We start from the raw sequence: 72,089 nt of genomic DNA on the forward strand, positions 1-72,089 counted from the left end.
ACACACACACAAAAACAAACACACACACAAAAACAAAACCAAACACACACAAACACACACAATCACAAAAACAAAAACACACACACAAAAACAAACACACACACACACAACAAAAACACAGACACACACAAAAACAAAAACACACACACACACAAAAACAAACACACACTCACACACACAAAAACAAAAACCAAACAAAAACAAAAACACACACACACACAAAATCAAACACACACACAGAAAAACCAAACACACACACACCAAAACAAAAAACACACACACTCACACAAAAAGAAACACACACACACACACACACACACAAACAAAAAAACACACGCACACAAAAACAAAAACACACACACACACAAAAACAAAAACACACACACACAAAAAAACAAAAACACACACAGACAAACAAACACACACACACAAACAAATAAACACACACAAACAAAAAACCACACACACACAAACAAAATAACGCACACACAAAAACAAAAACACACACACAGACAAACACAAACAAAAACACACACATATACACACAAAATAAACAATAAAACACACACATACAGAAAAACCAAAAATACACACAAAAACGAAAACACACACACAAACAAAAAAACACACACACACACAAAAACAAACACACACAGACACACACAAAAACAAAAACACACTCACACACACACAAACAAAAAAACACACACACACACACAAAAACACACACACACACAAAATCAAACACACACAAAAAACAAAAACACACACACACACAAAAACAAACACACACACACAAAAAGAAAAACACACACACACAACAAAAAAACACACACAAAAAAAACCACATACACACACAAAAACACACACACAAAGACAAGCACAGACACAAACAAAAAACAAAAACACACACACAAAAACAAACACACACACACACAAAAACAAAAACACGCACACACACAAAAACAAAAACAAACACACACACAAACACACACACAAACAAAAAAACACACACACAAACAGACAAAAACAACAAAAACCGCACGCACACACAAAAACAAAAACATACACACAAACGCAAAAACAAGATAAACACACACACACAAAAAAACGAAATAACACACACACACACAAACAAAAAACACACACAAAAACAAAAAAAACACACACGCACAAAAACAAAAACACTCACACACACACAAAAACAAAAAAACACGCACACAAAATAACAAAAACATACTCACACACACAAAAACACACACACAAACAAAAAAACACACACACAAACAGACAAAAACAACAAAAACCGCACGCACACACAAAAACAAAAACATACACACACACGCAAAAACAAGATAAACACACACACACAAACAAAATAACACACACACACACAAAAACAAAAACACACACATATACACACAAAAAAACAATAAAACACACACATACAGAAAAACCAAAAATACACACAAAAACGAAAACACACACACACAAACAAAAAAACACACACAAAAACTAACACACACAGACGCACACAAAAACAAAAACACACTCACACACACACACAAACAAAAAAAAACACACACACAAAAACAAACACACACAAAAAACAAAAACACACACACACACAAAAATAAACACACACACAAAATGAAAAACACACACACAAAAACAAAAAAACACACACACAAACACACACAAAAAAACACACACACACACACACAAACACACACACACACAAAAACAAACAAACACACACACGCACACACAAAAACAAAAACACACACACGCACAAAAACAAAAACACACACACTCACACACACACAAAACCAAACACACACACACACATAAACAAAGACACACACACACAGACACACACACAAAAACAAACACACACACACACAAAAACAAACACACACATACGCACACACACACACACAAAAACACACACGCACACACATGCAAAAACAAATAAAACACACACACACAAATAAAACCACAGACGCAGGCACACAAAAACAAAAACACACACACACACGCAAAAACAAGATAAACACACACACAGACAAAAACAAAATAACACACACACACAAAAACAAAAACACACACACAGACAAACAAAAATACACACACACACAAAACAAAAACACACACACACACAAAAACAAACACACACACACACAAAAAGAAAAACACACACACACACAAAAACAAAAAAACACACACAAAAAAAACACACACATGCACAAAAACACACACACAAAGACAAGCACAGACACACACAAAAAACAAAAACACACACACAAAAACAAACACACACACACACAAAAACAAAAACACGCACACACACAAAAACAAAAACAAACACACACACACACACAAACACACACACAAACAAAATAACACACACACAAATAGACAAAAACAACAAAAACCGCACGCACACACAAAAACAAAAACATACACACACACGCAAAAACAAGATAAACACACACACACAAAAACAAAATAACACACACACACACAAACAAAAAACACACACAAAAACAAAAAAAACACACACGCACAAAAACAAAAACACTCACACACACACAAAAACAAAAAAACACGCACACAAAACAAAAACACACTCACACACACAAAAACACACACACACAAAAACACACACACAAACAAAAAAACACACACACAAACAGACAAAAACAAAAACACACACACGCACAAAAACAAAAACACACACACTCACACACACACACAAAACCAAAAACACACACACACATAAACAAAGACACACACACACAGACACACACACAAAAACAAACACACTCACACACACAAAAACAAACACACACACATACACACACAAACACAAAGACACACACGAACACACATGCAAAAACAAAAAAAACGCACACACACAAATAAAACACACAGACGCAGACACACAAAAACAAAAACACATACACACACGCAAAAACAAGATAAACACACACACAGACAAAAACAAAATAACACACACACACACAAAAACAAAAACACACACACAGACAAACACAGACAAAAACACACACATATACACACACAAAAGCAATAAAACACACACATACACAAAAACCAAAAACACACACAAAAAAGAATACACACACACACAAAAAAACACACACACACACACACAAAAACAAACACACACAGACACACACAAAAACAAAAACACACTCACACACAAAAACAAACACACGCACACACACCAACAAATAAAAACACACAAACACACAGACACAAAAACAAAAACACACACACACAAAAACAAAAAAACACACACAAACACACAAAAACAAAAAAACACACTCATACACACACACACAAACAAAAAAACACACACACACAAAACAAAAAAACACACACAGACAAAAACAAACAGACGCACTCACACACACAAAACCAAAAACACACACACACATAAACAAAGACACACACACACAGACACACACACAAAAACAAACACACACACACACACAGAAGCAAAGACACACACATACACACACACACACAAAAACAAACACACACACACACAAACAAAAACACACACACAAAAACAAAAACACACACACACACAATCACAAAATACAAAAACACACACACAAAAACAAACACACACACAGAAAAAACAAAAACACACACACACAAAAAAAAACACACACAAAAACAAACACACACACAAAAAGAAACACACACACACACAAACAAAAAACACACATACACAAAAACAAAAACACACACACAAACACACACAAAAACAAAAAGTAACACACACACAAAAACAAACACACGCACACACACCAACAAAAAAACACACACAAACACACAGACACAAAAACAAACACACACACACAAAAACAAAAAAAGACACACACACACCAAAACAAAAAAACACACTCAAACACACACACACACAAACAAAAAAACACACACCCACACACACAAAAACAAAAAGACACACACACAAAAACAAACACACACACAAAAACAAAACCAAACACACACAAACACACACAATCACAAAAACAAAAACACACACACACACACACAAATACAAACACACACACACAAAACAAAAACACAGACACACACAAAAACAAAAACACACACACACACAAAAACAAACACACACTCACACACACAAAAACAAAAACACAAATAAAAACAAAAACACACACACACACACAAAATCAAACACACACATACACAAAAACAAAAACAAATACACACACACACACAAACACACACAAAAACAAAAACACACATACACACAAAAAAAACACACACACAAAAACAAAAAAACACACTCAAACACACACACACACAAACAAAATAACACACACACATAAAAACAAAAAAAACACACACAGAAAAAAAACAAACAGACACACACACACACACAAAACGAAAAACACACACACACATAAACAAAGACACACACACACCGACATACACACAAAAACAAACACACACACACACACAAAAATAAACACACACACATACACACACAAAAAAAACACACACACACAAACAAAAACACACACACAAAAGCAAAATCACACACACACACAAAAACAAAAAACACACACACAAACACACACACACAAAAACAAAAACAAACACAAACAAACACACACACAAAAACAAAAAAACACACACACACACACAAAAACAAAAAAATACACACACACAAAAACACACACACACACACAAATACAAATACACACAAAAACAAAAACACACACACATAAACAAAGACACACACACACAAACAAAAACACACACACAAAAACAAAAACACACACACACACAAAAACAAACACACAAACACATACACAAAAAGAAACACACACACACAAACAAAAAACACACATACACAAAAACAAAAACACACACACAAACACACACAAAAACAAAAAGTAACACACACACAAAAACAAACACACGCACACACACCAACAAAAAAACACACACAAACACACAGACACAAAAACAAACACACACACACAAAAACAAAAAAAGACACACACACACAAAAACAAAAAAACACACTCAAACACACACACACACAAACAAAAAAACACACACACACACACAAAAACAAAAAAACACACACAAAAAACAAACACACACACACACAAACAAAAAAACACACACACAAAAACAAAAAAACACACACACACACAAAAACAAAAACACTCACACACACACAAAAACAAAAACACACACATACACACACACACAAACAAAAACACACTCACACACACAAAAACAAAAAACACACACACACACAAAAACAAAAACATACACACAGACACACACACACAAAAACAAAAAGACACACACACACAAAAACAAACACACACACAAAACCAAAAACACACACACACATAAACAAAGACACACACACACAGACACACACACAAAAACCAACACACACACACACAAAAGCAAAGACACACACATACACACACACACACAAAAACAAACACACACACACACAAACAAAAACACACTCACAAAAATAAAAACACACACACACACAAAAATAAACACACAAACACACACACAAAAATAAACACACACACACAAACAAATACACACACACACACAAAAAGACACACACACACAAAAAGACACACACACAAAAACAAAAAACACACACGCACAGAAAAACAAAAACACACACAAAAACAAACACACACACACAAAAACAAACACACACAAAAACAAAAACACACACAAAAACAAAAACAAAAACACACGAAAAAACAAAACCACACACACAAAAACTAAAACACACACAACAACAAAAACAAACACACACAAAAACAAACACACACCCACAAAAACACAAACACACACACAAAAACAAAACCACACACAAAAACAAAACACAAACACACACACAAAAACAAAACCACACACACACAAAAACAAACACACACACACAAAAACAAAAACACACACAAAAACAAAAAACACACACACACAGAAATACAAAAACATACACAAAAAAACACACACCCACAAAAACATAAACACACACAAAAACAAATGCACAAAAACAAAAACACACACAAAAACAAAAAACACACACAAAGAAAAACAAAAACACACACAAAAACAAAAACACACACGCACAGAAAAACAAAAACACACACAAAAACGAAAGCTCAAACACACACACACAAAAACAAAAACACACACGAAAACAAAAACACACACGCACAGAAAAACAAAAACACACACAAAAACAAAAGCTCAAACACACACACACACAAAAAAACAAAAACAAACACAAAAACAAACACACACACAAAAACAAAAACACACACAAAAACAAAACACACACACACAGAAAAACAAAAACACACACAAAAACAAACAAACACGCACACACAAAAACAAAAACACAAACAAAAACAAACACACACACAGAAAAACAAAAACACACACAAAAACAAACACACACAAAAACAAATACACACACAAAAACAAAAACACACACACACAAAAACAAACACACACACAAAAACAAAAACACACACACACACTCAAAAACAAAAACACACACAAAAATAAAAACACACACACAAAAACAAAAACACACAAAAACAAAACCACACACACACACAAACAAACACACGCACACAAAAACAAAAAACACACACACAGAAAAACAAAAACACAAACAAAAACACACGCACAGAAAAACAAAAACACACACAAAAACAAAAGCTCAAACAAACAAACACAAAAACAAAAACACACACAAAAACAAACACACACACAAAAACAAATACACACACAAAAACAAATACACACACACACACAAAAAGACACACACACACACAAAAAGACACACACACAAAAACAAAAAACACACACGCACAGAAAAACAAAAACACACACAAAAACAAACACACACACACAAAAACAAACACACACAAAAACAAAAACACACACAAAAACAAAAACAAAAACACACGAAAAAACAAAACCACACACACAAAAACTAAAACACACACAACAACAAAAACAAACACACACAAAAACAAACACACACCCACGAAAACACAAACACACACACAAAAACAAAACCACATACAAAAACAAAACACAAACACACACACAAAAACAAAACCACACACACACAAAAACAAACACACACACACAAAAACAAAAACACACACAAAAACAAAAAACACACACACACAGAAATACAAAAACATACACAAAAAAACACACACCCACAAAAACATAAACACACACAAAAACAAATGCACAAAAACAAAAACACACACAAAAACAAAAAACACACACAAAGAAAAACAAAAACACACACAAAAACAAAAACACACACGCACAGAAAAACAAAAACACACACAAAAACGAAAGCTCAAACACACACACACAAAAACAAAAACACACACGAAAACAAAAACACACACGCACAGAAAAACAAAAACACACACAAAACCAAAAGCTCAAACACACACACACACAAAAAAACAAAAACAAACACAAAAACAAACACACACACAAAAACAAAAACACACACAAAAACAAAACACACACACACAGAAAAACAAAAACACACACAAAAACAAACAAACACGCACACACAAAAACAAAAACACAAACAAAAACAAACACACACACAGAAAAACAAAAACACACACAAAAACAAACACACACAAAAACAAATACACACACAAAAACAAAAACACACACACACAAAAACAAACACACACACAAAAACAAACACACACAAAAACACACACAAAAACAAATACACACACAAAAACAAAAAACACACACAAAAACAAAAACAAACACACAAAAACAAACAGACACACAGAAAAACAAAAACACAAACATAAACAAAAACAAAAACACACGCAAAAAACAAAAAACACACACACACACAAAAACACACACACACAAAAACAAAAAACACACAAACACAGAAAAACAAAAACACACACAAAAACAAAAACACACACACCCACAAAAGCACACACACCCACAAAAACATAAACACACACAAAAACAAAAACATACGCACAAAAACAAAAACACACACAAAAACAAAAAGACACACAACAACAAAAACAAACACACACAAAAACAAACACACACCCACAAACACACACACAAAAACAAAACCACACACACACAAAAACAAACACACACACACTAAAACAAAAACACACACAAAAACAAAAAACACACACACACAGAAATACAAAAACATACACAAAAAAACACACACCCACAAAAACATAAACACACACAAAAACAAAAACAAATGCACAAAAACAAAAACACACACAAAAACAAAAAACACACACACAGAAAAACAAAAACACACAGAAAAACAAAAACACACACGCACAGAAAAACAAAAACACACACAAAAACAAAAGCTCAAACACACACACACACAAAAAGAAAAAACACAAACACACACAAAAACACACACACACAAAAACAAACACACACACAAAAACAAAAACACACACAAAAATAAAAACACACACGCACAGAAAAACAAAAACACACACAAAAACAAAAGCAAACACAAAAACAAACACACACACAAAAACAAAAACACACACAAAAACAAAAACACAAACACACACAAAAAGACACACACAAAAAAAAACACACACACACAGAAAAACAAAAACACGCACAAAAACAAAAACACACACAAAAACAAACAGACATACACAAAAACAAAACACACACACACAGAAAAACAAAAACACACACAAAAACAAACAAACACGCACACACAAAAACAAAAACACAAACAAAAACAAACACACACACAGAAAAACAAAAACACGCACAAAAACAAAAACACACACACACAAAAACAAACACACAAACAAAAACAAAAACAAAAACACACGCAAAAAACAAAAAACACACACACACACAAAAACACACACACACAAAAACAAAAAACACACACACACAGAAAAACAAAAACACACACAAAAACAAAAACACACACACCCACAAAAGCACACACACCCACAAAAACATAAACACACACAAAACAAAAACATACGCACAAAAACAAAAACACACACAAAAACAAAAAGACACACAAAAACAAAAAACACACACACAGAAAAACAAAAACACACACAAAAACAAAAACACACACACACAAAAAAACAAAAACAAACACAAAAACACACACAAAAACAAAAACACAAACACACACACAAAAACAAAAACACACACAAAAACAAAAACACACACACACAGAAAAACGAAAACACACACGAAAACAAAAAAACACACAAAAACTAAAACACACACAAAAACAAAAACACAGACACAAAAACAAAAACACACACACACACTCAAAAACAAAAACACACACAAAAATAAAAACACACACACAAAACCAAAAACACACAAAAACAAAACCACACACACACACAAACAAACACACACACGCAAAAACAAAAAACACACACACAGAAAAACAAAAACACAAACAAAAACACACGCATAGAAAAACAAAAACACACACAAAAACAAAAGCTCAAACAAACAAACACAAAAACAAAAACACACACAAAAACAAACACACACACAAAAACAAATACACACACAAAAACAAATACACACACACACACAAAAAGACACACACACACACAAAAAGACACACACACAAAAACAAAAAACACACACGCACAGAAAAACAAAAACACACACAAAAACAAACACACACACACAAAAACAAACACACACAAAAACAAAAACACACACAAAAACAAAAACAAAAACACACGAAAAAACAAAACCACACACACAAAAACTAAAACACACACAACAACAAAAACAAACACACACAAAAACAAACACACACCCACAAAAACACAAACACACACACAAAAACAAAACCACATACAAAAACAAAACACAAACACACACACAAAAACAAAACCACACACACACAAAAACAAACACACACACACAAAAACAAAAACACACACAAAAACAAAAAACACACACACACAGAAATACAAAAACATACACAAAAAAACACACACCCACAAAAACATAAACACACACAAAAACAAATGCACAAAAACAAAAACACACACAAAAACAAAAAACACACACAAAGAAAAACAAAAACACACACAAAAACAAAAACACACACGCACAGAAAAACAAAAACACACACAAAAACGAAAGCTCAAACACACACACACAAAAACAAAAACACACACGAAAACAAAAACACACACGCACAGAAAAACAAAAACACACACAAAAACAAAAGCTCAAACACACACACACACAAAAAAACAAAAACAAACACAAAAACAAACACACACACAAAAACAAAAACACACACAAAAACAAAACACACACACACAGAAAAACAAAAACACACACAAAAACAAACAAACACGCACACACAAAAACAAAAACACAAACAAAAACAAACACACACACAGAAAAACAAAAACACACACAAAAACAAACACACACAAAAACAAATACACACACAAAAACAAAAACACACACACACAAAAACAAACACACACACAAAAACAAAAACACACACACACACTCAAAAACAAAAACACACACAAAAATAAAAACACACACACAAAAACAAAAACACACAAAAACAAAACCAGACACACACACAAACAAACACACACACACAAAAACAAAAAACACACACACAGAAAAACAAAAACACAAACAAAAACACACGCACAGAAAAACAAAAACACACACAAAAACAAAAGCTCAAACAAACAAACACAAAAACAAAAACACACACAAAAACAAACACACACACAAAAACAAATACACACACAAAAACAAATACACACACACACACAAAAAGACACACACACACACAAAAAGACACACACACAAAAACAAAAAACACACACGCACAGAAAAACAAAAACACACACAAAAACAAACACACACACACAATAACAAACACACACAAAAACAAAAACACACACAAAAACAAAAACAAAAACACACGAAAAAACAAAACCACACACACAAAAACTAAAACACACACAACAACAAAAACAAACACACACAAAAACAAACACACACCCACAAAAACACAAACACACACACAAAAACAAAACCACATACAAAAACAAAACACAAACACACACACAAAAACAAAACCACACACACACAAAAACAAACACACACACACAAAAACAAAAACACACACAAAAACAAAAAACACACACACACAGAAATACAAAAACATACACAAAAAAACACACACCCACAAAAACATAAACACACACAAAAACAAATACACAAAAACAAAAACACACACAAAAACAAAAAACACACACAAAGAAAAACAAAAACACACACAAAAACAAAAACACACACGCACAGAAAAACAAAAACACACACAAAAACGAAAGCTCAAACACACACACACAAAAACAAAAACACACACGAAAACAAAAACACACACGCACAGAAAAACAAAAACACACACAAAAACAAAAGCTCAAACACACACACACACAAAAAAACAAAAACAAACACAAAAACAAACACACACACAAAAACAAAAACACACACAAAAACAAAACACACACACACAGAAAAACAAAAACACACACAAAAACAAACAAACACGCACACACAAAAACAAAAACACAAACAAAAACAAACACACACACAGAAAAACAAAAACACACACAAAAACAAACACACACAAAAACAAATACACACACAAAAACAAAAACACACACACACAAAAACAAACACACACACAAAAACAAACACACACAAAAACACACACAAAAACAAATACACACACAAAAACAAAAAACACACACAAAAACAAAAACAAACACACAAAAACAAACAGACACACAGAAAAACAAAAACACAAACATAAACAAAAACAAAAACACACGCAAAAAACAAAAAACACACACACACACAAAAACACACACACACAAAAACAAAAAACACACAAACACAGAAAAACAAAAACACACATAAAAAAAAAAACACACACACCCACAAAAGCACACACAACCACAAAAACATAAACACACACAAAAACAAAAACATACGCACAAAAACAAAAACACACACAAAAACAAAAAGACACACAAAAACAAAAAACACACACACAGAAAAACAAAAACACACACAAAAACAAAAACACACACGCACAGAAAAACAAAAACACACACAAAAACAAAAGCTCAAACACACACACAAAAACAAAAACACACACAAAAACAAATACACACACAAAAAGAAAAAACACAAATACACACAAAAACACAAACACACACAAAAACAAACACACACACAAAAACAAAAAACACACACACAGAAAAACAAAAACACACACAAAAACAAAAACACACACGCACAGAAAAACAAAAACACACACAAAAACGAAAGCTCAAACACACACACACAAATAGAAAAAACACAAACACACACAAAAACACACACACACAAAAACAAACACACACACAAAAACAAAAACACACACAAAAACAAAAAACACACACACAGAAAAACAAAAACACACACAAAAACAAAAACACACACACAGAAAAACAAAAACACACACAAAAACAAAAGCTCAAACACACACACACAAATAGAAAAAACACAAACACACACAAAAACACACACACACAAAAACAAACACACACACAAAAACAAAAACACACACAAAAACAAAAAACACACACACAGAAAAACAAAAACACACACAAAAACAAAAACACACACGCACAGAAAAACAAAAACACACACAAAAACAAAAGCTCAAACACACACACACACAAAAAAACAAAAACAAACACAAAAACAAACACACACACAAAAACAAAAACACACACAAAAACAAAAACACAAACACAAACACAAAAACAAAAACACACACAAAAACAAAAACACACACACACAGAAAAACAAAAACACGCACAAAAACAAAAACCCACACAAAAACAAACAGACATACACAAAAACAAAACACACACACAGAAAAACAAAAACAAACACAAAAACACACACAAAAACAAAAACACAAACACACACACAGAAAAACGAAAACACACACGAAAACAAAAAAACACACAAAAACTAAAACACACACAAAAGCAAAAACACACACACACAAAAAAACAAAAACAAACACAAAAACACACACAAACACAAAAACAAAAACACACACAAAAACAAACACACACACAAAAACAAATACACACACAAAAACAAAAAACACACACACACACAAAAAGACACACACACAAAAACAAAAAACACACACGCACAGAAAAACAAAAACACACACAAAAACAAACACACACACACAAAAACAAACACACACAAAAACAAAAACACACACAAAAACAAAAACAAAAACACACGCAAAAACAAAACCACACACACACAAACTAAAACACACACAACAACAAAAACAAACACACACAAAAACAAACACACACCCACAAAAACATAAACACACACACAAAAACACACAAAAACAAAACACAAACACACACACAAAAACAAAAACACATACAAAAATAAAACACAAACACACACACAAAAACAAAACCACACACACACAAAAACAAACACACACACACAAAAACAAAAACACACACAAAAACAAAAAACACACACACACAGAAATACAAAAACATACACAAAAAAACACACACCCACAAAAACATAAACACACACAAAAACAAAAACAAATGCACAAAAACAAAAACACACACAAAAACAAAAAACACACACACAGAAAAACAAAAACACACACGCACAGAAAAACAAAAACACACACAAAAACAAAAGCTCAAACACACACACACACAAAAAGAAAAAACACAAACACACACAAAAACACACACACACACAAAAACACACACACACAAAAACAAACACACACACAAAAACAAAAACACACACAAAAACAAAAACACACACGCACAGAAAAACAAAAACACACACAAAAACGAAAGCTCAAACACACACACACAAAAACAAAAACACACACGAAAACAAAAACACACACACAGAAGAACAAAAACACACACAAAAACAAAAGCTCAAACACACACACACACAGAAAAACAAAAACACGCACAAAAACAAAAACACACACAAAAACAAACAGACATACACAAAAACAAAACACACACACAAAGAAAAACAAAAACACACACAAAAACAAACAAACACGCACACACAAAAACAAAAACACAAACAAAAACAAACACACACACAGAAAAACAAAAACATACACAAAAACAAACACACACAAAAACAAATACACACACAAAAACAAAAACACACACACACAAAAACAAACACACACACAAAAACAAACACACACAAAAACACACACAAAAACAAATACACACAGAAAAACAAAAACACACACAAAAACAAACAAACACGCACACACAAAAACAAAAACACAAACAGAAACAAACACACACACAGAAAAACAAAAACACACACAAAAACAAACACACACAAAAACAAATACACACACAAAAACAAAAACACACACACACAAAAACAAACACACACACAAAAACAAACACACACAAAAACAAATACACACACAAAAACAAAAAACACACACAAAAACAAAAACAAACACACAAAAACAAACAGACACACAGAAAAACAAAAACACAAACAAAAACAAAAACAAAAACACACGCAAAAAACAAAAAACACACGCACACACAAAAACACACACACACAAAAACAAAAAACACACACACAGAAAAACAAAAACACACACAAAAACAAAAACACACACACCCACAAAAGCACACACACCCACAAAAACATAAACACACACAAAAACAAAAACACACACAAAAACGAAAGCTCAAACACACACACACACAAAAAAACAAAAACAAACACAAAAACAAACACACACACAAAAACAAAAACACACACACAGAAAAACAAAAACACGCACAAAAACAAAAACACACACAAAAACAAACAGACATACACAAAAACAAAACACACACACAAAGAAAAACAAAAACACACACAAAAACAAACTAACACGCACACACAAAAACAAAAACACAAACAAAAACAAACACACACACAGAAAAACAAAAACACACACAAAAACAAACACACACAAAAACAAATACACACACAAAAACAAAAACACACACACACAAAAACAAACACACACACAAAAACAAACACACACAAAAACACACATAAAAACAAATACACACAGAAAAACAAAAACACACACAAAAACAAACAAACACGCACACACAAAAACAAAAACACAAACAAAAACAAACACACACACAGAAAAACAAAAACACACACAAAAACAAACACACACAAAAACAAATACACACACAAAAACAAAAACACACACACACAAAAACAAACACACACACAAAAACAAACACACACAAAAACACACACAAAAACAAATACACACACAAAAACAAAAAACACACACAAAAACAAAAACAAACATACAAAAACAAACAGACACACGCAAAAAACAAAAACACACACACAGACAAAAACACACACACACAAAAACAAAAAACACGCACACACAGAAAAACAAAAACACACACAAAAACAAAAACACACACACCCACAAAAGCACACACACCCACAAAAACATAAACACACACAAAATCAAAAACATACGCACAAAAACAAAAACACACACAAAAACAAAAAGACACACAAAAACAAAAAAACACACACACAGAAAAACAAAAACACACACAAAAACAAAAACACACACACAAAAAACCAAAAGCTCAAACACACACACACACAAAAAGAAAAAACACAAACACACACAAAAACACACACACACAAAAACAAAAACACACACAGAAACAAAAACACACACGCACAGAAAAACAAAAACACACACAAAAACAAAAGCTCAAACACACACACACACAAAAAAACAAAAACAAACACAAAAACGAAAACACACACGAACACAAAAAAACACACAAAAACTAAAACACACACAAAAACAAAAACACACACACAAAAACAAAAAACACCCACACAGAAAAACAAAAACACAAACAAAAACAAAAACACACGCACAGAAAAACAACAACACACACAAAAACAAACACACACACAAAAACAAAAACACACACACAGAAAAACAAAAACACGCACAAAAACAGAAACACACACAAAAACAAACAGACATACACAAAAACAAAACACACACACAAAGAAAAACAAAAACACACACAAAAACAAACAAACACGCACACACAAAAACAAAAACACAAACAAAAACAAACACACACACAGAAAAACAAAAACACACACAAAAACAAACACACACAAAAACAAATACACACACAAAAACAAAAACACACACACACAAAAACAAACACACACACAAAAACAAACACACACGAAAACACACATAAAAACAAATACACACAGAAAAACAAAAACACACACAAAAACAAACAAACACGCACACACAAAAACAAAAACACAAACAAAAACAAACACACACACAGAAAAACAAAAACACACACAAAAACAAACACACACAAAAACAAATACACACACAAAAACAAAAACACACACACACAAAAACAAACACACACACAAAAACAAACACACACAAAAACACACACAAAAACAAATACACACACAAAAACAAAAAACACACACAAAAACAAAAACAAACACACAAAAACAAACAGACACACGCAAAAAACAAAAAACACACACACAGACAAAAACACACACACACAAAAACAAAAAACACGCACACACAGAAAAACAAAAACACACACAAAAACAAAAACACACACACCCACAAAAGCACACACACCCACAAAAACATAAACACACACAAAAACAAAAACATACGCACAAAAACAAAAACACACACAAAAACAAAAAGACACACAAAAACAAAAAAACACACACACAGAAAAACAAAAACACACACAAAAACAAAAACACACACGCACAGAAAAACAAAAACACACACAAAAACAAAAGCTCAAACACACACACACAAACAAAAACACACACAAAAACAAATACACACACAAAAACAAAAAACACACACACAAAAACAAAAACACACAAAAACAAAAACGCACACACAGAAAAACAAACACACACACAAAAACAAATACACACACAAAATGAAAAAACACAAACACACACAAAAACACACACACAAAAACAAACACACACACAAAACAAAAACACACACAGAAACAAACACACGCACAAAAACAAACACACACACACAAAAACAAAAACACACACATGAACAAAACACACACACACAGAAAAACAAAAACATACACAAAAAAACATACACCCACAAAAACATAAACACACACAAAAACAAAAACAAATGCACAAAAACAAAAACACACACAAAAACAAAAACACACACGCACGGAAAAACAAAAACACACACAAAAACAAAAGCTCAAACACACACACACACAAAAAAACAAAAACAAACACAAAAACAAACACACACACAAAAACAAAAACACACACAAAAACAAAAACACAAACACACACACAAAAACAAAAACACACACAAAAACAAAAACACACACACACAGAAAAACAAAAACACGCACAAAAACAAAAACACACACAAAAACAAACAGACATACACAAAAACAAAACACACACACAGAAAAACAAAAACAAACACAAAAACACACACAAAAACAAAAACACAAACACACACACAGAAAAACGAAAACACACACGAAAACAAAAAAACACACAAAAACTAAAACACACACAAAAGCAAAAACACACACACACAAAAAAACAAAAACAAACACAAAAACACACACAAACACAAAAACAAAAACACACACAAAAACAAACACACACACAAAAACAAATACACACACAAAAACAAAAAACACACACACACACAAAAAGACACACACACAAAAACAAAAAACACACACGCACAGATAAACAAAAACACACACAAAAACAAACACACACACACAAAAACAAACACACACAAAAACAAAAACACACACAAAAACAAAAACAAAAACACACGCAAAAACAAAACCACACACACACAAACTAAAACACACACAACAACAAAAACAAACACACACAAAAACAAACACACACCCACAAAAACATAAACACACACACAAAAACACACAAAAACAAAACACAAAAACACACACAAAAACAAAAACACATACAAAAATAAAACACAAACACACACACAAAAACAAAACCACACACACACAAAAACAAACACACACACACAAAAACAAAAACACACACAAAAACAAAAAACACACACACACAGAAATACAAAAACATACACAAAAAAACACACACCCACAAAAACAAAAACTCACACAAAAACAAAAAACACACACACAGAAAAACAAAAACACACACAAAAACAAAAACACACACGCACAGAAAAACAAAAACACACACAAAAACAAAAGCTCAAACACACACACACACAAAAAGAAAAAACACAAACACACACAAAAACACACACACACAAAAACAAACACACACACAAAAACAAAAACACACACAAAAACAAAAACACACACGCACAGAAAAACAAAAACACACACAAAAACGAAAGCTCAAACACACACACACAAAAACAAAAACACACACGAAAACAAAAACACACACACAGAAGAACAAAAACACACACAAAAACAAAAGCTCAAACACACACACACACAGAAAAACAAAAACACGCACAAAAACAAAAACACACACAAAAACAAACAGACATACAGAAAAACAAAACACACACACAAAGAAAAACAAAAACACACACAAAAACAAACAAACACGCACACACAAAAACAAAAACACAAACAAAAACAAACACACACACAGAAAAACAAAAACATACACAAAAACAAACACACACAAAAACAAATACACACACAAAAACAAAAACACACACACACAAAAACAAACACACACACATAAACAAACACACACAAAAACACACACAAAAACAAATACACACAGAAAAACAAAAACACACACAAAAACAAACAAACACGCACACACAAAAACAAAAACACAAACAGAAACAAACACACACACAGAAAAACAAAAACACACACAAAAACAAACACACACAAAAACAAATACACACAGAAAAACAAAAACACACACACACAAAAACAAACACACACACAAAAACAAACACACACAAAAACAAATACACACACAAAAACAAAAAACACACACAAAAACAAAAACAAACACACAAAAACAAACAGACACACAGAAAAACAAAAACACAAACAAAAACAAAAACACACGCAAAAAACAAAAAACACACACACACACAAAAACACACACACACAAAAACAAAAAACACACACACACAGAAAAACAAAAACACACACAAAAACAAAAACACACACACCCACAAAAGCACACACACCCACAAAAACATAAACACACACAAAAACAAAAACACACACAAAACCGAAAGCTCAAACACACACACACACAAAAAAAGAAAAACAAACACAAAAACAAACACACACACAAAAACAAAAACACACACACAGAAAAACAAAAACACGCACAAAAACAAAAACACACACAAAAACAAACAGACATACACAAAAACAAAACACACACACAAAGAAAAACAAAAACACACACAAAAACAAACAAACACGCACACACAAAAACAAAAACACAAACAAAAACAAACACACACACAGAAAAACAAAAACACACACAAAAACAAACACACACAAAAACAAATACACACACAAAAACAAAAACACACACACACAAAAACAAACACACACACAAAAACAAACACACACAAAAACACACACAAAAACAAATACACACAGAAAAACAAAAACACACACAAAAACAAAAAACACGCACACACAAAAACAAAGACACAAACAAAAACAAACACACACACAGAAAAACAAAAACACATACAAAAACAAACACACACAAAAACAAATACACACACAAAAACAAAAACACACACACACAAAAACAAACACACACACAAAAACAAACACACACAAAAACACACACAAAAACAAAAACAAACACACAAAAACAAACAGACACACGCAAAAAACAAAAAACACACACACAGACAAAAACACACACACACAAAAACAAAAAACACGCACACACAGAAAAACAAAAACACACACAAAAACAAAAACACACACACCCACAAAAGCACACACACCCACAAAAACATAAACACACACAAAAACAAAAACATACGCACAAAAACAAAAACACACACAAAAACAAAAAGACACACAAAAACAAAAAAACACACACACAGAAAAACAAAAACACACACAAAAACAAAAACACACACGCACAGAAAAACAAAAACACACACAAAAACAAAAGCTCAAACACACACACACAAACAAAAACACACACAAAAACAAATACACACACAAAAACAAAAAACACACACACACACAAAAAGACACACACACAAAAACAAACACACACACACAAAAACAAAAACACACACAAAAGCAAAAACACACACGCACAGAAAAACAAAAACACACACAAAAACAAAAGCTCAAACACACACACACACAAAAAAACAAAAACAAACACAAAAACAAACACACACACAAAAACAAACAGACACACACAAAAACAAAAACGCACACACACAAAAAAACAAAAACAAACACAAAAACACACACAAAAACAAAAACACAAACACACACACAAAAAGAAAAACACACACAAAAACAAAAACACACACACACAGAAAAACGAAAACACACACGAAAACAAAAAAACACACAAAAACTAAAACACACACAAAAACAAAAACACACACACAAAAACAAAAACACACACACACACTCAAAAACAAAAACACACACAAAAACAAACACACACACAAAAACAAATACACACACAAAAACAAAAAACACACACACACACAAAAAGACACACACACAAAAACAAAAAACACACGCACAGAAAAACAAAAACACACACAAAAACAAACACACACACACAAAAACAAACACACACAAAAACAAAACCACACACACAAAAACTAAAACACACACAACAAAAAAAACAAACACACAAAAACAAACACACACCCACAAAAACATAAACACACACACAAAAACACACAAAAACAAAACACAAACACACACACAAAAACAAAACCACATACAAAAACAAAACACAAACACACACACAAAAACAAAACCACACACACACAAAAACAAACACACACACACAAAAACAAAAACACACACAAAAACAAAAAACACACACACACAGAAATACAAAAACATACACAAAAACACACACCCACAAAAACATAAACACACACAAAAACAAAAACAAATGCACAAAAACAAAAACACACACAAAAACAAAAAACACACACACAGAAAAACAAAAACACACACAAAAACAAAAACACACACGCACAGAAAAACAAAAACACACACAAAAACGAAAGCTCAAACACACACACACAAAAACAAAAACACACACGAAAACAAAAACACACACACACAAAAAAACAAAAACAAATACAAAAACAAACACACACACAAAAACAAAAACACACACAAAAACAAAACACACACACACAGAAAAACAAAAACACACACAAAAACAAACAAACACGCACACACAAAAACAAAAACACAAACAAAAACAAACACACACACAGAAAAACAAAAACACACACAAAAACAAACACACACAAAAACAAATACACACACAAAAACAAAAACACACACACACAAAAACAAACACACACACAAAAACAAACACACACAAAAACACACACAAAAACAAATACACACACAAAAACAAAAAACACACACAAAAACAAAAACAAACACAAAAACAAACAGACACACAGAAAAACAAAAACACAAACATAAACAAAAACAAAAACACACGCAAAAAACAAAAAACACACACACACACAAAAACACACACACACAAAAACAAAAAACACTTACACACAGAAAAACAAAAACACACACAAAAACAAAAACACACACACCCACAAAAGCACACACACCCACAAAAACATAAACACACACAAAAACAAAAACATACGCACAAAAACAAAAACACACACAAAACAAAAACACACACAAAAACAAACACACGCACAAAAACAAACACACACACACAAAAGCAAAAACACACACAGAAACAAAACACACACACACAGAAAAACAAAAACATACACAAAAAAACACACACACACAAAAACAAAAAACACACACACAGAAAAACAAAAACACACACAAAAACAAAAACACACACGCACAGAAAAACAAAAACACACACAAAAACAAAAGCTCAAACACACACACACAAAAAGAAAAAACACAAATACACACAAAAACACAAACACACACAAAAACAAACACACACACAAAAACAAACACACACACAAAACAAAAACACACACAAAAACAAACACACGCACAAAAACAAACACACACACACAAAAACAAAAACACACACAGAAACAAAACACACACACACAGAAAAACAAAAACATACACAAAAAAACATACACCCACAAAAACATAAACACACACAAAAACAAAAACAAATGCACAAAAACAAAAACACACACAAAAACAAAAACACACACGCACAGAAAAACAAAAACACACACAAAAACAAAAGCTCAAACACACACACACACAAAAAAACAAAAACAAACACAAAAACAAACACACACACAAAAACAAAAACACACACAAAAACAAAAACACACACGCACAGAAAAACAAAAACACGCACAAAAACAAAAACACACACAAAAACAAAAACACACACAAAAACAAAAACACACACACACAGAAAAACAAAAACAAACACAAAAACACACACAAAAACAAAAACACAAACACACACACAGAAAAACGAAAACACACACGAAAACAAAAAAACACACAAAAACTAAAACACACACAAAAGCAAAAACACACACACAAAAACAAAAACACACACACACACTCAAAAACAAAAACACACACAAAAACAAAAACACACACACAGAAAAACAAAAACACACAAAAATAAAACCACACACACATAAAAACAAACACACACACACAAAAACACACACAAAAACAAAAAACACACACAGAAAAACATAAACACAAACAAAAACAAAAACACACGCACAGAAAAACAAAAACACACACAAAAACAAAAACACACGCACAGAAAAACAAAAACACACACAAAAACAAAAGCTCAAACAAACACACATAAAAACAAAAACACACACAAAAACAAACACACACACAAAAACAAATACACACACAAAAACAAAAAACACACACACACAAAAAGACACACACACAAAAACAAACACACACACACAAAAACAAAAACACACACAAAAACAAAAACACACACGCACAGAAAAACAAAAACACACACAAAAACAAAAGCTCAAACACACACACACAAAAAACAAAAACAAACACAAAAACAAACACACACACAAAAACAAACAGACATACACAAAAACAAAAAACACACACACAGAAAAACAAAAACACACACAAAAACAAAAACACACACAAAAACAAATACACACACAAAAACAAAAAACACACACACACACAAAAAGATACACACACAAAAACAAAAAACACACGCGCAGAAAAACAAAACCACACACAAAAACAAACACACACACACAAAAACAAACACACAAAAACAAAAACACACACAAAAACAAAAACACACGCAAAAACAAAACCACACACACAAAAACAAACACACACACACAAAAACAAACACACAAAAACAAAAACACACACAAAAACAAAAACAAAAACACACGCAAAAACAAAACCACACACACAAAAACTAAAACACACACAACAACAAAAACAAACACACACAAAAACAAACACACACCCACAAAAACATAAACACACACACAAAAACACACAAAAACAAAACACAAACACACACACAAAAACAAAAACACATACAAAAACAAAACACAAACACACACACAAAAACAAAACCACACACACACAAAAACAAACACACACACACAAAAACAAAAACACACACAAAAACAGAAAACACACTCACACAGAAAAACAAAAATATACACAAAAAAAACACACCCACAAAAACATAAACACACACAAAAACAAAAACAAACGCACAAAAACAAAAACACACACAAAAACAAAAAACACACACAGAAAAACAAAAACACACACAAAAACAAAAACACACACGCACAGAAAAACAAAAACACACACAAAACAAAACCACACACAAAAACAAACAAACACGCACACACAAAAACAAAAACACAAACATAAACAAACACACACACAGAAAAACAAAAGCACACACAAAAACAAACACACACAAAAACAAATACACACACAAAAACAAAAACACACACACAAAAACAAACACACACACAAAAACAAACACACACAAAAACACACACAAAAACAAATACACACACAAAAACAAAAAACACACACAAAATCAAAAACAAACACACAAAAACAAACAGAAACAAACACCCACAAAAACATAAACACACACAAAAACAAAAACACAAACATAAACAAAAACAAAAACACACGCAAAAAACAAAAAACACACACACACAAAAACAAAAAACACACACACACAGAAAAACAAAAACTCACACAAAAACAAAAACACACACACCCACAAAAGCACACACACCCACAAAAACATAAACACACACAAAAACAAAAACATACACACAAAAACAAAAACACACACAAAAACAAAAAGACACACAAAAACAAAAAACACACACACAAAAAAAAAACACACACAAAAACAAAAACACACACGCACAGAAAAACAAAAACACACACAAAAACAAAAGCTCAAACACACACACACAAAAACAAAAACACACACGAAAACAAAAACACACACACAGAAAAACAAAAACACACACAAAAACAAAAGCTCAAACACACACACACAAAAAGAAAAAACACAAACACACACAAAAACACACACACACAAAAACAAACACACACACAAAAACAAAAACACACACAAAAACAAAAACACACACGCACAGAAAAACAAAAACACACACAAAAACAAAAGCTCAAACACACACACACACAAAAAAACAAAAACAAACACAAAAACAAACAAACACACAAAAACAAAAACACACACAAAAACAAAAACACAAAAACACACACAAAAACAAAAAACACACATAGAAAAACAAAAACACAAACAAAAACACACGCACAGAAAAACAAAAACACACACAAAAACAAAAGCTCAAACAAACACACATAAAAACAAAAACACACACAAAAACAAACACACACACAAAAACAAATACACACACAAAAACAAAAAACACACACACACACAAAAAGACACACACACAAAAACAAACACACACACGCAAAAACAAAAACACACACAAAAACAAAAACACACACGCACAGAAAAACAAAAACACACACAAAAACAAAAGCTCAAACACACACACACACAAAAAAACAAAAACAAACACAAAAACAAACACACACACAAAAACAAACAGACATACACAAAAACAAAAAACACACACACAGAAAAACAAAAACACACACAAAAACAAAAACACACACACACAAAAAAATAAAACAAACACAAAAACACACACAAAAACAAAAACACAAACACACACACAAAAAGATAAACACACACAAAAACAAAAACACACACACACAGAAAAACGAAAACACACACGAAAACAAAAAAACACACAAAAACTAAAACACACACAAAAACAAAAACACACACACAAAAACAAAAACACACACAAAAACAAAAAACACACTCACACAGAAAAACAAAAACATACACAAAAAAAAACACACACCCACAAAAACATAAACACACACAAAAACAAAAACAAACGCACAAAAACAAAAACACACACAAAAACAAAAAACACACACAGAAAAACAAAAACACACACAAAAACAAAAACACACACGCACAGAAAAACAAAAACACACACAAAACAAAACCACACACAAAAACAAACAAACACACACACACAAAAACAAACACACACACAAAAACAAACACACACAAAAACACACACAAAAACAAATACACACACAAAAACAAAAAACACACACAAAAACAAAAACAAACACACAAAAACAAACAGAAACAAACACCCACAAAAACATAAACACACACAAAAACAAAAACACAAACATAAACAAAAACAAGAACACACGCAAAAAACAAAAAACACACACACACACAAAAACACACACACACAAAAACAAAAAACACACACACACAGAAAAACAAAAACACACACAAAAACAAAAACACACACACCCACAAAAGCACACACACCCACAAAAACATAAACACACACAAAAACAAAAACATACGCACAAAAACAAAAAACACACACACAGAAAAACAAAAACACACACAAAAACAAAAACACACACGCACAGAAAAACAAATACACACACAAAAACAAAAAACACACACACAAAAACAAAAACACACAAAAACAAAAACACACACACAGAAAAACAAACACACACACAAAAACAAATACACACACAAAATGAAAAAACACAAACACACACACAAAAACAAACACACGCCCAAAACAAAAACACACACAAAAACAAACACACGCACAAAAACAAACACACACACACAAAAACAAAAACACACACAGAAGCAAAACACACACACACAGAAAAACAAAAACATACACAAAAAAACATACACCCACAAAAACATAAACACACACAAAAACAAAAACAAATGCACAAAAACAAAAACACACACAAAAACAAACACACGCACAAAAACAAACACACACACACAAAAACAAAAACACACACAGAAACAAAACACACACACACAGAAAAACAAAAACATACACAAAAAAACATACACCCACAAAAACAAAAACACACACAAAAACGAAAGCTCAAACACACACACACAAAAACAAAAACACACACGAAAACAAAAACACACACAGAGAAAAACAAAAACACACACAAAAACAAAAGCTCAAACACGCACACACAAAAAGAAAAAACACAAACACACACAAAAACACACACACACAAAAACAAACACACACACAATAACAAAAACACACACAAAAACAAAAACACACACGCACAGAAAAACAAAAACACACACAAAAACAAAAGCTCAAACACACACACACACAAAAAAACAAAAACAAACACAAAAACAAACAAACACACAAAAACAAAAACACACACAAAAACAAAAACACAAAAACACACACAAAAACAAAAAACACACATAGAAAAACAAAAACACAAACAAAAACAAAAACACACGCACAGAAAAACAAAAACACACACAAAAACAAAAGCTCAAACAAACACACATAAAAACAAAAACACACACAAAAACAAACACCCACACAAAAACAAATACACACACAAAAACAAAAAACACACACACACACAAAAAGACACACACACAAAAACAAACACACACACACAAAAACAAAAACACACACAAAAACAAAAACACACACGCACAGAAAAACAAAAACACACACAAAAACAAAAGCTCAAACACACACACACACAAAAAAACAAAAACAAACACAAAAACAAACACACACACAAAAACAAACAGACATACACAAAAACAAAAAACACACACACAGAAAAACAAAAACACACACAAAAACAAAAACACACACACACAAAAAAATAAAACAAACACAAAAACACACACAAAAACAAAAACACAAACACACACACAAAAAGATAAACACACACAAAAACAAAAACACACACACACAGAAAAACGAAAACACACACGAAAACAAAAAAACACACAAAAACTAAAACACACACAAAAACAAAAACACACACACAAAAACAAAAACACACACAAAAACAAAAAACACACTCACACAGAAAAACAAAAACATACACAAAAAAAAACACACACCCACAAAAACAAAAACACACACAAAAACAAAAACAAACGCACAAAAACAAAAACACACACAAAAACAAAAAACACACACAGAAAAACAAAAACACACACAAAAACAAAAACACACACGCACAGAAAAACAAAAACACACACAAAACAAAACCACACACAAAAACAAACAAACACACACACACAAAAACAAACACACACACAAAAACAAACACACACAAAAACACACACAAAAACAAATACACACACAAAAACAAAAAACACACACAAAAACAAAAACAAACACACAAAAACAAACAGAAACAAACACCCACAAAAACATAAACACACACAAAAACAAAAACACAAACATAAACAAAAACAAGAACACACGCAAAAAACAAAAAACACACACACACAAAAACACACACACACAAAAACAAAAAACACACACACACAGAAAAACAAAAACACACACAAAAACAAAAACAAAAACACACACACCCACAAAAGCACACACACCCACAAAAACATAAACACACACAAAAACAAAAACATACGCACAAAAACAAAAAACACACACACAGAAAAACAAAAACACACACAAAAACAAAAACACACACGCACAGAAAAACAAATACACACACAAAAACAAAAAACACACACACAAAAACAAAAACACACAAAAACAAAAACACACACACAGAAAAACAAACACACACACAAAAACAAATACACACACAAAATGAAAAAACACAAACACACACAAAAACACACACACAAAAACAAACACACGCACAAAACAAAAACACACACAAAAACAAACACACGCACAAAAACAAACACACACACACAAAAACAAAAACACACACAGAAGCAAAACACACACACACAGAAAAACAAAAACATACACAAAAAAACATACACCCACAAAAACATAAACACACACAAAAACAAAAACAAATGCACAAAAACAAAAACACACACAAAAACAAACACACGCACAAAAACAAACACACACACACAAAAACAAAAACACACACAGAAACAAAACACACACACACAGAAAAACAAAAACATACACAAAAAAACATACACCCACAAAAACAAAAACACACACAAAAACGAAAGCTCAAACACACACACACAAAAACAAAAACACACACGAAAACAAAAACACACACAGAGAAAAACAAAAACACACACAAAAACAAAAGCTCAAACACGCACACACAAAAAGAAAAAACACAAACACACACAAAAACACACACACACAAAAACAAACACACACACAAAAACAAAAACACACACAAAAACAAAAACACACACGCACAGAAAAACAAAAACACACACAAAAACAAAAGCTCAAACACACACACACACAAAAAAACAAAAACAAACACAAAAACAAACAAACACACAAAAACAAAAACACACACAAAAACAAAAACACAAAAACACACACAAAAACAAAAAACACACATGGAAAAACAAAAACACAAACAAAAACAAAAACACACGCACAGAAAAACAAAAACACACACAAAAACAAAAGCTCAAACAAACACACATAAAAACAAAAACACACACAAAAACAAACACACACACAAAAACAAATACACACACAAAAACAAAAAACACACACACACACAAAAAGACACACACACAAAAACAAACACACACACACAAAAACAAAAACACACACAAAAACAAAAACACACACGCACAGAAAAACAAAAACACACACAAAAACAAAAGCTCAAACACACACACACACAAAAAAACAAAAACAAACACAAAAACAAACACACACACAAAAACAAACAGACATACACAAAAACAAAAAACACACACACAGAAAAACAAAAACACACACAAAAACAAAAACACACACACACAAAAAAATAAAACAAACACAAAAACACACACAAAAACAAAAACACAAACACACACACAAAAAGATAAACACACACAAAAACAAAAACACACACACACAGAAAAACGAAAACACACACGAAAACAAAAAAACACACAAAAACTAAAACACACACAAAAACAAAAACACACACACAAAAACAAAAACACACACAAAAACAAAAAACACACTCACACAGAAAAACAAAAACATACACAAAAAAAACACACACCCACAAAAACATAAACACACACAAAAACAAAAACAAACGCACAAAAACAAAAACACACACAAAAACAAAAAACACACACAGAAAAACAAAAACACACACAAAAACAAAAACACACACGCACAGAAAAACAAAAACACACACAAAACAAAACCACACACAAAAACAAACAAACACACACACACAAAAACAAACACACACACAAAAACAAACACACACAAAAACACACACAAAAACAAATACACACACAAAAACAAAAAACACACACAAAAACAAAAACAAACACACAAAAACAAACAGAAACAAACACCCACAAAAACATAAACACACACAAAAACAAAAACACAAACATAAACAAAAACAAGAACACACGCAAAAAACAAAAAACACACACACACACAAAAACACACACACACAAAAACAAAAAACACACACACACAGAAAAACAAAAACACACACAAAAACAAAAACACACACACCCACAAAAGCACACACACCCACAAAAACATAAACACACACAAAAACAAAAACTTACGCACAAAAACAAAAAACACACACACAGAAAAACACACACAAAAACAAAAACACACACGCACAGAAAAACAAATACACACACAAAAACAAAAAACACACACACAAAAACAAAAACACACAAAAACAAAAACACACACACAGAAAAACAAACACACACACAAAAACAAATACACACACAAAATGAAAAAACACAAACACACACAAAAACACACACACAAAAACAAACACACGCACAAAACAAAAACACACACAAAAACAAACACACGCACAAAAACAAACACACACACACAAAAACAAAAACACACACAGAAGCAAAACACACACACACAGAAAAACAAAAACATACACAAAAAAACATACACCCACAAAAACATAAACACACACAAAAACAAAAACAAATGCACAAAAACAAAAACACACACAAAAACAAACACACGCACAAAAACAAACACACACACACAAAAACAAAAACACACACAGAAACAAAACACACACACACAGAAAAACAAAAACATACACAAAAAAACATACACCCACAAAAACAAAAACACACTCAAAAACGAAAGCTCAAACACACACACACAAAAACAAAAACACACACGAAAACAAAAACACACACAGAGAAAAACAAAAACACACACAAAAACAAAAGCTCAAACACGCACACACAAAAAGAAAAAACACAAACACACACAAAAACACACACACACAAAAACAAACACACACACAAAAACAAAAACACACACAAAAACAAAAACACACACGCACAGAAAAACAAAAACACACACAAAAACAAAAGCTCAAACACACACACACACAAAAAAACAAAAACAAACACAAAAACAAACAAACACACAAAAACAAAAACACACACAAAAACAAAAACACAAACACACACACAAAAACAAAAACACACACAAAAACAAATACACACACAAAAACAAAAACACAAACACACACACAAAAACAAAAACACACACAAACACAAAAACACACACACACAGAAAAACAAAAACACGCACAAAAACATAAACACACACAAAAACAAACACACACACAAAAACAAATACACAAAGAAAAACAAAAACACACGCACAGAAAAACAAAAACACACACAAAAACAAAAGCTCAAACAAACAAACACAAAAACAAAAACACACACAAAAACAAACACACACACAAAAACAAATACACACACAAAAACAAAAAACACACACACACACAAAAAGACACACACACAAAAACAAAAAACACACACGCACAGAAAAACAAAAACACACACAAAAACAAACACACACACACAAAAACAAACACACACAAAAACAAAAACACACACAAAAACAAAAACAAAAACACACGCAAAAACAAAACCACACACACAAAAACTAAAACACACAGAACAACAAAAACAAAGACACACAAAAACAAACACACACCCACAAAAACATAAACACACACACAAAAACACACAAAAACAAAACACAAACACACACACAAAAACAAAAACACATACAAAAACAAAACACAAACACACACACAAAAACAAAACCACACACACACAAAAACAAACACACACACACAAAAACAAAAACACACACAAAAACAAAAAACACACACACACAGAAATACAAAAACATACACAAAAAAACACACACCCAGAAAAACAAAAACACACACAAAAACAAAAGCTCAATCACACACACACAAAAAGAAAAAACACAAACACACACAAAAACACACACACACAAAAACAAATACACACACAAAAACAAAAAACACACACACAAAAACAAAAACACACAAAAACAAAAACACACACACAGAAAAACAAACACACACACAAAAACAAATACACACACAAAATGAAAAAACACAAACACACACAAAAACACACACACAAAAACAAACACACACACAAAACAAAAACACACACAAAAACAAAAACACACACAGAAACAAAAAACACACACACAGAAAAACAAAAACACACACAAAAACAAAAACCCACACACACACAAAAACACACACACACAAAAACAAAACACACACACACACAGAAAAACAAAAACACACACAAAAACAAAAACACACACACCCACAAAAGCACACACACCCACAAAAACATAAACACACTCAAAAACAAAAACATACGCACAAAAACAAAAACACACACAAAAACAAAAAGACACACAAAAACAAAAAACACACACACAGAAAAACAAAAACACACAGAAAAACAAAAACACACACGCACAGAAAAACAAAAACACACACAAAAACAAAAGCTCAAACACACACACAAAAACAAAAACACACACAAAAACAAAAACACACACACAGAAAAACAAACACACACACAAAAACAAATACACACACAAAATGAAAAAACACAAACACACACAAAAACACACACACAAAAACAAACACACACACAAAACAAAAACACACACAAAAACAAACACACGCACAAAAACAAACACACACACACAAAAACTAAAACACACACAGAAACAAAAAACACACACACAGAAAAACAAAAACACACACAAAAACAAAAACACACAAACACAAAAACAAAAGCTCAAACACACACACACACAAAAACAAAAACAAACACAAAAACAAAAACACACACAAAAACAAAAACACACACACACAAAAACAAACACACACACAAAAACAAACACACACAAAAACACACACAAAAACAAATACACACACAAAAACAAAAAACACACACAAAAACAAAAAAAAACACACAAAAACAAACAGACACACAGAAAAACAAAAACACAAACAAAAACAAAAACAAAAACACACGCAAAAAACAAAAAACACACACACACACAAAAACACACACACACAAAAACAAAAAACACACACACACAGAAAAACAAAAACACACACAAAAACAAAAACACACACACCCACAAAAGCACACACACCCACAAAAACATAAACACACACAAAAACAAAAACATACGCACAAAAACAAAAACACACACATAAACAAAAAGACACACAAAAACAAAAAACACACACACAGAAAAACAAAAACACACACAAAAACAAAAACACACGCGCACAGAAAAACAAAAACACACACAAAAACAAAAGCTCAAACACACACACAAAAACAAAAACACACACAAAAACAAATACACACACAAAAACAAAAAACACACACACAAAAACAAAAACACACAAAAACAAAAACACACACACAGAAAAACAAACACACACACAAAAACAAATACACACACAAAATGAAAAAACACAAACACACACAAAAACACACACACAAAAACAAACACACACACAAAACAAAAACCCACACAAAAACAAAAACACAGACAGAAACAAAAAACACACACACAGAAAAACAAAAACACACACAAAAACAAAAACCCACACACACACAAAAACACACACACACAAAAACAAAACACACACACACACAGAAAAACAAAAACACACACAAAAACAAAAACACACACACCCACAAAAGCACACACACCCACAAAAACACAAACACACACAAAAACAAAAACATACGCACAAAAACAAAAACACACACAAAAACAAAAAGACACACAAAAACAAAAAACACACACACAGAAAAACAAAAACACACACAAAAACAAAAACACACACGCACAGAAAAACAAAAACACACACAAAAACAAAAGCTCAAACACACACACAAAAACAAAAACACACACAAAAACACACACACAGAAAAACAAACACACACACAAAAACAAATACACACACAAAATGAAAAAACACAAAAACACAAAAACACACACACAAAAACAAACACACACACAAAACAAAAACACACACACACACAAAAACACACACACACAAAAACAAAAAACACACACACACAGAAAAACAAAAACACACACAAAAACAAAAACACACACACCCACAAAAGCACACACACCCACAAAAACATAAACACACACAAAAACAAAAACATACGCACAAAAACAAAAACACACACATAAACAAAAAGACACACAAAAACAAAAAACACACACACAGAAAAACAAAAACACACACAAAAACAAAAACACACGCGCACAGAAAAACAAAAACACACACAAAAACAAAAGCTCAAACACACACACAAAAACAAAAACACACACAAAAACAAATACACACACAAAAACAAAAAACACACACACAAAAACAAAAACACACAAAAACAAAAACACACACACAGAAAAACAAACACACACACAAAAACAAATACACACACAAAATGAAAAAACACAAACACACACAAAAACACACACACAAAAACAAACACACACACAAAATGAAAAAACACAAACACACACAAAAACACACACACAAAAACAAACACACGCACAAAACAAAAACACACACAAAAACAAACACAGGCACAAAAACAAACACACACACACAAAAACAAAAACACACACAGAAGCAAAACACACACACACAGAAAAACAAAAACATACACAAAAAAACATACACCCACAAAAACATAAACACACACAAAAACAAAAACAAATGCACAAAAACAAAAACACACACAAAAACAAACACACGCACAAAAACAAACACACACACACAAAAACAAAAACACACACAGAAACAAAACACACACACACAGAAAAACAAAAACATACACAAAAAAACATACACCCACAAAAACAAAAACACACTCAAAAACGAAAGCTCAAACACACACACACAAAAACAAAAACACACACGAAAACAAAAACACACACAGAGAAAAACAAAAACACACACAAAAACAAAAGCTCAAACACGCACACACAAAAAGAAAAAACACAAACACACACAAAAACACACACACACAAAAACAAACACACACACAAAAACAAAAACACACACAAAAACAAAAACACACACGCACAGAAAAACAAAAACACACACAAAAACAAAAGCTCAAACACACACACACACAAAAAAACAAAAACAAACACAAAAACAAACAAACACACAAAAACAAAAACACACACAAAAACAAAAACACAAACACACACACAAAAACAAAAACACACACAAAAACAAATACACACACAAAAACAAAAACACAAACACACACACAAAAACAAAAACACACACAAAAACAAAAACACACACACACAGAAAAACAAAAACACGCACAAAAACATAAACACACACAAAAACAAACACACACACAAAAACAAATACACAAAGAAAAACAAAAACACACGCACAGAAAAACAAAAACACACACAAAAACAAAAGCTCAAACAAACAAACACAAAAACAAAAACACACACAAAAACAAACACACACACAAAAACAAATACACACACAAAAACAAAAAACACACACACACACAAAAAGACACACACACAAAAACAAAAAACACACACGCACAGAAAAACAAAAACACACACAAAAACAAACACACACACACAAAAACAAACACACACAAAAACAAAAACACACACAAAAACAAAAACAAAAACACACGCAAAAACAAAACCACACACACAAAAACTAAAACACACAGAACAACAAAAACAAAGACACACAAAAACAAACACACACCCACAAAAACATAAACACACACACAAAAACACACAAAAACAAAACACAAACACACACACAAAACAAAAACACACATAAAAACAAACACACGCACAAAAACAAACACACACACACAAAAACTAAAACACACACAGAAACAAAAAACACACACACAGAAAAACAAAAACACACACAAAAACAAAAACACACAAACACAAAAACAAAAGCTCAAACACACACACACACAAAAACAAAAACAAACACAAAAACAAAAACACACACAAAAACAAAAACACACACACACAAAAACAAACACACACACAAAAACAAACACACACAAAAACACACACAAAAACAAATACACACACAAAAACAAAAAACACACACAAAAACAAAAACAAACACACAAAAACAAACAGACACACAGAAAAACAAAAACACAAACAAAAACAAAAACAAAAACACACGCAAAAAACAAAAAACACACACACACACAAAAACACACACACACAAAAACAAAAAACACACACACACAGAAAAACAAAAACACACACAAAAACAAAAACACACACACCCACAAAAGCACACACACCCACAAAAACATAAACACACACAAAAACAAAAACATACGCACAAAAACAAAAACACACACATAAACAAAAAGACACACAAAAACAAAAAACACACACACAGAAAAACAAAAACACACACAAAAACAAAAACACACGCGCACAGAAAAACAAAAACACACACAAAAACAAAAGCTCAAACACACACACAAAAACAAAAACACACACAAAAACAAATACACACACAAAAACAAAAACACACAAAAACAAAAACACACACACAGAAAAACAAACACACACACAAAAACAAATACACACACAAAATGAAAAAACACAAACACACACAAAAACACACACACAAAAACAAACACACACACAAAACAAAAACACACACAAAAACAAAAACACAGACAGAAACAAAAAACACACACACAGAAAAACAAAAACACACACAAAAACAAAAACCCACACACACACAAAAACACACACACACAAAAACAAAACACACACACACACAGAAAAACAAACACACACACAAAAACAAATACACACACAAAATGAAAAAACACAAACACACACAAAAACACACACACAAAAACAAACACACACACAAAACAAAAACACACACACACACAAAAACACACACACACAAAAACAAAAAACACACACACACAGAAAAACAAAAACACACACAAAAACAAAAACACACACACCCACAAAAGCACACACACCCACAAAAACATAAACACACACAAAAACAAAAACATACGCACAAAAACAAAAACACACACATAAACAAAAAGACACACAAAAACAAAAAACACACACACAGAAAAACAAAAACACACACAAAAACAAAAACACACGCGCACAGAAAAACAAAAACACACACAAAAACAAAAGCTCAAACACACACACAAAAACAAAAACACACACAAAAACAAATACACACACAAAAACAAAAAACACACACACAAAAACAAAAACACACAAAAACAAAAACACACACACAGAAAAACAAACACACACACAAAAACAAATACACACACAAAATGAAAAAACACAAACACACACAAAAACACACACACAAAAACAAACACACACACAAAATGAAAAAACACAAACACACACAAAAACACACACACAAAAACAAACACACGCACAAAACAAAAACACACACAAAAACAAACACAGGCACAAAAACAAACACACACACACAAAAACAAAAACACACACAGAAGCAAAACACACACACACAGAAAAACAAAAACATACACAAAAAAACATACACCCACAAAAACATAAACACACACAAAAACAAAAACAAATGCACAAAAACAAAAACACACACAAAAACAAACACACGCACAAAAACAAACACACACACACAAAAACAAAAACACACACAGAAACAAAACACACACACACAGAAAAACAAAAACATACACAAAAAAACATACACCCACAAAAACAAAAACACACTCAAAAACGAAAGCTCAAACACACACACACAAAAACAAAAACACACACGAAAACAAAAACACACACAGAGAAAAACAAAAACACACACAAAAACAAAAGCTCAAACACGCACACACAAAAAGAAAAAACACAAACACACACAAAAACACACACACACAAAAACAAACACACACACAAAAACAAAAACACACACAAAAACAAAAACACACACGCACAGAAAAACAAAAACACACACAAAAACAAAAGCTCAAACACACACACACACAAAAAAACAAAAACAAACACAAAAACAAACAAACACACAAAAACAAAAACACACACAAAAACAAAAACACAAACACACACACAAAAACAAAAACACACACAAAAACAAATACACACACAAAAACAAAAACACAAACACACACACAAAAACAAAAACACACACAAAAACAAAAACACACACACACAGAAAAACAAAAACACGCACAAAAACATAAACACACACAAAAACAAACACACACACAAAAACAAATACACAAAGAAAAACAAAAACACACGCACAGAAAAACAAAAACACACACAAAAACAAAAGCTCAAACAAACAAACACAAAAACAAAAACACACACAAAAACAAACACACACACAAAAACAAATACACACACAAAAACAAAAAACACACACACACACAAAAAGACACACACACAAAAACAAAAAACACACACGCACAGAAAAACAAAAACACACACAAAAACAAACACACACACACAAAAACAAACACACACAAAAACAAAAACACACACAAAAACAAAAACAAAAACACACGCAAAAACAAAACCACACACACAAAAACTAAAACACACAGAACAACAAAAACAAAGACACACAAAAACAAACACACACCCACAAAAACATAAACACACACACAAAAACACACAAAAACAAAACACAAACACACACACAAAACAAAAACACACACAAAAACAAACACACGTACAAAAACAAACACACACACACAAAAACTAAAACACACACAGAAACAAAAAACACACACACAGAAAAACAAAAACACACACAAAAACAAAAACACACAAACACAAAAACAAAAGCTCAAACACACACACACACAAAAACAAAAACAAACACAAAAACAAAAACACACACAAAAACAAAAACACACACACACAAAAACAAACACACACACAAAAACAAACACACACAAAAACACACACAAAAACAAATACACACACAAAAACAAAAAACACACACAAAAACAAAAACAAACACACAAAAACAAACAGACACACAGAAAAACAAAAACACAAACAAAAACAAAAACAAAAACACACGCAAAAAACAAAAAACACACACACACACAAAAACACACACACACAAAAACAAAAAACACACACACACAGAAAAACAAAAACACACACAAAAACAAAAACACACACACCCACAAAAGCACACACACCCACAAAAACATAAACACACACAAAAACAAAAACATACGCACAAAAACAAAAACACACACATAAACAAAAAGACACACAAAAACAAAAAACACACACACAGAAAAACAAAAACACACACAAAAACAAAAACACACGCGCACAGAAAAACAAAAACACACACAAAAACAAAAGCTCAAACACACACACAAAAACAAAAACACACACAAAAACAAATACACACACAAAAACAAAAACACACAAAAACAAAAACACACACACAGAAAAACAAACACACACACAAAAACAAATACACACACAAAATGAAAAAACACAAACACACACAAAAACACACACACAAAAACAAACACACACACAAAACAAAAACACACACAAAAACAAAAACACAGACAGAAACAAAAAACACACACACAGAAAAACAAAAACACACACAAAAACAAAAACCCACACACACACAAAAACACACACACACAAAAACAAAACACACACACACACAGAAAAACAAAAACACACACAAAAACAAAAAAACACACACCCACAAAAGCACACACACCCACAAAAACATAAACACACACAAAAACAAAAACATACGCACAAAAACAAAAACACACACAAAAACAAAAAGACACACAAAAACAAAAAACACACACACAGAAAAACAAAAACACACACAAAAACAAAAACACACACGCACAGAAAAACAAAAACACACACAAAAACAAAAGCTCAAACACACACACAAAAACAAAAACACACACAAAAACACACACACAGAAAAACAAACACACACACAAAAACAAATACACACACAAAATGAAAAAACACAAACACACACAAAAACACACACACAAAAACAAACACACACACAAAACAAAAACACACACACACACAAAAACACACACACACAAAAACAAAAAACACACACACACAGAAAAACAAAAACACACACAAAAACAAAAACACACACACCCACAAAAGCACACACACCCACAAAAACATAAACACACACAAAAACAAAAACATACGCACAAAAACAAAAACACACACATAAACAAAAAGACACACAAAAACAAAAAACACACACACAGAAAAACAAAAACACACACAAAAACAAAAACACACGCGCACAGAAAAACAAAAACACACACAAAAACAAAAGCTCAAACACACACACAAAAACAAAAACACACACAAAAACAAATACACACACAAAAACAAAAAACACACACACAAAAACAAAAACACACAAAAACAAAAACACACACACAGAAAAACAAACACACACACAAAAACAAATACACACACAAAATGAAAAAACACAAACACACACAAAAACACACACACAAAAACAAACACACACACAAAACAAAAACACACACAAAAACAAAAACACAGACAGAAACAAAAAACACACACACAGAAAAACAAAAACACACACAAAAACAAAAACCCACACACACACAAAAACACACACACACAAAAACAAAACACACACACACACAGAAAAACAAAAACACACACAAAAACAAAAACACACACACCCACAAAAGCACACACACCCACAAAAACAAAAACACACACAAAAACAAAAAGACACACAAAAACAAAAAACACACACACAGAAAAACAAAAACACACACAAAAACAAAAACACACACGCACAGAAAAACAAAAACACACACAAAAACAAAAGCTCAAACACACACACAAAAACAAAAACACACACAAAAACACACACACAGAAAAACAAACACACACTCAAAAACAAATACACGCACAAAATGAAAAAACACAAACACACACAAAAACACACACACAAAAACAAACACACACAAAACAAAAACACACACAAAAACAAACACACGCACAAAAACAAACACACACACACAAAAACAAAAACACACACAGAAACAAAAAACACACACACAGAAAAACAAAAACACACACAAAAACAAAAACACACACACAAAAAATCAAAAGCTCAAACACACACACACACAAAAAGAAAAAACACAAACACACACAAAAACACACACACACAAAAACAAAAAACACACACACACACACAAAAAGACACACACACAAAAACAAACACACACACACAAAAACAAAAACACACACAAAAACAAAAACACACACGCACAGAAAAACAAAAACACACACAAAAACAAAAGCTCAAACACACACACACACAAAAAAACAAAAACAAACACAAAATCGAAAACACACACGAAAACAAAAAAACACACAAAAACTAAAACACACACAAAAACAAAAACACACACACAAAAACAAAAAACACACACACAGAAAAACAAAAACACAAACAAAAACAAAAACACACGCACAGAAAAACAAAAACACACACAAAAACAAAAGCTCAAACAAACAAACACAAAAACAAAAACACACACAAAAACAAACACACACACAAAAACAAATACACACACAAAAACAAAAAACACACACACACACAAAAAGACACACACACAAAAACAAAAAACACACACGCACAAAAACAAAAACACACACAAAAACAAAAACACACGCAAAAACAAAACCACACACACAAAAACTAAAACACACACAACAACAAAAACAAACACACACAAAAACAAACACACACCCACAAACACACACACAAAAACAAAACCACACACACACAAAAACAAACACACACACACAAAAACAAAAACACACACAGAAACAAAAAACACACACACAAAAACAAACACACACACAAAACAAAAACACACGCAAAAAACAAACACACACACAAAAACAAATACACACACAAAATGAAAAAACACAAACACACACAAAAACACACACACAAAAACAAACACACACACAAAACAAAAACACACACAAAAACAAACACACGCACAAAAACAAACACACACGCACAAAAACAAAAACACACACAGAAACAAAAAACACACACACAGAAAAACAAAAACACACACAAAAACAAAAACACACACACAAAAAATCAAAAGCTCAAACACACACACACACAAAAAGAAAAAACACAAACACACACAAAAACACACACACACAAAAACAAAAAACACACACACACACACAAAAAGACACACACACAAAAACAAACACACACACACAAAAACAAAAACACACACAAAAACAAAAACACACACGCACAGAAAAACAAAAACACACACAAAAACAAAAGTTCAAACACACACACACACAAAAAAACAAAAACAAACACAAAAACGAAAACACACACGAAAACAAAAAATCACACAAAAACTAAAACACACACAAAAACAAAAACACACACACAAAAACAAAAAACACACACACAGAAAAACAAAAACACAAACAAAAACAAAAACACACGCACAGAAAAACAAAAACACACACAAAAACAAAAGCTCAAACAAACAAACACAAAAACAAAAACACACACAAAAACAAACACACACACAAAAACAAATACACACACAAAAACAAAAAACACACACACACACAAAAAGACACACACACAAAAACAAAAAACACACACGCACAAAAACAAAAACACACACAAAAACAAAAACACACGCAAAAACAAAACCACACACACAAAAACTAAAACACACACAACAACAAAAACAAACACACACAAAAACAAACACACACCCACAAACACACACACAAAAACAAAACCACACACACACAAAAACAAACACACACACACAAAAACAAAAACACACACAAAAACAAAAAACACACACACAGAAATACAAAAACATACAAAAAAAAACACACACCCACAAAAACATAAACACACACAAAAACAAAAACAAATACACAAAAACAAAAACACACACAAAAACAAAAAACACACACACAGAAAAACAAAATCACACACAAAAACAAAAACACACACGCACAGAAAAACAAAAACACACACAAAAACAAAAGCTCAAACACACACACACACAAAAAAACAAAAACAAACACAAAAACAAACACACACACAAAAACAAACAGACATACACAAAAACAAAAAACACACACACAGAAAAACAAAAACACACACAAAAACAAAAACACACACACACAAAAAAATAAAACAAACACAAAAACACACACAAAAACAAAAACACAAACACACACACAAAAAGATAAACACACACAAAAACAAAAACACACACACACAGAAAAACGAAAACACACACGAAAACAAAAAAACACACAAAAACTAAAACACACACAAAAACAAAAACACACACACAAAAACAAAAACACACACAAAAACAAAAAACACACTCACACAGAAAAACAAAAACATACACAAAAAAAAACACACACCCACAAAAACATAAACACACACAAAAACAAAAACAAACGCACAAAAACAAAAACACACACAAAAACAAAAAACACACACAGAAAAACAAAAACACACACAAAAACAAAAACACACACGCACAGAAAAACAAAAACACACACAAAACAAAACCACACACAAAAACAAACAAACACACACACACAAAAACAAACACACACACAAAAACAAACACACACAAAAACACACACAAAAACAAATACACACACAAAAACAAAAAACACACACAAAAACAAAAACAAACACACAAAAACAAACAGAAACAAACACCCACAAAAACATAAACACACACAAAAACAAAAACACAAACATAAACAAAAACAAGAACACACGCAAAAAACAAAAAACACACACACACAAAAACACACACACACAAAAACAAAAAACACACACACACAGAAAAACAAAAACACACACAAAAACAAAAACACACACACCCACAAAAGCACACACACCCACAAAAACAAAAACACACACAAAAACAAAAGCTCAAACACACACACAAAAACAAAAACACACACAAAAACAAATACACACACAAAAACAAAAAACACACACACAAAAACAAAAACACACAAAAACAAAAACACACACACAGAAAAACAAACACACACACAAAAACAAATACACACACAAAATGAAAAAACACAAACACACACAAAAACACACACACAAAAACAAACACACACACAAAATGAAAAAACACAAACACACACAAAAACACACACACAAAAACAAACACACGCACAAAACAAAAACACACACAAAAACAAACACAGGCACAAAAACAAACACACACACACAAAAACAAAAACACACACAGAAGCAAAACACACACACACAGAAAAACAAAAACATACACAAAAAAACATACACCCACAAAAACATAAACACACACAAAAACAAAAACAAATGCACAAAAACAAAAACACACACAAAAACAAACACACGCACAAAAACAAACACACACACACAAAAACAAAAACACACACAGAAACAAAACACACACACACAGAAAAACAAAAACATACACAAAAAAACATACACCCACAAAAACAAAAACACACTCAAAAACGAAAGCTCAAACACACACACACAAAAACAAAAACACACACGAAAACAAAAACACACACAGAGAAAAACAAAAACACACACAAAAACAAAAGCTCAAACACGCACACACAAAAAGAAAAAACACAAACACACACAAAAACACACACACACAAAAACAAACACACACACAAAAACACACACAAAAACAAAAACACACACGCACAGAAAAACAAAAACACACACAAAAACAAAAGCTCAAACACACACACACACAAAAAAACAAAAACAAACACAAAAACAAACAAACACACAAAAACAAAAACACACACAAAAACAAAAACACAAACACACACACAAAAACAAAAACACACACAAAAACAAATACACACACAAAAACAAAAACACAAACACACACACAAAAACAAAAACACACACAAAAACAAAAACACACACACACAGAAAAACAAAAACACGCACAAAAACATAAACACACACAAAAACAAACACACACACAAAAACAAATACACAAAGAAAAACAAAAACACACGCACAGAAAAACAAAAACACACACAAAAACAAAAGCTCAAACAAACAAACACAAAAACAAAAACACACACAAAAACAAACACACACACAAAAACAAATACACACACAAAAACAAAAAACACACACACACACAAAAAGACACACACACAAAAACAAAAAACACACACGCACAGAAAAACAAAAACACACACAAAAACAAACACACACACACAAAAACAAACACACACAAAAACAAAAACACACACAAAAACAAAAACAAAAACACACGCAAAAACAAAACCACACACACAAAAACTAAAACACACAGAACAACAAAAACAAAGACACACAAAAACAAACACACACCCACAAAAACATAAACACACACACAAAAACACACAAAAACAAAACACAAACACACACACAAAAACAAAAACACATACAAAAACAAAACACAAACACACACACAAAAACAAAACCACACACACACAAAAACAAACACACACACACAAAAACAAAAACACACACAAAAACAAAAAACACACACACACAGAAATACAAAAACATACACAAAAAAACACACACCCAGAAAAACAAAAACACACACAAAAACAAAAGCTCAATCACACACACACAAAAAGAAAAAACACAAACACACACAAAAACACACACACACAAAAACAAATACACACACAAAAACAAAAAACACACACACAAAAACAAAAACACACAAAAACAAAAACACACACACAGAAAAACAAACACACACACAAAAACAAATACACACACAAAATGAAAAAACACAAACACACACAAAAACACACACACAAAAACAAACACACACGCAAAACAAAAACACACACAAAAACAAAAACACACACAGAAACAAAAAACACACACACAGAAAAACAAAAACACACACAAAAACAAAAACCCACACACACACAAAAACACACACACACAAAAACAAAACACACACACACACAGAAAAACAAAAACACACACAAAAACAAAAACACACACACCCACAAAAGCACACACACCCACAAAAACATAAACACACACAAAAACAAAAACATACGCACAAAAACAAAAACACACACAAAAACAAAAAGACACACAAAAACAAAAAACACACACACAGAAAAACAAAAACACACAGAAAAACAAAAACACACACGCACAGAAAAACAAAAACACACACAAAAACAAAAGCTCAAACACACACACAAAAACAAAAACACACACAAAAACAAAAACACACACACAGAAAAACAAACACACACACAAAAACAAATACACACACAAAATGAAAAAACACAAACACACACAAAAACACACACACAAAAACAAACACACACACAAAACAAAAACACACACAAAAACAAACACACGCACAAAAACAAACATACACACACAAAAACTAAAACACACACAGAAACAAAAAACACACACACAGAAAAACAAAAACACACACAAAAACAAAAACACACAAACACAAAAACAAAAGCTCAAACACACACACACACAAAAACAAAAACAAACACAAAAACAAAAACACACACAAAAACAAAAACACACACACACAAAAACAAACACACACACAAAAACAAACACACACAAAAACACACACAAAAACAAATACACACACAAAAACAAAAAACACACACAAAAACAAAAACAAACACACAAAAACAAACAGACACACAGAAAAACAAAAACACAAACAAAAACAAAAACAAAAACACACGCAAAAAACAAAAAACACACACACACACAAAAACACACACACACAAAAACAAAAAACACACACACACAGAAAAACAAAAACACACACAAAAACAAAAACACACACACCCACAAAAGCACACACACCCACAAAAACATAAACACACACAAAAACAAAAACATACGCACAAAAACAAAAACACACACATAAACAAAAAGACACACAAAAACAAAAAACACACACACAGAAAAACAAAAACACACACAAAAACAAAAACACACGCGCACAGAAAAACAAAAACACACACAAAAACAAAAGCTCAAACACACACACAAAAACAAAAACACACACAAAAACAAATACACACACAAAAACAAAAAACACACACACAAAAACAAAAACACACAAAAACAAAAACACACACACAGAAAAACAAACACACACACAAAAACAAATACACACACAAAATGAAAAAACACAAACACACACAAAAACACACACACAAAAACAAACACACACACAAAACAAAAACACACACAAAAACAAAAACACAGACAGAAACAAAAAACACACACACAGAAAAACAAAAACACACACAAAAACAAAAACCCACACACACACAAAAACACACACACACAAAAACAAAACACACACACACACAGAAAAACAAAAACACACACAAAAACAAAAACACACACACCCACAAAAGCACACACACCCACAAAAACATAAACACACACAAAAACAAAAACATACGCACAAAAACAAAAACACACACAAAAACAAAAAGACACACAAAAACAAAAAACACACACACAGAAAAACAAAAACACACACAAAAACAAAAACACACACGCACAGAAAAACAAAAACACACACAAAAACAAAAGCTCAAACACACACACAAAAACAAAAACACACACAAAAACACACACACAGAAAAACAAACACACACACAAAAACAAATACACACACAAAATGAAAAAACACAAACACACACAAAAACACACACACAAAAACAAACACACACACAAAACAAAAACACACACACACACAAAAACACACACACACAAAAACAAAAAACACACACACACAGAAAAACAAAAACACACACAAAAACAAAAACACACACACCCACAAAAGCACACACACCCACAAAAACATAAACACACACAAAAACAAAAACATACGCACAAAAACAAAAACACACACATAAACAAAAAGACACACAAAAACAAAAAACACACACACAGAAAAACAAAAACACACACAAAAACAAAAACACACGCGCACAGAAAAACAAAAACACACACAAAAACAAAAGCTCAAACACACACACAAAAACAAAAACACACACAAAAACAAATACACACACAAAAACAAAAAACACACACACAAAAACAAAAACACACAAAAACAAAAACACACACACAGAAAAACAAACACACACACAAAAACAAATACACACACAAAATGAAAAAACACAAACACACACAAAAACACACACACAAAAACAAACACACACACAAAACAAAAACACACACAAAAACAAAAACACAGACAGAAACAAAAAACACACACACAGAAAAACAAAAACACACACAAAAACAAAAACCCACACACACACAAAAACACACACACACAAAAACAAAACACACACACACACAGAAAAACAAAAACACACACAAAAACAAAAACACACACACCCACAAAAGCACACACACCCACAAAAACATAAACACACACAAAAACAAAAACATACGCACAAAAACAAAAACACACACAAAAACAAAAAGACACACAAAAACAAAAAACACACACACAGAAAAACAAAAACACACACAAAAACAAAAACACACACAAAAACAAAAGCTCAAACACACACACAAAAACAAAAACACACACAAAAACACACACACAGAAAAACAAACACACACACAAAAACAAATACACGCACAAAATGGAGAAACACAAACACACACAAAAACACACACACAAAAACAAACACACACAAAACAAAAACACACACAAAAACAAACACACGCACAAAAACAAACACACACACACAAAAACAAAAACACACACAGAAACAAAAAACACACACACAGAAAATCAAAAACACACACAAAAACAAAAACACACACACAAAAAATCAAAAGCTCAAACACACACACACACAAAAAGAAAAAACACAAACACACACAAAAACACACACACACAAAAACAAAAAACACACACACACACACAAAAAGACACACACACAAAAACAAACACACACACACAAAAACAAAAACACACACAAAAACAAAAACACACACGCACAGAAAAACAAAAACACACACAAAAACAAAAGCTCAAACACACACACACACAAAAAAACAAAAACAAACACAAAATCGAAAACACACACGAAAACAAAAAAACACACAAAAACTAAAACACACACAAAAACAAAAACACACACACAAAAACAAAAAACACACACACAGAAAAACAAAAACACAAACAAAAACAAAAACACACGCACAGAAAAACAAAAACACACACAAAAACAAAAGCTCAAACAAACAAACACAAAAACAAAAACACACACAAAAACAAACACACACACAAAAACAAATACACACACAAAAACAAAAAACACACACACACACAAAAAGACACACACACAAAAACAAAAAACACACACGCACAAAAACAAAAACACACACAAAAACAAAAACACACGCAAAAACAAAACCACACACACAAAAACTAAAACACACACAACAACAAAAACAAACACACACAAAAACAAACACACACCCACAAACACACACACAAAAACAAAACCACACACACACAAAAACAAACACACACACACAAAAACAAAAACACACACAGAAACAAAAAACACACACACAAAAACAAACACACACACAAAACAAAAACACACGCAAAAAACAAACACACACACAAAAACAAATACACACACAAAATGAAAAAACACAAACACACACAAAAACACACACACAAAAACAAACACACACACAAAACAAAAACACACACAAAAACAAACACACGCACAAAAACAAACACACACGCACAAAAACAAAAACACACACAGAAACAAAAAACACACACACAGAAAAACAAAAACACACACAAAAACAAAAACACACACACAAAAAATCAAAAGCTCAAACACACACACACACAAAAAGAAAAAACACAAACACACACAAAAACACACACACACAAAAACAAAAAACACACACACACACACAAAAAGACACACACACAAAAACAAACACACACACACAAAAACAAAAACACACACAAAAACAAAAACACACACGCACAGAAAAACAAAAACACACACAAAAACAAAAGTTCAAACACACACACACACAAAAAAACAAAAACAAACACAAAAACGAAAACACACACGAAAACAAAAAATCACACAAAAACTAAAACACACACAAAAACAAAAACACACACACAAAAACAAAAAACACACACACAGAAAAACAAAAACACAAACAAAAACAAAAACACACGCACAGAAAAACAAAAACACACACAAAAACAAAAGCTCAAACAAACAAACACAAAAACAAAAACACACACAAAAACAAACACACACACAAAAACAAATACACACACAAAAACAAAAAACACACACACACACAAAAAGACACACACACAAAAACAAAAAACACACACGCACAAAAACAAAAACACACACAAAAACAAAAACACACGCAAAAACAAAACCACACACACAAAAACTAAAACACACACAACAACAAAAACAAACACACACAAAAACAAACACACACCCACAAACACACACACAAAAACAAAACCACACACACACAAAAACAAACACACACACACAAAAACAAAAACACACACAAAAACAAAAAACACACACACAGAAATACAAAAACATACAAAAAAAAACACACACCCACAAAAACATAAACACACACAAAAACAAAAACAAATACACAAAAACAAAAACACACACAAAAACAAAAAACACACACACAGAAAAACAAAATCACACACAAAAACAAAAACACACACGCACAGAAAAACAAAAACACACACAAAAACAAAAGCTCAAACACACACACACACAAAAAAACAAAAACAAACACAAAAACAAACACACACACAAAAACAAACAGACATACACAAAAACAAAAAACACACACACAGAAAAACAAAAACACACACAAAAACAAAAACACACACACACAAAAAAATAAAACAAACACAAAAACACACACAAAAACAAAAACACAAACACACACACAAAAAGATAAACACACACAAAAACAAAAACACACACACACAGAAAAACGAAAACACACACGAAAACAAAAAAACACACAAAAACTAAAACACACACAAAAACAAAAACACACACACAAAAACAAAAACACACACAAAAACAAAAAACACACTCACACAGAAAAACAAAAACATACACAAAAAAAAACACACACCCACAAAAACATAAACACACACAAAAACAAAAACAAACGCACAAAAACAAAAACACACACAAAAACAAAAAACACACACAGAAAAACAAAAACACACACAAAAACAAAAACACACACGCACAGAAAAACAAAAACACACACAAAACAAAACCACACACAAAAACAAACAAACACACACACACAAAAACAAACACACACACAAAAACAAACACACACAAAAACACACACAAAAACAAATACACACACAAAAACAAAAAACACACACAAAAACAAAAACAAACACACAAAAACAAACAGAAACAAACACCCACAAAAACATAAACACACACAAAAACAAAAACACAAACATAAACAAAAACAAGAACACACGCAAAAAACAAAAAACACACACACACAAAAACACACACACACAAAAACAAAAAACACACACACACAGAAAAACAAAAACACACACAAAAACAAAAACACACACACCCACAAAAGCACACACACCCACAAAAACAAAAACACACACAAAAACAAAAGCTCAAACACACACACAAAAACAAAAACACACACAAAAACAAATACACACACAAAAACAAAAAACACACACACAAAAACAAAAACACACAAAAACAAAAACACACACACAGAAAAACAAACACACACACAAAAACAAATACACACACAAAATGAAAAAACACAAACACACACAAAAACACACACACAAAAACAAACACACACACAAAATGAAAAAACACAAACACACACAAAAACACACACACAAAAACAAACACACGCACAAAACAAAAACACACACAAAAACAAACACAGGCACAAAAACAAACACACACACACAAAAACAAAAACACACACAGAAGCAAAACACACACACACAGAAAAACAAAAACATACACAAAAAAACATACACCCACAAAAACATAAACACACACAAAAACAAAAACAAATGCACAAAAACAAAAACACACACAAAAACAAACACACGCACAAAAACAAACACACACACACAAAAACAAAAACACACACAGAAACAAAACACACACACACAGAAAAACAAAAACATACACAAAAAAACATACACCCACAAAAACAAAAACACACTCAAAAACGAAAGCTCAAACACACACACACAAAAACAAAAACACACACGAAAACAAAAACACACACAGAGAAAAACAAAAACACACACAAAAACAAAAGCTCAAACACGCACACACAAAAAGAAAAAACACAAACACACACAAAAACACACACACACAAAAACAAACACACACACAAAAACACACACAAAAACAAAAACACACACGCACAGAAAAACAAAAACACACACAAAAACAAAAGCTCAAACACACACACACACAAAAAAACAAAAACAAACACAAAAACAAACAAACACACAAAAACAAAAACACACACAAAAACAAAAACACAAACACACACACAAAAACAAAAACACACACAAAAACAAATACACACACAAAAACAAAAACACAAACACACACACAAAAACAAAAACACACACAAAAACAAAAACACACACACACAGAAAAACAAAAACACGCACAAAAACATAAACACACACAAAAACAAACACACACACAAAAACAAATACACAAAGAAAAACAAAAACACACGCACAGAAAAACAAAAACACACACAAAAACAAAAGCTCAAACAAACAAACACAAAAACAAAAACACACACAAAAACAAACACACACACAAAAACAAATACACACACAAAAACAAAAAACACACACACACACAAAAAGACACACACACAAAAACAAAAAACACACACGCACAGAAAAACAAAAACACACACAAAAACAAACACACACACACAAAAACAAACACACACAAAAACAAAAACACACACAAAAACAAAAACACACAAACACAAAAACAAAAGCTCAAACACACACACACACAAAAACAAAAACAAACACAAAAACAAAAACACACACAAAAACAAAAACACACACACACAAAAACAAACACACACACAAAAACAAACACACACAAAAACACACACAAAAACAAATACACACACAAAAACAAAAAACACACACAAAAACAAAAACAAACACACAAAAACAAACAGACACACAGAAAAACAAAAACACAAACAAAAACAAAAACAAAAACACACGCAAAAAACAAAAAACACACACACACACAAAAACACACACACACAAAAACAAAAAACACACACACACAGAAAAACAAAAACACACACAAAAACAAAAACACACACACCCACAAAAGCACACACACCCACAAAAACATAAACACACACAAAAACAAAAACATACGCACAAAAACAAAAACACACACATAAACAAAAAGACACACAAAAACAAAAAACACACACACAGAAAAACAAAAACACACACAAAAACAAAAACACACGCGCACAGAAAAACAAAAACACACACAAAAACAAAAGCTCAAACACACACACAAAAACAAAAACACACACAAAAACAAATACACACACAAAAACAAAAACACACAAAAACAAAAACACACACACAGAAAAACAAACACACACACAAAAACAAATACACACACAAAATGAAAAAACACAAACACACACAAAAACACACACACAAAAACAAACACACACACAAAACAAAAACACACACAAAAACAAAAACACAGACAGAAACAAAAAACACACACACAGAAAAACAAAAACACACACAAAAACAAAAACCCACACACACACAAAAACACACACACACAAAAACAAAACACACACACACACAGAAAAACAAAAACACACACAAAAACAAAAAAACACACACCCACAAAAGCACACACACCCACAAAAACATAAACACACACAAAAACAAAAACATACGCACAAAAACAAAAACACACACAAAAACAAAAAGACACACAAAAACAAAAAACACACACACAGAAAAACAAAAACACACACAAAAACAAAAACACACACGCACAGAAAAACAAAAACACACACAAAAACAAAAGCTCAAACACACACACAAAAACAAAAACACACACAAAAACACACACACAGAAAAACAAACACACACACAAAAACAAATACACACACAAAATGAAAAAACACAAACACACACAAAAACACACACACAAAAACAAACACACACACAAAACAAAAACACACACACACACAAAAACACACACACACAAAAACAAAAAACACACACACACAGAAAAACAAAAACACACACAAAAACAAAAACACACACACCCACAAAAGCACACACACCCACAAAAACATAAACACACACAAAAACAAAAACATACGCACAAAAACAAAAACACACACATAAACAAAAAGACACACAAAAACAAAAAACACACACACAGAAAAACAAAAACACACACAAAAACAAAAACACACGCGCACAGAAAAACAAAAACACACACAAAAACAAAAGCTCAAACACACACACAAAAACAAAAACACACACAAAAACAAATACACACACAAAAACAAAAAACACACACACAAAAACAAAAACACACAAAAACAAAAACACACACACAGAAAAACAAACACACACACAAAAACAAATACACACACAAAATGAAAAAACACAAACACACACAAAAACACACACACAAAAACAAACACACACACAAAACAAAAACACACACAAAAACAAAAACACAGACAGAAACAAAAAACACACACACAGAAAAACAAAAACACACACAAAAACAAAAACCCACACACACACAAAAACACACACACACAAAAACAAAACACACACACACACAGAAAAACAAAAACACACACAAAAACAAAAACACACACACCCACAAAAGCACACACACCCACAAAAACAAAAACACACACAAAAACAAAAAGACACACAAAAACAAAAAACACACACACAGAAAAACAAAAACACACACAAAAACAAAAACACACACGCACAGAAAAACAAAAACACACACAAAAACAAAAGCTCAAACACACACACAAAAACAAAAACACACACAAAAACACACACACAGAAAAACAAACACACACTCAAAAACAAATACACGCACAAAATGAAAAAACACAAACACACACAAAAACACACACACAAAAACAAACACACACAAAACAAAAACACACACAAAAACAAACACACGCACAAAAACAAACACACACACACAAAAACAAAAACACACACAGAAACAAAAAACACACACACAGAAAAACAAAAACACACACAAAAACAAAAACACACACACAAAAAATCAAAAGCTCAAACACACACACACACAAAAAGAAAAAACACAAACACACACAAAAACACACACACACAAAAACAAAAAACACACACACACACACAAAAAGACACACACACAAAAACAAACACACACACACAAAAACAAAAACACACACAAAAACAAAAACACACACGCACAGAAAAACAAAAACACACACAAAAACAAAAGCTCAAACACACACACACACAAAAAAACAAAAACAAACACAAAATCGAAAACACACACGAAAACAAAAAAACACACAAAAACTAAAACACACACAAAAACAAAAACACACACACAAAAACAAAAAACACACACACAGAAAAACAAAAACACAAACAAAAACAAAAACACACGCACAGAAAAACAAAAACACACACAAAAACAAAAGCTCAAACAAACAAACACAAAAACAAAAACACACACAAAAACAAACACACACACAAAAACAAATACACACACAAAAACAAAAAACACACACACACACAAAAAGACACACACACAAAAACAAAAAACACACACGCACAAAAACAAAAACACACACAAAAACAAAAACACACGCAAAAACAAAACCACACACACAAAAACTAAAACACACACAACAACAAAAACAAACACACACAAAAACAAACACACACCCACAAACACACACACAAAAACAAAACCACACACACACAAAAACAAACACACACACACAAAAACAAAAACACACACAGAAACAAAAAACACACACACAAAAACAAACACACACACAAAACAAAAACACACGCAAAAAACAAACACACACACAAAAACAAATACACACACAAAATGAAAAAACACAAACACACACAAAAACACACACACAAAAACAAACACACACACAAAACAAAAACACACACAAAAACAAACACACGCACAAAAACAAACACACACGCACAAAAACAAAAACACACACAGAAACAAAAAACACACACACAGAAAAACAAAAACACACACAAAAACAAAAACACACACACAAAAAATCAAAAGCTCAAACACACACACACACAAAAAGAAAAAACACAAACACACACAAAAACACACACACACAAAAACAAAAAACACACACACACACACAAAAAGACACACACACAAAAACAAACACACACACACAAAAACAAAAACACACACAAAAACAAAAACACACACGCACAGAAAAACAAAAACACACACAAAAACAAAAGTTCAAACACACACACACACAAAAAAACAAAAACAAACACAAAAACGAAAACACACACGAAAACAAAAAATCACACAAAAACTAAAACACACACAAAAACAAAAACACACACACAAAAACAAAAAACACACACACAGAAAAACAAAAACACAAACAAAAACAAAAACACACGCACAGAAAAACAAAAACACACACAAAAACAAAAGCTCAAACAAACAAACACAAAAACAAAAACACACACAAAAACAAACACACACACAAAAACAAATACACACACAAAAACAAAAAACACACACACACACAAAAAGACACACACACAAAAACAAAAAACACACACGCACAAAAACAAAAACACACACAAAAACAAAAACACACGCAAAAACAAAACCACACACACAAAAACTAAAACACACACAACAACAAAAACAAACACACACAAAAACAAACACACACCCACAAACACACACACAAAAACAAAACCACACACACACAAAAACAAACACACACACACAAAAACAAAAACACACACAAAAACAAAAAACACACACACAGAAATACAAAAACATACAAAAAAAAACACACACCCACAAAAACATAAACACACACAAAAACAAAAACAAATACACAAAAACAAAAACACACACAAAAACAAAAAACACACACACAGAAAAACAAAATCACACACAAAAACAAAAACACACACGCACAGAAAAACAAAAACACACACAAAAACAAAAGCTCAAACACACACACACACAAAAAAACAAAAACAAACACAAAAACAAACACACACACAAAAACAAACAGACATACACAAAAACAAAAAACACACACACAGAAAAACAAAAACACACACAAAAACAAAAACACACACACACAAAAAAATAAAACAAACACAAAAACACACACAAAAACAAAAACACAAACACACACACAAAAAGATAAACACACACAAAAACAAAAACACACACACACAGAAAAACGAAAACACACACGAAAACAAAAAAACACACAAAAACTAAAACACACACAAAAACAAAAACACACACACAAAAACAAAAACACACACAAAAACAAAAAACACACTCACACAGAAAAACAAAAACATACACAAAAAAAAACACACACCCACAAAAACATAAACACACACAAAAACAAAAACAAACGCACAAAAACAAAAACACACACAAAAACAAAAAACACACACAGAAAAACAAAAACACACACAAAAACAAAAACACACACGCACAGAAAAACAAAAACACACACAAAACAAAACCACACACAAAAACAAACAAACACACACACACAAAAACAAACACACACACAAAAACAAACACACACAAAAACACACACAAAAACAAATACACACACAAAAACAAAAAACACACACAAAAACAAAAACAAACACACAAAAACAAACAGAAACAAACACCCACAAAAACATAAACACACACAAAAACAAAAACACAAACATAAACAAAAACAAGAACACACGCAAAAAACAAAAAACACACACACACACAAAAACACACACACACAAAAACAAAAAACACACACACACAGAAAAACAAAAACACACACAAAAACAAAAACACACACACCCACAAAAGCACACACACCCACAAAAACATAAACACACACAAAAACAAAAACATACGCACAAAAACAAAAAACACACACACAGAAAAACAAAAACACACACAAAAACAAAAACACACACGCACAGAAAAACAAATACACACACAAAAACAAAAAACACACACACAAAAACAAAAACACACAAAAACAAAAACACACACACAGAAAAACAAACACACACACAAAAACAAATACACACACAAAATGAAAAAACACAAACACACACAAAAACACACACACAAAAACAAACACACGCACAAAACAAAAACACACACAAAAACAAACACACGCACAAAAACAAACACACACACACAAAAACAAAAACACACACAGAAGCAAAACACACACACACAGAAAAACAAAAACATACACAAAAAAACATACACCCACAAAAACATAAACACACACAAAAACAAAAACAAATGCACAAAAACAAAAACACACACAAAAACAAACACACGCACAAAAACAAACACACACACACAAAAACAAAAACACACACAGAAACAAAACACACACACACAGAAAAACAAAAACATACACAAAAAAACATACACCCACAAAAACAAAAACACACACAAAAACGAAAGCTCAAACACACACACACAAAAACAAAAACACACACGAAAACAAAAACACACACAGAGAAAAACAAAAACACACACAAAAACAAAAGCTCAAACACGCACACACAAAAAGAAAAAACACAAACACACACAAAAACACACACACACAAAAACAAACACACACACAAAAACAAAAACACACACAAAAACACACACGCACAGAAAAACAAAAACACACACAAAAACAAAAGCTCAAACACACACACACACAAAAAAACAAAAACAAACACAAAAACAAACAAACACACAAAAACAAAAACACACACAAAAACAAAAACACAAAAACACACACAAAAACAAAAAACACACATAGAAAAACAAAAACACAAACAAAAACAAAAACACACGCACAGAAAAACAAAAACACACACAAAAACAAAAGCTCAAACAAACACACATAAAAACAAAAACACACACAAAAACAAACACACACACAAAAACAAATACACACACAAAAACAAAAAACACACACACACACAAAAAGACACACACACAAAAACAAACACACACACACAAAAACAAAAACACACACAAAAACAAAAACACACACGCACAGAAAAACAAAAACACACACAAAAACAAAAGCTCAAACACACACACACACAAAAAAACAAAAACAAACACAAAAACAAACACACACACAAAAACAAACAGACATACACAAAAACAAAAAACACACACACAGAAAAACAAAAACACACACAAAAACAAAAACACACACACACAAAAAAATAAAACAAACACAAAAACACACACAAAAACAAAAACACAAACACACACACAAAAAGATAAACACACTCAAAAACAAAAACACACACACACAGAAAAACGAAAACACACACGAAAACAAAAAAACACACAAAAACTAAAACACACACAAAAACAAAAACACACACACAAAAACAAAAACACACACAAAAACAAAAAACACACTCACACAGAAAAACAAAAACATACACAAAAAAAAACACACACCCACAAAAACATAAACACACACAAAAACAAAAACAAACGCACAAAAACAAAAACACACACAAAAACAAAAAACACACACAGAAAAACAAAAACACACACAAAAACAAAAACACACACGCACAGAAAAACAAAAACACACACAAAACAAAACCACACACAAAAACAAACAAACACACACACACAAAAACAAACACACACACAAAAACAAACACACACAAAAACACACACAAAAACAAATACACACACAAAAACAAAAAACACACACAAAAACAAAAACAAACACACAAAAACAAACAGAAACAAACACCCACAAAAACATAAACACACACAAAAACAAAAACACAAACATAAACAAAAACAAGAACACACGCAAAAAACAAAAAACACACACACACACAAAAACACACACACACAAAAACAAAAAACACACACACACACAGAAAAACACAAACACACACAAAAACAAAAACACACACACCCACAAAAGCACACACACCCACAAAAACATAAACACACACAAAAACAAAAACATACGCACAAAAACAAAAAACACACACACAGAAAAACAAAAACACACACAAAAACAAAAACACACACGCACAGAAAAACAAATACACACACAAAAACAAAAAACACACACACAAAAACAAAAACACACAAAAACAAAAACACACACACAGAAAAACAAACACACACACAAAAACAAATACACACACAAAATGAAAAAACACAAACACACACAAAAACACACACACAAAAACAAACACACGCACAAAACAAAAACACACACAAAAACAAACACACGCACAAAAACAAACACACACACACAAAAACAAAAACACACACAGAAGCAAAACACACACACACAGAAAAACAAAAACATACACAAAAAAACATACACCCACAAAAACATAAACACACACAAAAACAAAAACAAATGCACAAAAACAAAAACACACACAAAAACAAACACACGCACAAAAACAAACACACACACACAAAAACAAAAACACACACAGAAACAAAACACACACACACAGAAAAACAAAAACATACACAAAAAAACATACACCCACAAAAACAAAAACACACACAAAAACGAAAGCTCAAACACACACACACAAAAACAAAAACACACACGAAAACAAAAACACACACAGAGAAAAACAAAAACACACACAAAAACAAAAGCTCAAACACGCACACACAAAAAGAAAAAACACAAACACACACAAAAACACACACACACAAAAACAAACACACACACAAAAACAAAAACACACACAAAAACAAAAACACACACGCACAGAAAAACAAAAACACACACAAAAACAAAAGCTCAAACACACACACACACAAAAAAACAAAAACAAACACAAAAACAAACACACAAAAACAAAAACACACACAAAAACAAAAACACAAAAACACACACAAAAACAAAAAACACACATAGAAAAACAAATACACACACAAAAACAAAAACACAAACACACACACAAAAACAAAAACACACACAAAAACAAAAACACACACACACAGAAAAACAAAAACACGCACAAAAACATAAACACACACAAAAACAAACACACACACAAAAACAAATACACAAAGAAAAACATAAACACACGCACAGAAAAACAAAAACACACACAAAAACAAAAGCTCAAACAAACAAACACAAAAACAAAAACACACACAAAAACAAACACACACACAAAAACAAATACACACACAAAAACAAAAAACACACACACACACAAAAAGACACACACACAAAAACAAAAAACACACACGCACAGAAAAACAAAAACACACACAAAAACAAACACACACACACAAAAACAAACACACACAAAAACAAAAACACACACAAAAACAAAAACAAAAACACACGCAAAAACAAAACCACACACACAAAAACTAAAACACACAGAACAACAAAAACAAAGACACACAAAAACAAACACACACCCACAAAAACATAAACACACACACAAAAACACACAAAAACAAAACACAAACACACACACAAAAACAAAAACACATACAAAAACAAAACACAAACACACACAAAAAAACAAAACCACACACACACAAAAACAAACACACACACACAAAAACAAAAACACACACAAAAACAAAAAACACACACACACAGAAATACAAAAACATACACAAAAAAACACACACCCAGAAAAACAAAAACACACACAAAAACAAAAGCTCTATCACACACACACAAAAAGAAAAAACACAAACACACACAAAAACACACACACACAAAAACAAATACACACACAAAAACAAAAAACACACACACAAAAACAAAAACACACAAAAACAAAAACACACACACAGAAAAACAAACACACACACAAAAACAAATACACACACAAAATGAAAAAACACAAACACACACAAAAACACACACACAAAAACAAACACACACACAAAACAAAAACACACACAAAAACAAAAACACACACAGAAACAAAAAACACACACACAGAAAAACAAAAACACACACAAAAACAAAAACCCACACACACACAAAAACACACACACACAAAAACAAAAGCTCAAACACACACACACAAAAAAACAAAAACAAACACAAAAACAAACACACAAAAACAAAAACACACACAAAAACAAAAACACAAAAACACACACAAAAACAAAAAACACACATAGAAAAACAAAAACACAAACAAAAACAAAAACACACGCACAGAAAAACAAAAACACACACAAAAACAAAAGCTCAAACAAACACACATAAAAACAAAAACACACACAAAAACAAACACACACACAAAAACAAATACACACACAAAAACAAAAAACACACACAAAAACAAAAACACACACGCACAGAAAAACAAAAACACACACGCACAGAAAAACAAAAACACACACAAAAACAAAAGCTCAAACACACACACACACAAAAAAACAAAAACAAACACAAAAACAAACACACACACAAAAACAAACAGACATACACAAAAACAAAAAACACACACACAGAAAAACAAAAACACACACAAAAACAAAAACACACACACACAAAAAAATAAAACAAACACAAAAACACACACAAAAACAAAAACACAAACACACACACAAAAAGATAAACACACACAAAAACAAAAACACACACACACAGAAAAACGAAAACACACACGAAAACAAAAAAACACACAAAAACTAAAACACACACAAAAACAAAAACACACACACAAAAACAAAAACACACACAAAAACAAAAAACACACTCACACAGAAAAACAAAAACATACACAAAAAAAAACACACACCCACAAAAACATAAACACACACAAAAACAAAAACAAACGCACAAAAACAAAAAACACACACACAAAAACAAAAACACACAAAAACAAAAACACACACACAGAAAAACAAACACACACACAAAAACAAATACACACACAAAATGAAAAAACACAAACACACACAAAAACACACACACAAAAACAAACACACACACAAAACAAAAACACACACAAAAACAAAAACACACACAGAAACAAAAAACACACACACAGAAAAACAAAAACACACACAAAAACAAAAACCCACACACACACAAAAACACACACACACAAAAACAAAAGCTCAAACACACACACACAAAAAAACAAAAACAAACACAAAAACAAACACACAAAAACAAAAACACACACAAAAACAAAAACACAAAAACACACACAAAAACAAAAAACACACATAGAAAAACAAAAACACAAACAAAAACAAAAACACACGCACAGAAAAACAAAAACACACACAAAAACAAAAGCTCAAACAAACACACATAAAAACAAAAACACACACAAAAACAAACACACACACAAAAACAAATACACACACAAAAACAAAAAACACACACAAAAACAAAAACACACACGCACAGAAAAACAAAAACACACACGCACAGAAAAACAAAAACACACACAAAAACAAAAGCTCAAACACACACACACACAAAAAAACAAAAACAAACACAAAAACAAACACACACACAAAAACAAACAGACATACACAAAAACAAAAAACACACACACAGAAAAACAAAAACACACACAAAAACAAAAACACACACACACAAAAAAATAAAACAAACACAAAAACACACACAAAAACAAAAACACAAACACACACACAAAAAGATAAACACACACAAAAACAAAAACACACACACACAGAAAAACGAAAACACACACGAAAACAAAAAAACACACAAAAACTAAAACACACACAAAAACAAAAACACACACACAAAAACAAAAACACACACAAAAACAAAAAACACACTCACACAGAAAAACAAAAACATACACAAAAAAAAAAACACACCCACAAAAACATAAACACACACAAAAACAAAAACAAACGCACAAAAACAAAAACACACACAAAAACAAAAAACACACACAGAAAAACAAAAACACACACAAAAACAAAAACACACACGCACAGAAAAACAAAAACACACACAAAACAAAACCACACACAAAAACAAACAAACACACACACAAAAACAAACACACACACAAAAACAAACACACACAAAAACACACACAAAAACAAATACACACACAAAAACAAAAAACACACACAAAAACAAAAACAAACACACAAAAACAAACAGAAACAAACACCCACAAAAACATAAACACACACAAAAACAAAAACACAAACATAAACAAAAACAAGAACACACGCAAAAAACAAAAAACACACACACACACAAAAACACACACACACAAAAACAAAAAACACACACACACAGAAAAACAAAAACACACACAAAAACAAAAACACACACACCCACAAAAGCACACACACCCACAAAAACATAAACACACACAAAAACAAAAACATACGCACAAAAACAAAAAACACACACACAGAAAAACAAAAACACACACAAAAACAAAAACACACACGCACAGAAAAACAAATACACACACAAAAACAAAAAACACACACACAAAAACAAAAACACACACACAGAAAAACAAACACACACACAAAAACAAATACACACACAAAATGAAAAAACACAAACACACACAAAAACACACACACAAAAACAAACACACGCACAAAACAAAAACACACACAAAAACAAACACAGGCACAAAAACAAACACACACACACAAAAACAAAAACACACACAGAAGCAAAACACACACACACAGAAAAACAAAAACATACACAAAAAAACATACACCCACAAAAACATAAACACACACAAAAACAAAAACAAATGCACAAAAACAAAAACACACACAAAAACAAACACACGCACAAAAACAAACACACACACACAAAAACAAAAACACACACAGAAACAAAACACACACACACAGAAAAACAAAAACATACACAAAAAAACATACACCCACAAAAACAAAAACACACACAAAAACGAAAGCTCAAACACACACACACAAAAACAAAAACACACACGAAAACAAAAACACACACAGAGAAAAACAAAAACACACACAAAAACAAAAGCTCAAACACGCACACACAAAAAGAAAAAACACAAACACACACAAAAACACACACACACAAAAACAAACACACACACAAAAACAAAAACACACACAAAAACAAAAACACACACGCACAGAAAAACAAAAACACACACAAAAACAAAAGCTCAAACACACACACACACAAAAAAACAAAAACAAACACAAAAACAAACAAACACACAAAAACAAAAACACACACAAAAACAAAAACACAAACACACACACAAAAACAAAAACACACACAAAAACAAATACACACACAAAAACAAAAACACAAACACACACACAAAAACAAAAACACACACAAAAACAAAAACACACACACACAGAAAAACAAAAACACGCACAAAAACATAAACACACACAAAAACAAACACACACACAAAAACAAATACACAAAGAAAAACATAAACACACGCACAGAAAAACAAAAACACACACAAAAACAAAAGCTCAAACAAACAAACACAAAAACAAAAACACACACAAAAACAAACACACACACAAAAACAAATACACACACAAAAACAAAAAACACACACACACACAAAAAGACACACACACAAAAACAAAAAACACACACGCACAGAAAAACAAAAACACACACAAAAACAAACACACACACACAAAAACAAACACACACAAAAACAAAAACACACACAAAAACAAAAACAAAAACACACGCAAAAACAAAACCACACACACAAAAACTAAAACACACAGAACAACAAAAACAAAGACACACAAAAACAAACACACACCCACAAAAACATAAACACACACACAAAAACACACAAAAACAAAACACAAACACACACACAAAAACAAAAACACATACAAAAACAAAACACAAACACACACACAAAAACAAAACCACACACACACAAAAACAAACACACACACACAAAAACAAAAACACACACAAAAACAAAAAACACACACACACAGAAATACAAAAACATACACAAAAAAACACACACCCAGAAAAACAAAAACACACACAAAAACAAAAGCTCAATCACACACACACAAAAAGTAAAAACACAAACACACACAAAAACACACACACACAAAAACAAATAAACACACAAAAACAAAAAACACACACACAAAAACAAAAACACACAAAAACAAAAACACACACACAGAAAAACAAACACACACACAAAAACAAATACACACACAAAATGAAAAAACACAAACACACACAAAAACACACACACAAAAACAAACACACACACAAAACAAAAACACACACAAAAACAAAAACACACACAGAAACAAAAAACACACACACAGAAAAACAAAAACACACACAAAAACAAAAACCCACACACACACAAAAACACACACACACAAAAACAAAACACACACACACACAGAAAAACAAAAACACACACAAAAACAAAAACACACACACCCACAAAAGCACACACACCCACAAAAACATAAACACACACAAAAACAAAAACATACGCACAAAAACAAAAACACACACAAAAACAAAAAGACACACAAAAACAAAAAACACACACACAGAAAAACAAAAACACACAGAAAAACAAAAACACACACGCACAGAAAAACAAAAACACACACAAAAACAAAAGCTCAAACACACACACAAAAACAAAAACACACACAAAAACAAAAACACACACACAGAAAAACAAACACACACACAAAAACAAATACACACACAAAATGAAAAAACACAAACACACACAAAAACACACACACAAAAACAAACACACACACAAAACAAAAACTCACACAAAAACAAACACACGCACAAAAACAAACACACACACACAAAAACAAAAACACACACAGAAACAAAAAACACACACACAGAAAAACAAAAACACACACAAAAACAAAAACACACACACACAAAAACAAAAGCTCAAACACACACACACACAAAAACAAAAACAAACACAAAAACAAAAACACACACAAAAACAAAAACACACACACACAAAAACAAACACACACACAAAAACAAACACACACAAAAACACACACAAAAACAAATACACACACAAAAACAAAAAACACACACAAAAACAAAAACAAACACACAAAAACAAACAGACACACAGAAAAACAAAAACACAAACAAAAACAAAAACAAAAAGACACACAAAAACAAAAAACACACACACAGAAAAACAAAAACACACACAAAAACAAAAACACACGCGCACAGAAAAACAAAAACACACACAAAAACAAAAGCTCAAACACACACACAAAAACAAAAACACACACAAAAACAAATACACACACAAAAACAAAAAACACACACACAAAAACAAAAACACACAAAAACAAAAACACACACACAGAAAAACAAACACACACACAAAAACAAATACACACACAAAATGAAAAAACACAAACACACACAAAAACACACACACAAAAACAAACACACACACAAAACAAAAACACACACAAAAACAAAAACACAGACAGAAACAAAAAACACACACACAGAAAAACAAAAACACACACAAAAACAAAAACCCACACACACACAAAAACACACACACACAAAAACAAAACACACACACACACAGAAAAACAAAAACACACACAAAAACAAAAACACACACACCCACAAAAGCACACACACCCACAAAAACATAAACACACACAAAAACAAAAACATACGCACAAAAACAAAAACACACACAAAAACAAAAAGACACACAAAAACAAAAAACACACACACAGAAAAACAAAAACACACACAAAAACAAAAACACACACGCACAGAAAAACAAAAACACACACAAAAACAAAAGCTCAAACACACACACAAAAACAAAAACACACACAAAAACACACACACAGAAAAACAAACACACACACAAAAACAAATACACACACAAAATGAAAAAACACAAACACACACAAAAACACACACACAAAAACAAACACACACACAAAACAAAAACACACACACACACAAAAACACACACACATAAAAACAAAAAACACACACACACAGAAAAACAAAAACACACACAAAAACAAAAACACTCACACCCACAAAAGCACACACACCCACAAAAACATAAACACACACAAAAACAAAAACATACGCACAAAAACAAAAACACACACATAAACAAAAAGACACACAAAAACAAAAAACACACACACAGAAAAACAAAAACACACAGAAAAACAAAAACACTCGCGCACAGAAAAACAAAAACACACACAAAAACAAAAGCTCAAACACACACACAAAAACAAAAACACACACAAAAACAAATACACACACAAAAACAAAAAACACACACACAAAAACAAAAACACACAAAAACAAAAACACACACACAGAAAAACAAACACACACACAAAAACAAATACACACACAAAATGAAAAAACACAAACACACACAAAAACACACACACAAAAACAAACACACACACAAAACAAAAACACACACAAAAACAAAAACACACACAGAAACAAAAAACACACACACAGAAAAACAAAAACACACACAAAAACAAAAACCCACACACACACAAAAACACACACACCCAAAAACAAAACACACACACACACAGAAAAACAAAAACACACACAAAAACAAAAACACACACACCCACAAAAGCACACACACCCACAAAAACATAAACACACACAAAAACAAAAACATACGCACAAAAACAAAAACACACACAAAAACAAAAAGACACACAAAAACAAAAAACACACACACAGAAAAACAAAAACACACACAAAAACAAAAACACACACGCACAGAAAAACACACACACACAAAAACAAAAGCTCAAACACACACACACAAAAAAACAAAAACAAACACAAAAACAAACACACAAAAACAAAAACACACACAAAAACAAAAACACAAAAACACACACAAAAACAAAAAACACACATAGAAAAACAAAAACACAAACAAAAACAAAAACACACGCACAGAAAAACAAAAACACACACAAAAACAAAAGCTCAAACAAACACACATAAAAACAAAAACACACACAAAAACAAACACACACACAAAAACAAATACACACACAAAAACAAAAAACACACACAAAAACAAAAACACACACGCACAGAAAAACAAAAACACACACGCACAGAAAAACAAAAACACACACAAAAACAAAAGCTCAAACACACACACACACAAAAAAACAAAAACAAACACAAAAACAAACACACACACAAAAACAAACAGACATACACAAAAACAAAAAACACACACACAGAAAAACAAAAACACACACAAAAACAAAAACACACACACACAAAAAAATAAAACAAACACAAAAACACACACAAAAACAAAAACACAAACACACACACAAAAAGATAAACACACACAAAAACAAAAACACACACACACAGAAAAACGAAAACACACACGAAAACAAAAAAACACACAAAAACTAAAACACACACAAAAACAAAAACACACACACAAAAACAAAAACACACACAAAAACAAAAAACACACTCACACAGAAAAACAAAAACATACACAAAAAAAAACACACACCCACAAAAACATAAACACACACAAAAACAAAAACAAACGCACAAAAACAAAAACACACACAAAAACAAAAAACACACACAGAAAAACAAAAACACACACAAAAACAAAAACACACACGCACAGAAAAACAAAAACACACACAAAACAAAACCACACACAAAAACAAACAAACACACACACACAAAAACAAACACACACACAAAAACAAACACACACAAAAACACACACAAAAACAAATACACACACAAAAACAAAAAACACACACAAAAACAAAAACAAACACACAAAAACAAACAGAAACAAACACCCACAAAAACATAAACACACACAAAAACAAAAACACAAACATAAACAAAAACAAGAACACACGCAAAAAACAAAAAACACACACACACACAAAAACACACACACACAAAAACAAAAAACACACACACACAGAAAAACACAAACACACACAAAAACAAAAACACACACACCCACAAAAGCACACACACCCACAAAAACATAAACACACACAAAAACAAAAACATACGCACAAAAACAAAAAACACACACACAGAAAAACAAAAACACACACAAAAACAAAAACACACACGCACAGAAAAACAAATACACACACAAAAACAAAAAACACACACACAAAAACAAAAACACACAAAAACAAAAACACACACACAGAAAAACAAACACACACACAAAAACAAATACACACACAAAATGAAAAAACACAAACACACACAAAAACACACACACAAAAACAAACACACGCACAAAACAAAAACACACACAAAAACAAACACACGCACAAAAACAAACACACACACACAAAAACAAAAACACACACAGAAGCAAAACACACACACACAGAAAAACAAAAACATACACAAAAAAACATACACCCACAAAAACATAAACACACACAAAAACAAAAACAAATGCACAAAAACAAAAACACACACAAAAACAAACACACGCACAAAAACAAACACACACACACAAAAACAAAAACACACACAGAAACAAAACACACACACACAGAAAAACAAAAACATACACAAAAAAACATACACCCACAAAAACAAAAACACACACAAAAACGAAAGCTCAAACACACACACACAAAAACAAAAACACACACGAAAACAAAAACACACACAGAGAAAAACAAAAACACACACAAAAACAAA

The sequence above is a fragment of the Scyliorhinus torazame genome, chromosome 28 (assembly GCF_047496885.1).
Source record: "Scyliorhinus torazame isolate Kashiwa2021f chromosome 28, sScyTor2.1, whole genome shotgun sequence".
NCBI classification, from domain to species: domain Eukaryota; kingdom Metazoa; phylum Chordata; class Chondrichthyes; order Carcharhiniformes; family Scyliorhinidae; genus Scyliorhinus; species Scyliorhinus torazame.